Source organism: Amblyomma maculatum, chromosome 6 (genome assembly GCF_055883805.1).
Source record: "Amblyomma maculatum isolate TAMU_Amacu chromosome 6, ASM5588380v1, whole genome shotgun sequence".
In the NCBI taxonomy this organism is placed as follows: Eukaryota; Metazoa; Arthropoda; class Arachnida; order Ixodida; family Ixodidae; genus Amblyomma; species Amblyomma maculatum.
The window spans coordinates 52,616,628-52,688,716 of NC_139349.1; the positions used below are offsets into that span (position 1 = coordinate 52,616,628).

Here is a 72,089-nt window from a genome sequence, read left to right on the forward strand (position 1 = left end):
CTGCGCTGAGAGAGGACAAAAAGAAATAACAGCACAGACGCTGTGATGGTTCATATATTAACAGGTTTGTCATCTTGTAATGGAACCTCTCTTATATTTATCCCGAACGCCCGCCCATGTGTCGTAGAAGCCCGGGAGATCAAACTAGGTTTAATGCGTTGCTTCCAGCTACATGCACAAGTACTATATCCCTTTGTCTTGGTAACTCAAGTCCGGTACTCTAGAGGTGAATTTAAGGTAAACTTACATTTATTGAATGTCGCGGCTTGCCAGTTATTAAAAAAACAAAACAAAACACTGTAATACAGTGTGAGGTGCCAATGTCAAAGGATGTGAATGCAGTCGTAAATACAATATGAAATCAGCATTTGTAAAATATTATACCGTATTTAGCGGCTATGGGGTGCGATCAGTGAAACATATGAAAATATTACAAGAAGTCTTTTGCTTGAAGGGAAACGATTACACACCGAATCTCATAATGATCAGCTTGAGAAATAGCTCATAAAATAATGTATATCGTAATACAGGAAAAAATCGCTTTGAGAAAGGCAATCAGTGTCTTTGTAAACTAACGAAGAGGGGATCAAATGCATAAATATTTAATGAGTACTTAATAGCATCTAGAAAGTGCTTAAAAGAAAGTGGTAGCCCAAAATCGAATTGCTTTTATTTTCATAATTACAGTAAACAGTTTTTACTGTTGAATCTCACTGCATTTTGAAGAGACGTAGTGTATAGAATTTGCTCTCATATTTTATGCACTCAGATCTACAGGAATGAGTTAAATATAGGACCCATTCGGAAGCTTGAAGGCTTTGTAGAAAGACTTTCATTACCGAGTGATTGCCGTACTTATTTGCAATGATAGTCATTATTGTCGTTTCATTTTGCTAAAGTATGCCCAAAATTTCTGTCATCTTGCTTGTCGCTATTTGTCGCAAAGAAAAAAAGCAGTACGACTTTCATGTATAGCTATGGCATTCGGTGGTTCTTTTGAGGAACATTCGCTCTTTTTCTCAGACTAGGCTTCAGGGCTGGCCCAGGTGCGTAGAATGCTTTGCAATCTACTAACCACCTTGCGCTCAATTGGCCTCGCGATGTAGTGTTAACGACAATTACTTTCTACGCTCCTATTCGAATATCATGCATAAGCTGAAGCTTCTATTAATCACAACGTTTGAGGTGAGATCTATAGATCTAAGTACGTTCTGTCAAAGAAAACCTCTACACCTGCACTAGTGGGTGGATACAGAGAGGTGTACGGCATAAAAAAGAAACTCTGAAATATCCTCAGTGATTCAAATAAAGTTTAAAATTACAATTGAAGTTGAGTGAAAAGTACGTTGACATCACCTACGTACGGAAAAGAGCTTCTATTCTCATTTTGACTGAGTTCAATGAAACGCCATTAATTCTAATGTTTTAAGGCCCTCCATTGAATGCTGGTTTTCAGGTCTGGTGAGAACCGCTTTAAGGGCTACTCGCTTCTGTCGGGCACAACGAATAATGTTAAGCCAGAAGCAACTCATAAGAGATGCTTGGGAGCGGAAAAAAGCACAGCACTGCTGGCTTAAAAATCAGCCACCGCATACAGAGTGCAGCAAAAAGTTTAGTCAAGGCTCTTGCTTTTTTGATAAGGCGCTCGTGTACTGCCTCTTACTTTCGGATGGTTTCTAGTCACCAAACACGCCCATGTTTGTCAATTGATTGCTTTAGGCAGCAGACATTCCCTAACCTCATCACGTTTGCCGACACAGTTTTTTTTTTTTTTCTGGCACAGCTAAATATCTCTCCACACTCGGAGTACATCTGAAAAGCGAAGCCGCCGAAACCAACACTGAAAGGATTCGGAATTAAAATCAACGACGCCTTTTCATCGATGGGCATCAGCCTCGAGTGAATCAACGCGCCTTCCTCTCGACCTCAAGAGACCCACTAAAACATTCACTGTGGCGTACGTGTTCAAAGCCTAATCTGCCCGCAATCAAATTTCGTCTTTATATTTTCATTGGTGCGTTACGCCCTGACGATGCAACATGAGCCGTTTCTCGAGCTTCTGCTCGGCGACAGTAATTCAGTTATCCCCGACCTATACGTCGCCACCCAAGCACTGAAAACAAATAAATGAAAAAATTCTGGCGAATACGAGTGCGTGCGCTCCGGAAAGTAGAAGCGAGTGCCGGATTCACGCTTCTCTCGGGAGGAGAAAGCAACGCTCCGGCCGTGAGTAGGCGCCGGGGGAAATCAAAATGTTAATCAAGAGGGAAAGCAAAAAGCGGGGCGGTGAAGCCTGTTTCCCCTTTCAGATCACCGAAATAGAAAACCTAACGGTTGCGAGAGGTAGATTTCGGCGGGGGTTTTTATTAAAGAACCTCCGAGAGGCTGGAATGGCGAAGCGAGAGCACGGAAAGAAACGGCCGTACGCGCCAATGTTTTTCTTTTCTATTTAGGTTTTGAGTTTCTTTCTGCTTCGTTTATGCAAATAAGCTAAAGGCGGAGGCGGCAGCTCGATTTGGGCCGATGGAGGCAGGAGCCTGGGAATCTGGTTTCTGGTAGCGTCTCATTCCTTAAGTAACTAACGGATTTCAAGTGATCGCGATGCGTGGCTGCTCACATTACTCTGCAGTTAATTTTTTTGTGCGTGCACTCGCTTGCTAAAGAACCAAATTGAATATGAATTGCACTTTGGTTCTTTTCTTTTTTCTTTGCACAAACTTCAGATCGAAAAAAAAAAAAAACGAGTGTACAAAGAGTTTTCCCACTTACTGGGAGAGGGGGAGGGGGGGGGGGGGGGTTAATGATTACCCAAAAACTTGTAGTAAGCTTGAAAAATGCCCCAAAGCCTCTGTTTTTTGCAAGCCTGCGTTTAGTTGTGAGACAGCGGGATTGCGCGAAAAGTTTACCTCGCGTCTAGCATACGATTGTGGAAAAGAATTCCAGAGAGAAAATACAACATCAAAAGTTCTACTCCGCTTTTCTACAGTTCACTTCGAAAATCTCTGGACAATAGGGGGCTTTATTTTATGAATTACACACCGGGAACATAACACAACTAGAGATCGTTTGGAATAAATGCTTATCTTTAGAGTTTATTGCAATTACGATTAATTTCTTTTTGTGTCCTGGACAGAAATAACTTTTTTTAGGGGACGCCTTGCGATTTGTAGCGGTTGTGGATAAGAAGCACAATGTCAGCATAAGCAATACACTGAAAAAAAAAAAGAAAGAATATGGTGTCAATTGTGAGGTACTTGTAATTTGTACCTTCACAACCTTCGCCACTGGTAAGTAATGGACCTTTGAGGTTCTATCTCCTAAAGCCGCCTTTCTGCTTTCAGAATGGCTACGCTACCTAATTGAAATTCAGAGTGCCTGAACTGAAATTCTCTCGTACAGAGCAGAACAAAATAGTTAAAAAGGCAGTTTTAGAACACAAATTGAAATTATTTCCTTGCTGTTCCTCTATGCCGGACAAAGGAGAAATAAAAAACGATATTGAAAGCCAACAGCGCAGCCTCTGTAGCTCCCGTTGTTACACTCATACTTTCTATCTTTGCTTTCTTCGATCAAATCTTTATCATAGACGACATTCTGTAGTAGCACACATTAGAGAATGAACTTCTTCCTTATTATTGGCACTGGTACCAGCATATTCAGAAGGAGCCGAGAGTGAGGTCAGCACAAACCTTAACTGATCGTCACAAAAGGAGAACGTTGTGGGCGAACCCACGCAAGGATAATTCCTGGCCAATTCTGCACTGAGAGTACGGGCTATTTCTTCACATGCAAGAACATCGCCTCTGTTGCTTTATATTTGGCGATGTCCTTCAGCGCTGACAACGATGACCCTTTCTTTGTACCACCTTACTCAAGTGCGTTGTTAAAAAGCAGACAGCTACGTGGGCATAGTCTCACCGGCCTCGCAGATTTTCGGCATTAACTGGGAAGGGATGTCGAAGCTGACTTAAAAAAGAATTCATTTAATGTAGTATCAATTATTATTCACTGTTGTCCTGCAAGGTCAAGGTTCACTAGTGGGTTTTACTCCAAACAACTGTTGCGAAAGGTGGAGGGTTAGAGGCAGGAACCGAAGTAATTGCAGTAGTGAACTCAGGAAAAGGGTATTATTTAAAGTACCACACAATAGTGAACTCAATTCAAAGGCGCCTGAGTTTTCACGCATGAGTGCCTCGAAAGGACAAAGCGTAAGAATTTGCATATTTCAATACTGAAGGAATTACACGTTCCACACCAATCAGCACCACCTCCAGTTGCAAATTTTTAAATTAAAAAAAAAAAAGCAAAATCTATGCAAACTTGCATGCAATTAGTACTTCTCTCTACAACAGACCAGGCCACAGGTTCTTTTGTTGTTGTTTTTTTACCCTTATACAGCCGCCATGCTCGGTCAGTGGCTCAACTTCGACCTTCGTGCCCTGCGTCGCTGCAAACTCATAGGCGTTCGCCTTATACGGCTCATATAACGAATCCAGTCGTTTCAACACAGCCATAATGTCGACCGTCTGCCGCTCCCGTAATGACTTCAAGGTCTACATCGACAAGCTTCAGTGCTACACTGAGCACATTTCTTCCCACTCGCCCCGCAGGGCCCCGGTCTTTTCCTCTCGTTCATCTCCGTGTGCGCACGCTGCTTTGCAGACACAGAAAGGAGGCTCGCCCTCCGGGCAACAGATGAAATCAGAGCTACCAGGGAACGGTTACCCAATGTGACGATCCTGGCGCACTCTACGTACAATCACGCGTGAACATAGCGACGAGGGATCAGCGGTAGCAGGCGGAGATCGACCCCTACGGGTTGTTGCGAAAAAAGTCGACCCGGGGCGTGAGGGGCATGTTTGCTCAGCGAGTCTCTGCCTGCGTATATATGTGCGTGTTTGGACGCTTACCCTTTCTATTGCCCCCCCCCCCCCCCCTCCCCTCCCGCCACACCTTCTTTGCCGTTAGAGCACGAGCTGTGTAAAGACACGTTGAGCGGTCGTAAAGCGGAGAAATTTTTAAGAGCCCCTTCGAGAGTGATTCGACCTGAACCCCACTCTGCACTGCACACTACCCCTTTTCCAAATCCCGTTTCCTCAGTCTCGCTCCGCGATTTCTCATTTGACTTTTCGTGTTTTTCTTATTCGGTTTCTATTCAACGGCAGGTAATTTGAATCCTCCTCCAAGCTTCTTTTCTTTCAGCAAACGTTTTTGAATATCGGACCACGTGACGATCCCTTGACATTCATATCCTTTTACAGTTTCTGTACAGTGTGTAGAGAACGTTACATGCGCAACACGACGCTGTAACGATGAAAAGCTCTGTCGTCACAGGGGCCTCGAAGACAAAGATACGACGGAGAAGGCTTTCTGTACACCACGATGGAGTCAATGCGTTTGTGTTGCAGGTTGGAGGCCGCAAGCATTCTGAAACGGAGACGCAGAAGAGACCCTATAAAAGGTTCGAAAGCATTTGCATGTTTGAACGAGAGATGCTCTAGAACTGGTCCAAAGACGCTTACCAAACACTGAAACAGTCGGCGTCTTACATGCTGAAAGCGCCTTTAGGCTCCATAAAAAACAAATAGCACAGGCGTCCTTTATTCAATTCCTCAATAACATCTTTTAGCTTTTCGGCTTTGTTATTGGGGCCGAAAAGAAATCGAAATAGCATGTTAAAACTCTGACGCTCGGTTGGCTGATTTCGACGCGCAAAGCGAGCAGGGGAAGAATAACGTCATCATTTATCGGAATGCTTCGTTTCAGGTGGTACATTCGCCAAGTTATGGGGTTTCCAATACCTTTCACCTGCGTTCAAAAGTAGTTTCAGAGTTTGGGCTTTCTGTGTTCGCCTCGGCTTATCCGTGCGCACAGGCGATGCCCAATCTTCGTGTATCTTTTTCCCGCTTCCCTGCTTTGCGCGTGCCAATTCAGAGCCATTTTTCATATCTCGCGTTGCTCTTGACGACAGTCGCTATGCGCATAGTGAAAGTTAATGTATTCAGGAAACAGCTGTTTCCCCCATATTCTGTCATGATCAGGTTTCTGGGAAACAGATTATAGCTCGGCATACTTTTTTGTTTTTTCGTGCTCACACATACGTCCCCAATATTGAAGTCAAGTCCACTTCGTATTCCGATTTTCCTGAATTTTGAGCTGCCTCTGAATTCGACTGAATCCGACCAAACAACGGAAGCGCAGAAACGCTGCGCACTGCGCGCATTTGATGGACGCTTTCATATGTGTCCCTGACGTGTGTATAATAGGGCGATCAGTTATTCTCTTTCAATATCAGCATCTTGATACAAAAGACACTGCTCGCGGTGCATATACACACGAAACCACGAGGCGGGAAAAGTAATTTTGGATTGAAGTTGCTCTGCGCTAGAAAATAGGGCTGCACCGTGTGCCTTCATGTACGTAACTATACATCGCAGAAAAACGGTACCGGTACCAATACACTGGGTGTGATACTATTACCGCCTTGACTATAATAGTGCAATCCCACTATATATAAAGCACTCGTTAAATTTCTACGCTGAGCGAAGAAACATTTATTATCATGTCTATGAATACACCACTCTCTAAAGTACGAAGCGTCTTGCTGAGCTGTCGATGTTTAATTGCAAGGGACATTTTGTTTTTGGCAATGTACAGTCGCTCTTGCAGGTTTTGAGTGATGAATCATTATCACTGTATGGCGCGTGCGTGTGTGTGTGTGTGTGTGTGTGTGTGTGTATGTGTGTGTGTGTGTGTGTGTGTGTGTGTGTGTGTGTGTGTGTGTGTGTGTGTGTGTGTGTGTGTGTGTGTGTGTGTGTGTGTGTGTGTGTGTGTGTGTGTGTTTGTGTGTGTGTGTGCGTGTGCGCGTGTGCGTGTGCGTGTGTGTGTGTGTGTGTGTGTGTGTGTGTGTGTGTGTGTGTGTGTGTGTGTGTGTGTGTGTGTGTGTGTGTGTGTGTGTGTGTGTGTGTGTGTGTGTGTGTGTGTGTGTGTGTGTGTGTGTGTGTGTGTGTGTGTGTGTGTGTGTGTGTGTGTGTGTGTGTGTGTGTGTGTGTCACAATAACAATTAAAGACAGACAGCCGGAGGCGGCATGCCGAACCACTGGCCCATAGCAACCTAGTAACCTTCTACATGCAAGACTCAACTCTTGATAACTGGAACTGAGAAAATATGTGAGTTGTTTCTTTTTGCCATACGGTACTGCGTTCCAATTATAAAAAGATCACGCTCACTAAAAATGAAACGTTTAAAAGCTATATAATATCAAGATAACGAAACACAGCTGTCGCTATCATCATCACTGGCCTACTATTTAAGTAAACGGTGTGCGTCGACACAAGTCTTTGCGCTGATCCCAGAGGATTATGCGACACCACCATTCAGTTCAAAAAAGCGGCCATAGCCATTTCTGTGGAAACGTTACAAGTTTGAATTGAGTGGCAAGAACATGCTTAAGTTCTATTTTTTTAAGCTAAAAATGTTTTATTTCACTGCAGTAGAAGCGGTGATGGAAGCTGTAATGTACCAAGATAGAGCCGGAAAATCAAACATTGTTGAGAAAATTTGATTACGTTGTGATGAGTGTACGTTTGATTTTGAAATCAAGTTAAACTGCGTCACTGGCGAATGCCACTCGCAGTATTGGCGTTAAACAATGTCGGCGCTATGCTTTCCACTCCCCACCGCCCCATGCGGTCTGAAAATGCTTGGTTTTCTGCTTATGTTGATAGCTAACATTCAACAACAAAAACAAAGCGACCAGCACAGAAAATAAAATATTACTTTTCCCGGAACTACCCTCCATAGGAGAGGGTAGTTTGTCTCTTCTTATAAAAAATTAGTTGGAGTTTAGCTCTGGTTAACCCTAGCTGAACTGCGAAAGCAACGGCGGAAGCTTTTTCAGCCGGCCACATTATTCCCCTATCACGCCCTATCAGTGTAAGGTGCTACATTATTGGGGACACTTAAGCTCATCCTTTAAGGGTATGACGCGAGAGCGTAAGATATAATTTAAAGTCACGCTTCAACCAAGCCGTATGGACGTGCCTGCGTGTCGTAGGGGTAACGAGAATGAAAATGGTTTTGGCAGGCTAATTTAGATATCACCCTCCCATATGAAAGGAGCGACCTGAGTTGGCAGCTTCTGCCCGTGGAACAGGGGTAACGGGAATTCAAATGTCATGGCAGGCTGGTTTTTCTTATTTTTTTATGAGGAGATCCGTAGCTATACCTGACGTCTCGCATTGCCTGTCGTAGTGTTGCTTTTAAAATAATATTTTATTTTTGTTCGCTTTTAGCGCATTGTGTCCAATGTAAATGTAGTCCCCGTCCTTACTCGTACTCATGTCTGGGTTTTTCTGAAGACATGCTAGCAATTTTTTTTTCTCGATCTGACTTCAGTGAGTATCGCGCTTCTACACCAGGTTAACTGCATCTGACATACAATAGTTTTAGAGTTTCCTGGTATCCACTGAAACGAGATGAAGGGGGAGTTTTTATAACACTGATTTTATATTCCCATCACGTTTCTTAACCCACCTGTATCTGCGAGAGCGCTCAAAATTTAGAATTGCGAGAATATTATGTAGCAGTCTAAATTTAGCCTGTCGCCAGAAAGAATGCTTCGCATCACACTACGATTACAAAAAAAAAAAAAAAAAAAAAAGACATTACTTATAAACCCCCGTACTCTGAACGAACGGCTGAAAAACGTACTGAAACTTTTAGTCCCTTAAACGAATGCCGAGCGTCACCTTGTGCAAACCTCTAATTTTGTGAGCGAAACATGGTGGGGATTTGTCATGTCGGGTATGTTTGTACGGTAGGAAATGCAGCGTTGCGTCGCTTTTAATGGTAACCCTAGCTGGGCCACAAGAAAAGGCAAGCTTTAATATCAATTAACGCCATAATTAAATGTTAAAATTAAAATCATAAACATAAGAAATAAAGAATAAAGCCTAACTTGGGTTAGAATAGGCAGGTTAATATCGAAAAACCTGTGGAGGTGGCCATTATTTTCGCTTATCGGTGATTTTTTTTTTGCATCCAAATACTCTTAAAAATTACACAAGTTTATTTGCGTCAGGGCATACTAACGCGATTCCTCGTAATAATGTTATTATCCGTAGTAGGAGTTTCCTTTCGTCTAATTATTCTTTTTTTGTACGGCTCAAATAAGTGAGATAGGGCAGTCAATAACTCCAAGAACAATATTTGGTCACTACTAGCTCTATCCAAAACACATATCAAGTTTGGTGAACTTGCCGGTTTATTCGTTTCACAATTATTCAAGGCGTTAAAGCACTTTTGAGCCTGTAAGGCAAAAGTCTTACGCAAGTTGCGATGGCTCTGTATCAGCACTGTTCCTAATAACACGCCTTCCCTGATCGACTCCCAGTCTTCACTGCTCCTACATGGAGGTAGGTTTTCGCGCGGCCGTAGTACAGGGGAACGCCTTTTCTCGAGACTGGCCGTCCACATACTTTTTCCCCTCCAATCTCGCAGTGCTCACCAGCGCTGCCTGCCTTCTCCTTCCCTCTATAAGATCAATGTCCCCTGGGAAATGAAGGCTCTACTGAGATGCTGCGGCCTCTTTGGGGCGACACTTCTGTTTCAAATGAGAGTCCGGTGATTTGGACATCAAGGAGGGCACGGTTCACACTTGTCCCAGCGCAAGTACGCATGATTGTGCTCGCCTCCGCTAGAGGAAAAGGCACTCGGGAGTGAGACTGGCTGCGAACGAGAGTGCACGAGAGAATTTGCGCGCTGAATCTGCATGGATCTCTTGTCCCGTATCCTTAGGAAGAGGGCAGCAATCGAGGCGGCTCCCCATGCGACTTCGATTACATGGTTAGTGAGGCGATTGCTCGATTTGCTATATGGTCTAAAGGAACGCGGAATGTACTCAGCCAGTCCTCGCGGGCTGTGAAAAGCGCCAGGGTGCGTTTATCTGTTTGATAACTGATTGTGAGCAAATGTCACAATACCAATTTAAGGCGTACCAGTAATGACTACCAAAAAAAATAGGGAACACCTAACAAGTGTAGCAGATTAGACATTTAAGCGATTTGGTACATCTTAGAAAACAGCGCTGCGACAGGGGAAAAGAACAGAAGGAAGGACAAGCGCTGCAAACAACTCAGGTTTATTTGAAAAATACACAAGTAATATACTCATAAAAGACAACCAGCAGCGCATGTGGCCCTTAAAATAAAAAATTTCGAGAGTTCTGTGGAACACTGCAGAAATGCGAAAGCCTAAGCATTGCTGGTGCACACAGTGCATTACGTTTTCTCTCACTATCATTATCACCTTAATGCACCGTTATTATAATTGATAATCTCATCATTGTCATTATCTCTAAATGCTGTATCATTGTCATTGATACTATCATCCTCACTGCAGGCAAGGTGAATTATGATGCACGTTTCAAGATTTCGTGTTTGGAGCCTATTGTACAATCTGTTCAAAACCAGAAACCATGAATCGTCTTTTAAGAGATTGCTGGGATCCTGTTCCTCACTGGGATATATTACAAAGAAAGTTAAAGAAGTGACTACCCATTAATACTTGCGGCATCTGGTTTCTACCCGTATCAAGTGACGAGCGCCCGATTATGGTGCCGGGCCTGCACACCATTTGGAACACGCGGATGGCATTAAGGCACGTAGAAGAAAATGTATGATCTGTCAGGACAACTTCACTGAAACTGTAACATTTCTCTGAGATGTTCTCCGTAGTCAGCCTGAGCAGCCTCAGTAAATGGATGTGGTCGACGGATTGATCAACATGAAAATGTTTTAATACATCGCTTTAGCCAAATGTAGGCTAGTGATTTTTATGCCTGTATGTACTTTGTCGACCAGCAATAAATGAAGAAAAGAAATCTCAGGCTTTGTGCAGTTGGTTAAAGCGCTCGCCTCGGGATGCAAGGGATGGTGGTTCGATTCCCGGTAGAAACATAATTTATTTATTTATTTTAACTATCTCCCTCACGGTAGACAAGGAGGATTATGACGTATACTTAACGATCCCGGGCGTGGCGCTGTTGGTTAAAGCGTTCGGCTAATAAAACAAGAGATAAAGGTTCGATTCCCTTTGGAGACAGGAATTTTATTTTTCTGGTGACGTCATCATGACGTCATTTCATTGACAGCTATAGTGTGACCAACCAAACGCCGACAGTATGAGCCATTAAAGGTTTTCGCCTTAAAAGCAGATGTTAGTTATGAATCCAGATACGAAATTGCACAGTCATGTATATTTACCAAAGGGGTACTTACGCACGTGTTCCTGTTCTTGTGAATATAATTTGCTTCACACAATTCCCTTGTCAATTGATCTTGAGGTCTAAACATAACATATTCCCTGTTAGAAAGAGGAGTGCATGCTGTTTTATTTGACTCATTAGGCACACTTGGATTGTTAAGATGACAATGTTTGTAATGATGAAATTTGATGAATGAGCACATTCAAAGACCTTTTGATGTTGGCGTAAGGGCGTGTTAATGCATTTCCCGGTTACGTTCCACTTGTGAGGCTTTTTCTTTTCTACTTTTTTTTTTGTTTTCGTTCTCTGGCTCTTCTGTCAACAATAGCACAAATGTTTACCTAACAAGTGCCTGTGTCCCGTACTTCTTTCAAAAACTAGTGCACGAAGCAATCCGTCCAAACCGTGCCATGTTTTAAAGATATGTGTACAAATGAGTATTTAAAGCAATCATGCGGTGATCTGAACCGAACAGAGTTCAAATGGTTTCGTAGCTCAACTGCGCAGCTGATGAGCTAGATAAGTGCATTTACATTCACTAATAACCTCAATATCTTAAATATGCTTACTATATATACTTTTATGCATTTACTTATATATACTTAATCTATACTTATATACAATTTTAATATGTTCCCCCTTACGCCTCCTGGCAAGTTGCTAGAGAGCTCAAGTGTGAACATGAAGTGTTGGTAAAGATATGCGTTCGTAGCGACGACAGATAAACATAATCACCGTTTTTAATATATTTTAACATTGCAATCTAGACTGTAAAATGCAGTGCCCATACTGACTAGTATTCGAATAACGTCTTGCTGGAAACATCTCCCGTCAGTTCACTTTTTGACGAAGAAAGGGCCTTAGCGTACGCCTAAGAATAGTTTACGAAGTGTTTTACCAAAAAATTGTTTTTAAGTTTCTCTGCTGGTTTATGTTATAAGTAAAGGAAAGACCACCGTATTTCAATTCAGTGAGATCAGCTTCGCATTTAAGAGCGGTTCGCGGAATTCCTACTCCCATTGGCTAAATGTATATGAGGTACTGCACTATAGGTATATGCATTAGGGTAAATACTATAGTGCAATCATTAGCAATCGTATTATAATCGCTTTCAACAGGCCTCTGATATAATATAAAGCCCCTCAAACTGCTAAACTGTCATCCTGTATTTGAGCTGTTCGTGGCGCAAGTATTCTTAAGTGATATTTCTGAGAAATGCTCGAACTTACTTACCTTTTTTATGTCGACCGATTTTAAGACGGGAATGTCGCCTCCGGCGCTAAAAAGTGTGATATGTTGAAAATTGATATATTCTTCCACGTTGATTAGATTGATGATTCTGCCCAGTCGAAAAACAAATATACAAATCTACGTCAATACTGTGACACAATATTTTGTATTTCTGTGGTAAGGTCAGAGTTTAGTGTAGTTCTTTACTACTTTTTTATAGATTTGTAGATTATTCTGTGTTATTTTTTTCTAGCTTGTAATTTTGTCATACTTTTTTGTAGTAACTACACAAAACTACAAAATGTGATTCACTGGAGAAGGCAATGGCAACCCACTCCAGTATTTCCTGACAAGAAAACCCTATGGCCAGTCACAATACCATTTATGATATGGCGCCGGAAGATGAGCCCCCCAGGTTGGAAGGCGTCCCACATGTTACTGGGGATGAACAAAGGGCGATTCCTAGTAGCTCCAGGACGAATGAAGCGGCTGGGCTAAAGCCAAAAGGACGCTCAGTTGTGAATGTTTCGGGAAGCGACCGGAAAGTCCGATGTTGCAAGAAAATATATCACATAGCAACATGGAATGTAAGATCTATGACGCAAGGTAAACTGGATGTCGTCAAGCGAGAAATGGACAGATTGAACATCGATATCTTGGGTATCAGCGAGCTCAAGTGGACCTGAATGGGAGAATTTAACTCCGGCGACCATTATGTCTTTTATTGTGGGCACGAATCCAAGAGAAGGAATGGGGTCGCTCTCATAATAAACAGAAGAATGGGCAAAGCAGTGCTAGGATACAACCCCAAAAACGACCAAATAATTTCACTTCGGATCCAAGGTCACCCTTTCAACATAACAGTTATCCAAGTCTATGCACCGGCCTCTACTGCTGAAGAAGCTGACGTTCAGAGATTTTATGCAGACCTACAATGCCTTTTAGGCCGCACCCCATCATCAGAACTTCGTTTTTCTAATAGGAGACTGGAATGCTAAGGTCGGGAGTGAAGAAATATCCGGAATTGTAGGCAAGTTCGGTCTTGGCGAGCCAAATGAAGCTGCATGGGCAGAGGCTAGTGGAGTTTTGTCAAGAAAACAACCTGACCATAGCGAATACTCATTTTCAGCAGCACAAGAGGCGCCTGTACACATGGACTTCACCGGATGGTCTGTACAGGAATCAGATCGATTATTTTCTTTGCCGGCAGAGATGGAGAAGCGCTATACAAGCAGTAAAAACAAGGCCTGGGGCCGATTGTGGCACCGATCATCAGCTTCTTGTTGCCAAAATTAAGCTTCGATTGAGGAAAACGCAGAAAACTAGAAGGCCTTTCAGGTATGATCTGGATCAAATTCCATTAGAATATGCTGTGCAAGTGAGCAATCGATTTCAAGAATTAGATCTAGAAGACAGAGAGCCCGAAGAGATGTGGACTGATGTTCGTGATATAATACAAGAAGTTGCTACTAAGGTAGTTCCAAAGCAAAAGAAATGCAAGAAAGCAAACTGGTTATCTGAAGAGGCTCTGCAAATAGCTGAGGAAAGGAGGATGGCAAAAGTTATGGGGGAAAGAGAAAGATGCAAGGTTCTCAATGCGGATTTTCAGAAAATAGCAAGGAGAGATAAGAATGCCTTCCTGAACATACAGTGCCAAGCAGTTGAGGACAACAGCCAATTAAGGAACACAAGAGCTCTGTATAAGACAATCAAAGATATCAAAAGAAGCTTCTGTGCTAAGCTGGGCGTGATAAAGGACAAACGAGGCAAGGACCTCACTGAAGCATCAGAGATAAAGAAGAGGTGGCAGGAATACACAGAAGAACTGTACAAGAAGGACCCGAATGTGCAAACCCAACATAAGACGGTTGTGATTACTGATCTCGAGCCGGGCATCCTGAAGAGTGAAGTTGAATGGGCCTTAGCCAGCCCTGCTAAGAACAAAGCTAGCGGAATTGATGGCATTCCAGCTGAGTTGCTTCAAAACCTCAACCATGACGCTGTTAACATTCTGCATACATTATGTCAGAAGATTTGGAAAACCCTGCAGTGGCCACAGGATTGGAGGAGGTCAGTTTACATCCCCATTCCAAAGAAAGGCAATGCCAAAGAATGTTCCAACTACCGCACGATCGCGCTTATTTCGCATGCTAGCAAGGTGATGTTGAAAATCCTCCAAGGTAGGCTGCAGCAGTATGTGGATCGGGAGCTTCCGGACGTGCAAGCTGGGTTTCGCAAGGGCAGAGGAACTAGAGACCAAATTGCCAACCTTCGCTGGATCATGGAAAAAGCAAGAGAGTTCCAGAAACCCATCTACTTCTGCTTTATTGATTATGCGAAAGCATTTGACTGCGTAGATCACAGCAGATTGTGGCAAGCTCTCCAAGAGATGGGAGTTCCAATTCACCTCATCCGTCTCCTCAGGAACCTGTATGAAGGGCAAGAGGACACAGTCAGAACTGAGCATGGTCTTGCTGATTGGTTTCCGATCGAGAAAGGAGTGAGGCAAGGCTGCATACTGTCGCCCTGCCTATTTAACCTATATGCAGAGTGCATCATGAGGAAGGCCGGTCTGGACGAGTCTTCAGCTGGAGTGAAGATTGCTGGAAAACGTATCAACAACCTTAGATATGCGGATGATACCACTTTAGTGGCAGAAAGTGAAGTGGAATTCAAGAGACTTCTGATGCGCGTACAAGAAGAGAGTGAGAAGTTTGGGCTTCAACTGAACATTAAAAAGACAAAGATCATGGCGTCTTGCCCTATCAAGTCCTGGAGCATCAATGGACAAGAAGTGGAAGCTGTGACAGATTTTCTCTTCTTGGGCTCCAAGATTACCTCAGAAGGAGACGCCTGCTTCTGGGAAAAAGAGCAATGGTTAGCCTTGACCGCCTAGTAAAGAGCAGAGACATTAGGCTGCCAACCAAGATCCGTATAACTCGTGCTATGGTCTTTCCAGTTGTGATGTATGGATGCGAGAGTTGGACTGTGAAAAAGGCTGACCGCCGAATAATTGACGCGTTTGAATTGTGGGGCTGGCGAAGACTCTTGAGAGTTCCTTGGACTGCCATAAGGTCAAATCAGACGATATTGTCGACCATAAACCCTGACTGCTCATTGGAGGGTCAAATTCTAAAGTTAAAGCTCAGCTACTTTGGTCATCTGATGAGAAGAGAGGAGTCGCTGGAGAAAGATTTGATGCTGGGAAAATGAGGGTCGGCGGAGAAGGGGTAGGCAGCGAACGCGGTGGTTAGATGGCATCCTTGAGGCACTGCACATGAAGTTATGTGATGTTAGGAAGATAGTGAGAGACCGAAAAGCGTGGCGTGACGTGGTCCATAGGGTCAGAAGAGTCGGACACGACTGAACGACTGAACTGAACACAAGCTACACAAAGTACTGATGTTAGCAAAGAAAACTTGTTGTGACTGGAGTTTCATTTTTAAAAACCACACAAACATTTTATTGTAAAAACTTAAAATTGTCTGTAGTTTCTTTCTACCGGGGGCTCACTTTATCTGCCAACAAATTTACTAGTGAGTGGGGTAATGTGTGTCTTATATATGCACCAAAATATACCAAATGCAATAAAGCAGCTGCCTATCGAGAGAATTCCTTTGCTAATTCTGAACTTGAATACTAGAGAAAACAGACCATTTTACTAGATAAATGACTAAAATGAATGCAGTAACACCAACAACGTCGACAATTGATTTCTGACTGCGACTGTAAACAGTGAGGTATTCATTCTTATTATCACGACACAACACATGATGAGTAAAAACTGAAAACTTGTTAACATCGCTGGCATCGTTCATGGTTAATTATTATATTAATTTTTTTTTACTTCGTGTCTTTCACTTAGCATTTCTTTTTTTACTTTTTTCCGAATTGTGTATGTGCCGCTAACGTATGGGGCATTTTTTTTTACGCGAACTCGTATAAAGGACTCGGTATAGCCAAGCACAGATCAGTGACTCCGGCTGACGTCAGTGGATAAAAGCCTAAAATGCTGTGTGATGTCTGTGGTGACTTTAATAAAAAAAATTTTAAGGACACTCGAGTTTTTAAATACCACTTTTTAAATATACCACGTAGAAACTAACCGAAATGGTCTGTTAGGATACATAATTCCAATATGAGCTGCTAGCCGGTACTAAACAGTGATACGCACCAATTTGTGTTTTCTCTTTAGTTGTGATGATAGCCTCGATGAAAAATTATTCCAACACAAACCTCTAGCAGCATTATACTGCAATTATAAAAGCGTTAACCATTGAGCACCCACGTTTTTCATGAAGTAGATAGAGGACTAACTAAAAAAAAAAAGAATGAAATGTTAATTTTCTGCAATGGAGCTGTTTCACAGTAAGAATTGATGCCCATGTATTGTTCGAGTAGCAAGATATCCACGGCACTCTTCTGCAGCTTTCTTTGCGAAGTGTGCAAAAACAAAAAAGGACCACTACATCGCCCAATAGGAGCCGGTGACAAATCACCGTAGAAACAACAAAACGCGCTCGGCGTTCTGATAAATTCTTAATTGCCCTCAGAGACAGTGGAGCCGTAATGCACCGACCAAGGTCTCCGTGATTTACACACTCCTTCAGTGCCGCACACAAACGAGATGGCACGCCGAACGAACCACTGCGCGAACTAGGTGTCCGAACAGAACGTTTTGTAGAGAAAAAGCGAGCTGATGGTGGCAGCGACAAGGGGTAAAGAGGTGTGTGTGTGTGTGTGTGTGTGGGGGGGGGGGGGGGGGGGTCACCGAGGGCAATTTCGCTTGGCCCCTAATTTCGTGGCGCCTGCATCTGTGCCAGCCGAGCGGAAAAAAAGAAGCGATGGAGCGACGCGGCCGCCAATGGTCCCCGTGCCATATTTGCGCCATTCATTCGCGTGCAGGAAATTAGGAGCTCTGGACAATAGACCGTAAACTCGGATTCGAGGGTCATAAATTAGATTTCGAGCCGTTTGTCTCCCCCTAAATAGAGTGTAAACAAAGAGATTCGCGCGAAAGATAAAAACGACTGCGACCCAACTGAAGGCAGCGTAGAAAGCAGGGTACGACTCGTCGGCGCAGGTCCTGGAACCGTAAACTGTCCTTCTTTATGGCCTGCCCCACAAAGTAGGGTACGAGGGGTGCCGGGTGTAAGGGGAGGTTGAGGCAGAAAACTAGGTTTAGATGCCTGTGCGGGACCCAAGCAGGCTGCATTACGGTTCTGGCCGTCGTCGAACCTAACGAACATCTTGACCTCCGCAAGAAACGTTATCACCCCCCAAGCAAGGCGGCGTGGTTAACTACTGCCCAGATTAAAAGTTACGGCCCTGGAGAGAAGCTGAGAAAGCGCAGAGACAGAGCCGATTTCGAAGCGCTGTTCTCAGGAACCCCGACATGGCCTGTCTTCATCGGTGAAATGACCGGCGTCTTATGGCTCTCGGCGGAGAGGTAAGGATGTCGATTCCGGACCGTGTGTGCTCTCCAGTGCGCACACAACGCCTTGCGGCCCCACCATCGTTTGGGAGTCCCTGGCTGCTATCAGATTTCCCTTACACGTGCCGCAGATGACCGGCGCTATGGAAGAATCGGACTGGCATTTCGGGCTTGGATTGTTCTTTGGTCACTGGTGCCCTTGTTGTTTTACTGCCTGTATGGTGAAAAACAATTGCTGACGATTACGTTACTTCGTAATGTGAAATTTGAGCGCAGCTCATCAGATGTTTCACCTTTTCGATAGATTGAGGCAGAGATTTCAAGCAAGCCATGTATGTACAATTACAGACTTTTTTTTTTTTTTCTCACACGTATTCCTTCAGCAACGCTCCTTTAACAGTTCTTGACTGTCATGAAGAAGCTTTGTGGTCGAAGAAATGAAAGCAATTACGTTATCGGCAGGCTGTGGGGGGTAGCGCGTATGCCCATAAGAACGCGGCGAACGGCGGGGGCAGGATCGCACGAAGCAAAAATCTGAGAGCACGCCCGGGTGCCACGGAGGATGAGGGAGGGGAGGGAGGGAGCAGCGCGCGCTGCCCTAGCTGCGGAGCTGGTTGCAAGGGACAACGGCGACGGCAACGACGAACGGGCGATAAAGAGCTGCACTCTAAAATATTTTATCCGGGGGAGAACACACACGCACGCACGCACACACACACACACACACACACACATACACACACACAGACACACACACACACACACATATATACACACACACATACACACACACATATATATATATATGTGTGTGTATGTGTGTGTGTGTGTGTGTGTGTATGTGTGTGTGTGTGTGTGTGTGTGTGTGTGTGTGTGTGTGTGTGTGTGTGTGTGTGTGTGTGTGTGTGTGTGTGTGTGTGTGTGTGTGTGTGTGTGTGTGTGTGTGTGTGTGTGTGTGTGTGTGTGTGTGTGTGTGTGTGTGTGTGTGTGTGTGTGTGTGTGTGTGTGTGTGTGTGTGTGTGTGTGTGTGTGTGTGTGTGTGTGTGTGTGTGTGTGTGTGTGTGTGTGTGTGTGTGTGTGTGTGTGTGTGTGTGTGTGTGTGTGTGTGTGTGTGTGTGTGTGTGTGTGTGTGTGTGTGTGTGTGTGTGTGTGTGTGTGTGTGTGTGTGTGTGTGTGTGTGTGTGTGTGTGTGTGTGTGTGTGTGTGTGTGTGTGTGTGTGTGTGTGTGTGTGTGTGTGTGTGTGTGTGTGTGTGTGTGTGTGTGTGGAAAGATTGTAATATATATATATATATATACATATAGAGAGAGAGAGATATGAAGAAAGTGTAGATCTGACCGAAAAACAGCTAGCTACGTCGTTTCCATCAAACTAGCGTTTACGTAAACTGATATTTGCACCAGCCGAAAACGAAGCCTGGCTCAATAAAAAGAACTTCCTCGCCACTGGGGCGGTACTTTAAATCCCCGAGACGCGTCCGAGATAACAAAACCCGCTTTTCTCGGCTCTCTACGATAAAGCTGGTGGTACGCACTTAGATATATATATATATGTATATATATATAATTATCAGTTATTAGTTAAATATAGTTAAATAGTTATTAGTAAAACCTAATAAGGAAAGACTTCCTCTTCGCTCGCGATTATTTTAATTGTTTTTAATTTGTTCTTCCAGTCACTGTAAACCTTGGATCTGAGTACAGTCTGGTGATGTGAGAAGGTACTCTGCAAAGGGACGTAAAATCTTTTGGCAACCTTCCGAACTGTCTTTAATGTGCCTAAGCAAAAATACTTTTTCGCCTAAAACGCCCTGAACCAAAAAATTCCGGCACAAATAGAGTACCTTCGACACACAAATTCAATAATTACTGGGTTATTACCGCAGGCTTATGAGGTGTTTTATTGCGAAAGCAATACTAGCACTTTCAAGCCTTCGCGTGACCCGGCCGCAGTTACATCTTACCCAAGTGACGCTGTGACGTCACACCCCACGTTACGCCCGGGCTGGCAGGAGCTGTCAACTTGGGTCCCTCGTTTCACACGCTGCTAGGACCCTGGCATTCACGTTACCCCTATAGGCCACTAAGGCACGTTCATATGGGTTCATTAAAACGGGGCTTTATATGTGGGCTGAGGAAAAGAAAAAAGAGAAGAAGAACGCTCGGTCACCCGCAGCTAATGCTTTCGCTCAATATTTGGTTCAGCAGCGTTGAACCCTTGTAATTTTTTATTGCGAAAGCAATACCACGACAGCCAAAGCGAGCCCTCGAGTGGCTGGAGCTAAGCCGTGAAGAGAGGTAGCGCTTTAAAAAGGCGTAGCTACGGTCTCCTCAAAACAAAAATCAGCCTGCCATGGCATTTGAATTCACGTTACCCCTATGCCACGGGCAGGAGCTGCCAACTCAGGTCGCTCTTTCTATATAGAAGGGTGATATCAGAATCAGCCTGTCAGAACCGTTTGCATTCTCGTTACTTCTACGACAAGCAGGAACGTCCATACGGCTTGGTGGAAGTGTGACTTTATATGTGGGCTGGTAGCTTACGCTCTCGCGTCATACCCTTAAAGGATGAGCTTAAGTGTCCCCAATGATGTAGCACCTTGCACTGATAGGGCGGGATAGGAGAACAATGTAGCAGGCAAAAGAAGCTTTCGCCGTTGCTTTCGCAATTAAACTAGGGTTAACCAGAGCTAAACCACAACTATTTTTTTTTATTCTTTGACATCGAATACGTCAGTTCCATTGAGAGGCCATGGTAATGTATACCGGTCAAACTCGCGCAATGTAGAAGAGGGTGAATAATGGCAAAAAAATGTACTAATTACGATGACTATGAGGACGATAATATTTCTTACTGGCATCTTCTTTTCGTTCTGTTTATGGAAGTTCTCGTGAGCACTCGCTTAGCAACGTATCCCGAGGATTAAAGGTTGCGCTGGGTCTGCTGTGCTGTCACTGGTAGCTTAAAGAGCAGCTGCATCCCTTTTCGAGAATTTAGCGATATTCAAGGATTCAAATCTACATAGGCTGTAGGTAATGCATGCAAAGTGTTTTTGCGCTAGCATTAAAACTGATGGTGTAATCGACGATTACACCTCGAGCTTCTCCTCACAGAACTAAAGTTCTGCGGAGAAGTTCAGTGATGACGTCACGGACGGTACTTTTCTGACGTTCGTTGCCTTCGCCCACGTTCTGCTGCACATTTTGTGACGGTGCTAATCAACATTTTTAGGGCTTTGTTTTTTGTCAGCGTTCTTTTCATTTCTTCGAGCTAAGTGTGTCTATGCAGAAGACATACCAATACCGTCAATGACGTCATCATGCGTCGCCGTGCAGTGCGGTGAAGCCTGATAGCCGTGGCGATTTTAATCGCTAATTGCGCCATTGTTTCAAATGCTAGCGCCAAGACATTTCACATGCTTTAAGTACGTTATAATCATTCAACCGCTCGAAACTCATCGAAATCTAAAACCGTTGCACCTTCCCTTTAATGAGGCAGCATGCATACAAAACTGAAAAGACAGCCAATGAGACTGTATGCGTCGCTACGGCCGCAAGTGTACAAGCGAGTGCTGCAGCCCACACAGCAGTGAAGGCAGCGGGGAGAACTGAGCACGTTAACCTGAGTAAAGACTAGTGCGACTTCACGCAAAGCAGACAAACGGACGAAAGACGACGCCTAGCACGGTGTCCAGCACTCAACTCTGGCACTAGTGGCAACAGCACCTCAAGCCGCGAAAGCAGCCGGGCTAACCGGGCACACATGCTCAACTCGAGAAACGGAAGTCAGCGAAGGTGGATGGAAACATGCTGAAAATATTATGCGCCTTCTTTCGACGCATTAATGATTTTCATTAAGTAAGCGATATCATGCAACAGAACTACTTAGCATAGCTCTGAAAGGTAATGAAATAAAGAAGACTTGTTCACCATTACATGTTTCTTTTTAAAGGTCCATTAGTCCTAAAGGAGGTTCATTACTGAGCGCTCATCTATAAGTCGAACGACACACACTAAGTAATTATGAATGTAGACGATTACCATTTCTTCGCATTCGATTAGGACTGCAGGGTTTACATTGAGCGAGGGTCCCCCGTGCCTTTCTTTCTCATGTTGTGAGCTAAGAGACATTATTATCACATTTTTCTCTTCTTACAGGCTGGAAAATTTGTTTATTGCCCTGTTTCAAGATCTGTCATCATAAATAATGAAAGCGCTAAACTACCTTGCTGCATTCACCGAGTCCCTAACATATATAACCAATGTATATAACAAAAGTTAAAATTATGCTGAAAATATTCTGGCTGTGTCTGACTGGAAAGCTTCCTTCAGTCATCATGCTACGTTGTTCCGTGGTATGGTTAATCTATAGTTACTAATTATCATGCCATTTAACAAAAGAAGGTAAGAAATTTACGAACTAGATAAACTTGCTTTCGAGAAAGCCATCATGTGGGTTCATACTGTCTTCGTCATATTTACATCTTTTAATAAGAGAGTGTTCTGTTTGTTTTTTAGGGGGAGGGGGAGGGTGCGAAGTTTAAATTTGTTGCACCTACCGGACGCCATTTATCTCGAGTGCTTAGTCAATTGAAGAACAAAGAGTTGACTAAAACAAAAAAGAAGATATTTATAAAAAAAAATCGCATGAAAATAAACTTTCTTATTTCTTTAAAGAGTCAGGGCGAGGCTGCTCGCGGATGTTTTTCCTGTTCTTATTTTTCTGGTCGAATGCATAGGCTGCTAATACTTCCTACGGGACGTAAGCGAGCTAGCACGGAAATGAACTGGGCGGTCCTTCATTATGTATGAGCAGAGTATAGCGGCGACGTTAAATACGGCCTTCTAAACTGTTCTCGTTGAGCTAAAATTAAATCATTTGTCTTGACTTGCAGCGGACCCAATTCAGCGCCCAATGGACGGAGGGCAGCTATATCGTGGCATCGTACACAGCAGAAGATTACTTCTTGTGGTCGTTGGTGAGGTTGTCGCAGTAGTTTACGGATTGTGCTCTTCTCTACGTTTTTATTTCGCAAAGGATTCATCAGAACTGAATAATCTGTAGAGAAGGCACAAACCGCACGGGCCTAATGGTAGATCCTATGGCCTCTTTTTCAATGTCCAAAGTAGATTGGTGCTTTTCTCCCTAAAGGTACAAAATAACAATTACAGAGCCGCGAATAAGGATTTATTCTTGTGCCCTATTGCTTTTGCGGCAGTCAGGGATGGGATCCCGAAAGTCGATTCCAAACATTCATACGTCTTCTTTGTTTTATGTGCTTTTCTTCCCAAAACAGGACATGACATTTTGGCATATTTGCTAACTGAGGCTGTGAACTACGGCATGAAGTGAATTGTTCCTCCTTTATTCAGTGCTATCTTGGTTGAAATATATTGAATAAAGACAGCTTGTTCGTAATTTTTAGCAAGGGCAAAGAAATTCATAATCCCTAGTAAAGAGGATGCCAAGATCAGTGTGGTTGCGATTTCGCTAATAAGCGCTACGCGACTCCATCGACGTCATTTCGGCTTTTTACGAATTAATTGCTTTGCGTCGGCATCGGCAGCTGCTTTCTGTTTCCTGTAATGAAATACCAGGTGCCTCAGTAATTGTATTTAAGCGTTTTGTTAAGACGGACTGTCTCGTTTGTCGTAGTCCAAACTTGAGCAATAAGTAAAAACTAATTAGCTGACTCTTCAAATATTAACTTCAGGAGTCGATGTCAGGTCAAAAGAAGCGGATGGTTTTCAAAAACAGCTGGCTGAAATGTTTCCAATAAGGTGTCCATACCCGCCTATATTTTCCGGTCTGAGAAAAAGGCTATCACATGTCAGCTGATGGCTCATATCTCTCGCACACTGCACTCCCAAAGCCCCCGTTGCGAGCAAAGCTCCTGACAAAAACCGAAGCCGAATTTCGTCCTCTGAAAATGCGCCTTGAAATGTTAAAGAAGCAGAGCTATGATGCTCAATTTCTTCCATTGTGCATGCTATCGTTTTAAAGCTAGCTCTCTTACACGATGACCTACAACTTCGCAACTTTCCTTTTTAAGTCTCGAAACCAATAATTAAATAGTTAGGTTATCAGTTCAGTTCAGTTCAGGCGTTCAGTCGTGTCCGACTCTTCGTGACCCTATGGACCATGTCACGCCACGCTCTCCGGTCTCTCACTATCTTCTTAACATCACATAGCTTCATCTGCAATACCTCGAGAATGCCATCTAACCATCGCGTTCGCTGCCTACCCCTTCTCCGGCGACCCTCAACCTTTCCCAACATCAAATCTTTCTCCAGCGACTCCTCTCTTCTCATCAGATGACCAAAGTAGCTGAGCTTTAACTTTAGAATTTGACCCTCCAATGAGCAGTCAGGGCTTATGGTCGTCAATATCGACTGATTTGATCTTCTGGCAGTCCAAGGAACTCTTAAAAGTCTTCGCCAGCACCACAATTCAAACGCGTCAATTCTTCGGCGGTCAGCCTTTTTCATAGTCCAACTCTCGCATCCATACATCACAACTGGAAAGACCATAGCACGGGTTATACGGATCTTGGTTGGCAGACTAATGTCTCTGCTCTTTACTAGGCGGTCAAGGCTAACCATTGCTCTCTTTCCCAGAAGCAGGCGTCTCCTAATTTCATGGCTGCAGTCTCCTTCCGAGGTAATCTTGGCGCCCAAGAACAGAAAATCTGTCACAGCTTCCACTTCTTGTCCATTGATGCTCCAGGACTTGATAGGGCAAGACGCCATGATCTTCGTCTTTTTAATGTTCAGTTTAAGCCCAAACTTCTCACTCTCTTCTTGTATGCGCATCAGAAGTCTCTTGAGGTCCACTTCACTTTCTGCCATTAAAGTGGTATCATCCGCATATCTAAGGTTGTTGATACGTTTTCCAGCGATCTTCACTCCAGCTGAAGACTCGTCCAGACCGGCCTTCCTCATGATGCACTCTGCATATAGGTTAAATAGGCAGGGCGACAGTATGCAGCCTTGCCTCACCCCTTTCTCAATCGGAAACCAATCAGTAAGACAATGCCCAGTTCTGACTGTGGCCTCTTGCCCTTCATAAAGGTTCCTGAGGAGACAGATGAGGTGAATTGGAACTCCCATCTCTTGGAGAGCTTGCCACAATCTGCTGTGATCTACGCAGTCAAACGCTTTCGCATAATCAATAAAGCAGAAGTAAATGGGTTTCTGGAACTCTCTTGCTTTTTCCATGATCCAGCGAGGGTTGGCAATTTGGTCTCTAGTTCCTCTGCCCTTGCGAAACCCAGCTTGCACGTCCTGAAGCTCCCGATCCACATACTGCTGCAGCCTACCTTGCAGGATTTTTAACATCACCTTGCTAGCATGCGAAATAAGCGCGATCGTGCGGTAGTTGGAACAATCTTTGGCACTGCCTCAACTAAATAATTATCTTTGAAAGACAAACTGCCGATTACCTCGTTCGTCTGTCAACAGCTCGCTTGGTTTCAATCGACTATGACACTCAAGGATGTCCTCAAAAATTACCATCTCACTCTTGAACTTGCAATCTCACTCTCACCTTGAAAACACTACTATATTTCACCCTTTAAAATGAGGACAACAATCTCCCAGCGGGTGGGACTCTTTAAGGGACGTATTATAATTATCTTGCATAGAAGCCCCATAAGCACTGTGACATTTCCTCATTGGGAACATACAACGAAAATCAATAAGGTTGATATACGCAAAACACAAGTCCCGTCACCTGAATTCGAGGGGCAAGAAATATCCTCGCCGCTACATATCGAGGAAAAAGTGTGCCAGAGAGGTATCACCTTTCAAATAGGCGCCAGACAACGCGGATGCTTGACCTAATTACTCTTTGGTCATCTTGGCGAGCGTCCAGCAGCTGATTGTGGTTGTTGTTGTTGTGGCTGTAGGAAGAAGTAACAAACACGTACAGCTGCGTCAGCTGTTTTCGGGCAGTCGACTAAACATCATCGCTGTTCATAAGACTAATATAGAAAGTGAATTGGACACGGAGGTAACCCTGCAAGCCTTGTTAACAGATTACAACGTCTGTGTGTCTCACTCGGTACGCCTTTCGGTGGGTTGCTTTCTGTCCTTTAAAGAGACTCTCTGTTTATGACTTTATGCACCAGGTTGATGCAGAAGGGAGCATTAGACATTGTTACTTTCGGCTGAATAGCGGATAGTGGATGTCTATCAATGTGTATGCTTCAAATAATCGGGTGCAGCGAGCAGCTTTTTCAGTCATATTGCACATCTCTTAGAATGCGATCGGTATTTGGTATAGATGGCTGACTTCAACTGCGTACGCGACCCACATGACCGTACGGGCCTAGTCAAAATGCCAGTAAGAGCCCTGGTATTTTATCATGTATCGCTGAAACGCAGGTTTAACTGATACTGGACAGTCATCCACAATCACATTTATTAGAGGAGCTTCACATTCGCGTCTTGATTGCTTACGTCACCGTAGAACTTCTTAAAAGGCGCATCGCATGCGATGTCAGGCCGATTTATTTGTCTGACCATTGCATGGTCACTGTGCGGATTGGGGAAAGTTCCCGTCCAATGTTTCAGCTGCAGTGGGCACTGTGGAAGCTTAATGCTTCGCTGTTAAACGAGGAAGACTTTGCACAGCTCGTGAGGACAGTTTTGGATTCGTGTTCCAACTTGAGTCTACATCATTTGAAGCTTGGGAGTCGTTTAAGCAACAAGTTCGTTACATAGCTATATAGGTTGGTTCAGTCAGGTCTCACCTCAAATGTATGGAAGGAAAACGGCTGCTGTAGAGCCTTCGTAATTTGCACGAGCTTGAATGTGAGGCTCCTGGCTTATACACAGAGGAAATTGCTGCTGTAAAATGCCACCTTCAAAAGTTCGATGCAGAGCGCTTTCGGGCGGCCCGTTTGCAGTCCCGTGACAATCGTGCTTTGCGGTCTGAAGAGCGAATTAGGCAGTCATTGATTGATGACCGTCACTATGCAGCTGCCAAACAAGTCTCTGAATTCTATTGTAGTGCTGCCTTCCTCCCTAATTTTGATGCAATAGTAACTGAGTTTGCAAATCACTGCACCTGTATTTTGAGCCCCGCCGGGGTGTTGCAGTGGTAAGACGCCCGACTACTGTGCCGGAGTACCCGGGCTCCAACCCGACCGCGGCAGCGGCGTTGATTGAGGCGAAACTAAGTGGTACCCGTGTGCAGCGCGATGTCAGCGCACATTAAAGATCTCCAAGTGGTCAAAATTACTCCATAGCCCTCCACTATGGCTCCTTTTTCTCTCTTTCCACTTTCACTCCCACCTTCCTTCCTTCCCTTGCGGCGCGGTTCAGGCGTCCACAGAAAACAAGTGTGACAGATACTGCGCCTTTCCCTTCCTATCAACCAATTATTATTATTCAACAGCCTGAGTAGGCAAAGCCCGCAAGTAATGCTGATGACGTTCATGTAGAGCGCCTTGTTTCTATGATTAAGCCACTTTCTGAAGATGAATATAAGGCGATAAGTTCTCCATTAACCTTAACTGAAGTGCAAAACGCAGTTGACTGTTCGCCGCTTTCCAAAACTCCGGGACCTGATGGTCTATCAGGTGAATTTTACAAGACGTTCAAATCTGCTCTCTCCCGTGTCTTACTTCAAATTTCTTAGACTAGTATTGATGTCAGGTTTCTGCCGCAGTCTTTTACCAAAAATCATATTGTGTTAATGCCAAAAACTGATGATGAATAAAAACTTCGATTTATAACGGCTGCAGGCCTATCACGCTTTCAAATGTTGATTATAAGGTTTTCACTAAAATCCTCTCAAATCGGCTACGGATTGCAATGTCTACTTTGATCGGACCTCATAAAACATGTGGCTTGAGAGGCCGGTCAATACAGTCTAATCTACATGTGGCGCGTACGGTATTGTAATATTGCAGTGACGCGCACGAGCAGTTGACATTGCTACAAATTGACCTGGCAAAGACGTTTGATCGTGTCTCGTTCATTTCTTTTTTCTGTCTTAGGTCATGTCAATCTTGGTTCGATCGTTTCTACTGGGATTCGTAAATCTTGGTTCACTTCTTTTTACGTGGAAACGCCTTTGTTACAAAGAATATTCTGCGCGATTGATTCTAGATGGCTGTCTATCACAGCCTGTCCCCATCGAGTCCTCTGTTAAACAAGGATGCCCGCTGTCCCCGCTCTTGTTCGCTCTATACTTGGAGCCGCTTTGCATAAGTGTCATAAATAGCAGATCAGTTAGTGGTTTTCATATTATGGGTAACGAACTGAATGTTTTAGCTTACGCAGATGATCTCGCATTTTTCTGCGTTGACAAACCAAGCATTGATGAGGTTATTCCTTTAACGGAGGACTTCGGTTCAGTCTCTGGTGCTCGAATCAACCGATCTAAGAGTTACGGTATCTTGTTTGGAGTGTGGGGATCGATGCCTGCTCATTATGCTGGTGTGGCATGAAGATCTAGGCCACCCAATGCGTCTTACTTTAAAGACCGTGTGCCGACTCTTCAGCGCTACGGTCAGACTTTTATCCCTCATGGTACAGCAAATAATTCATTGCGCAAGACTTTATATCCAGCGTTTCCACAGTGTGTTCGCTACTTTCGTGTGGGATTCATTTTTTTAATCAATGAGGCATGATAACCTTTTCCGGACAGTAAGCGCCGGCGGCCTTGGTCTAGTTCACCTGTATTATCCGGCAGATAATTTCGCGTTTCATGTTTGTTCCGTGACGCTTCGCATTCGAGATTACGTGCATTTTTGCAGGTTCATGTTTTACCGCATCTTTTTGTGTCTTCTAACGTTTCTGATCGTCCGCGCTTATGAGTGTAATGCATGGGGAGTATTTATCTCTTCGATTCCTACTTGTTCGTTTCTCCCAAGAGTTCCTATTTTGTGTATCTCGGAAGCGTTTGTACACATATTTAATTTCTATGCTCTTTCTTCCACCCATGTATCGTTCTGTGTATTTTACTTTATCGGGACATGATGTACTCAAAAGAGTATGGAAAATGCCGTTCTCTCCACGTACGAAGACTTTCTTTTATACGTTGCACACTGGGACCCTGCCTGTTAAAACGAGGCTAAGGAAAAAAGGCATTTTCGTATATACAGTAAACTGCCGCCTTTGTGACTCTCCAGAAACCATCGAACACTGTTTCATCGATTGTAAAGATGCAATATTGTTCTGGGACATTTGGCAACGGACATTGCAAAAAATACTTGATTTGACACCGCATTCTCTACGATATCTCACTTCATTGTTATTTCTTGAAAAGCCTTTAGCCATTTCTTTCTAATTAGGTTGCGCAGCCTCTGGAAAACCCTCATGATGAACAAAAATTGTGAATCTGTTGTTTCTACAAAAAACCACTTCTGTAGGATGATTGTCCATTTAAGAGAATTACATGCACATGCTGACTCAGAGTGGCACTCACTCTTAGTGATGTGCTCTACATTGCCTCTTTTTTATAGGTTTGTTGACTTGGTGTATCCTATTGCACATCGTGTTGATTTGATGGTCTTTTCTTATTCATTAGTACATAGCCCAAGTACATGGGACATTGTTTCAGGATAATAAATACCATCTTGTAAAAAGAGAAATCCGGGGGGTCGCGCAGTTAGTAAAGTTCTCGGCTGGGGATTCAAGGGATGGAGGTACCACTCCCGGTGGAGACGTTTCTTTTTTTTTCTTTTTTTTTTAATGAAGAGACCAACCCAGCGACAACCGCCAGCTGTGATGGTTGCTAGGCAGCGGCTCAAGTTCAATGATTGATTGAACGTCCTTTATTGCATAGGATAATACTTATCGGCGCCGCACGCGGGGTTCACGTACTAAACGTTTCTGAGATTGATTTGCCACCGCGTGACAAAGCCATCGTTTAGTGTCATCACGCATCACACGCAGGGTGCCTTTGTGACTTCAAAGGTTACACTAAGTTCTTTATCACTCATTATTCGGTCTCACACATTATTCACCTAGAAACTAACGAGACATTCATTATTTGTAGTTTTCGACAGCTCTGAAATGGCCTAATTTATGAAGAAGCTAACTGATTGACTCATCAGTTTCATAGCACTATCTTAGCTAAGTCGCCTTGATTTCCAAAGCACGCAAACACTTTCGTCATTCATTACCTTAAAGCTAAAGGCTTTTTTTAAAATAGGAGTCGAGTTCTTAGTCAGTTAGTGTCTAATGGAGAAAAGAGCAATACATGTCGATCTCTTTAATGATAGGTTCCCATCTTAACCATATTAGAAAAGCATTTACAATTATCCGCAATAGAAGAAGAACCAAGAACCCGTTTTGGTTAAGACTTCCAAAACGGAAAAGAAGCAATAGTTTAATCTTGTACTACTTACGAATGTACTTCGGTTTATCTATTACGTCACCGCCGACATTTCAACATCATGCTGCACTGAGCGATTCAGACCTCTCGAGACTTCCGGTGCTGCTACATGATTGCAATTCTTCTTAAACTCGCTGCGCTCCGAGGAAAGGTGCAAGAAAAAAAGAGAAAAAGTCGAAGAGCGGGTCACAGGAGCGCTTTCACATTTATACAGATTGCGTACTTCCCGCTGGTATTAGCCGACCCTGCTCGGTCGCTTAGAGACAGAGATTGCGTGCTTGCTTTCATTCTTCCCTGCCGCTGAATCCGGCTTTCGCTTTCCCCGAAATTTTTTGTTATTTAGTCGCACCAAGACTTCTTTCCCAAAAGACAGCAATGCGTGCTGCATTATTGGTACCGTTCTAATCCCGGCAAAGAGAAAACCGCCAAGACTATTTACTGCGAGCATCAAAGAGAAAGAGTGCAAAAACAGCAGTGGAAACACACACACACACACACACACGCGCGCGCGCGCGCGCGCGCACACACACACACACACACACACACACACACACACACACACACACACACACACACACACACACACACACACACACACACACACACACACACACACACACACACACACACACACACACACACACACACACACACACACACACACACACACACACACACACACACACACACACACACACACACACACACACACACACACACACACACACACACACACACACACACACACACACACACACACACACACACACACACACACACACACACACACACACACACACACACACACACACACACACACACACACACACACACACACACACACACACACACACACACACACACACACACACACACACACACACACACACACACACACACACACACACACACACACACACACACACACACACACACACACACACACACACACACACACACACACACACACACACACACACACACACACACACACACACACACACACACACACACACACACACACACACACACACACACACACACACACACACACACACACACACACACACACACACACACACACACACACACACACACACACACACACACACACACACACACACACACACACACACACACACACACTCTGAGAGAAAAATTCCCAACAAAAGATTGTTCTTTACAGTTCACAGGCAGCCGTGGGTAGTGCGGTCAGCGCCTCAGACGCGTCTCGCGGCCCGGCACAGAATGATGAACAACGCGATCGTGAAGGGGAGGCGCTGGAGGGTTCTTTGATAGCAGGGGACGCAGCGGAACCCGGCAGCCACCGCCACGGTTGCAGTAGAGCGCAGTGAGTATGTGTACGCTGCGCACCCTCCGCGATTGCAACCGCGTTCCCCTCGATGCCACATGAGGCCGCTGGCGCCACGCCCCTCCGCTGTTTCTGTGACGTAATATAAGTTCCGTGTTTTTCGATTTGCTGCGCGCAGTAATGCGTGTGAGGACGCCCGACCTCATCAAGATGGAGGCTTATTTTCCAGGCATTTGCTTCGGCGCAAACGGGCAGTCTGTTGCCACAGACGAGTATAAAAATATCGACATATTTTAGTAGAACTTAGCACTTGGTGGCAGTAACGGGGGCAGAAGTCGTGGTTGTGGCAGGAATTTATACTTTCAACTGGTCGTGAAAGTTGCGTCTGCGCGGATGGTACCGCCATGCTGTGTCCTTTTCTTCCGGCTAGCATGGCAGCCTCCTGGACCGTCTGAAATGTTTATGCATTTCATGACTATGTCACAGCGTCGCACAGACCGTTTTTTCGTCCATACCAAATAATGCGGCCTACTTTGTCCCATTCAATAAATGACAGCTAAGTTCACTCCTTATTCGCAATTTGTATGCATGTAAATGGTTGCAAAAAATAAATCACACAACCAGACACATTGCTACCCTTGCAGCGCTGCTACCATGGACAGCGCTGATAAATAAAAACGGTTCTGGGTACTGTAATATATATTGGAGGTTTTGTTTAGTTCAGTAATTATTCTGTTCTGTTTAAAACTCTTAGTAATCTCAATTCTAGTTGAAGCAAATCATATGAACCTTGGTCAATGCCATTCCCTGGCAGCGATCTAAGTGGCGCGGCAGTCGACCGTCGTGTTAGAAACAAACATTAGACATTAGAAACAAATCAGAGATCCGTTGGACGATTAGCACTAGGTGCCCACGGCAAAACTACAAATGAGGCGGTACAGGGAGATATGAGCTGGGCATCTTTCGAAGTACGGGAAGCTCAGAGTAAAATATTATATGAGGAACGCCTGAGGAAATTGGACAGTAACAGATGGGCAGCTAAGGTATTTAAATACCTGTACCTAAAAAGCGTTGACTCACAATGGAGGAAAAGAACTAGGAAACTAACTAGTAAGTATGCTAGTAAAAAGGACGGAGAAATAAAGAGCATTAAGCAACAGGTGAAAAACACAGAAGGTAAAAATTGGATAAATTCGATGGAAAAGAAGCAGAGTGTGGAATTATACCGAAAGTAGAAAATGCAGAACAGGAAGGAAGATTTCTTTGATAACTCAAGAGGCGGTGCCCTACTTTTTGAAGCTAGATCAGGGTGCCTTAGAACACGCAGCTACAAAAAGAAATTTAAAAATGGAGATGACGCAGCTTCTGCTTCTTCCTTCTTCCACATTTTTTTCGTCTGCTTTGCTTCCGAACCTCAAATAGCACGCACGTGACAATATTACCAGTCTATATAACAAATGAACATTTAAAATGTACGCTGGTGACAACAGCGTTTTCATTATATCAACATAAGTATACGACCTGTTTGGGAAAGCAAGTAAGTGTTTACGTTCCCTTCGTGAATGAAAAATCATTCATTCCTTAGAAGTAAATACTAAAACAAAAACAAAAACAAAAAAAAAAAAAAACAAAAACAAAGCTGTCCTTTTCCGGCCGAAAAACAGGATTGTTGACTTCTCGGGCTTCTCACTGTGGCTAGGGTCCGTGAAATCGGACTCGCCTCGGAATTCAAAAGCCTTGGAGTATATTTCAATGAACAATTATCTTTTAATACACATATATATACCACGATAAACAAAACAGCTAAGGTAGAAAGTGTTCTGTCAAGGCTTCGTTATTTTTTTTTTTTTACCGCAGGGTATTTAAAAAAAATTATATTTCAGTCACTATTTTCTTCCATTATAGGTTACTGCTTTCTGGTTTGGGAATCTGATATCATCGAGCTGGTGGTTTGGGGAACCACCAAAATTTCCAATATCACCGAGCTTTTCGAAAAGCAATAACGAGCCCTTGGAATAATCGTGAACGTTTCCAGAGACACACCTACGGAATCGATTTTTCAAAAATTGAATTTAATTCCTATTCCTCAGCAATACAAGCAAACTTTGTTTATTCGCTACAGTACAGCAGAAATAAATCCAGCCTTTTCCTTCAAAGAAATGACACGCGTACTCAAAATCATTTCAGCATTCAGCAAAACCCGAACAAATTACGGACTACAAAGCATTAATTTCAACTTGCCTCTTCTCTTAAACGCAATAGATTGATTACACTATGCAGATTACATGTTCTTTATGAACTGTCTGAAACTGCATTTCTATAAAGATACTTTCCGTTTTGCGTTTATATCCTTGATTCAGCACTATTTGGAAGTGCCATTTAATCATGCTGCTGCTTCTGTAAAAGAGATAATAATAAGACAAAGAAATGTATATCTTTGTATTGTTAACGGCGCGCCGAAGTTGCCAAGTGTTTGTATGGGGGTGCAGCCCCTCGCAAAGCCTCTGTTAGGCTTTTTGGCTGCTCCCCTAACATCTCGCCGATGTTGAAATAAAGGTGACTTGGCTTGACTTGACCATGTATTTCATTATAAGAGGGTGATGTCATGGCGGTGTATTCTGGGTTTGTTGCGAGGAAGTTGCCGAAGATGACAATATGTAATGCAAAACGTGATAGAACTTTATAGGTTAACAGCGCAAACAACGTAACGGGAACACGAGAGACGAAAATGACACAACCAGCGCTGACTTTCAACAATCTTTGAACAATATTGTTGAAACTTCAGCGCTCATTGCGTCTTCCTCTTCTCTCGTCTTCCTGTTAAGTTGTTTGCGCTGTTAACCTATAATGAATCGCCAACACGTCCAATATGCTGTTCTACCGATAGAATTTCAATTAAACACACAAGGAGCTCGGCTACAGAGATACCATTTCGCTGAATGCAATACAAATGGGCGCGGCTGCGTCGTGGTCATATTAATTTTATTTCCTCCCCGGTCATAGGTTAGGAACTCAAAACAGTGAACGTTTCATTTTTTTTCGAAATTAGAAGCCTTAATGATAGCGCATCAATGCAACCCTAGTTCCCTAGTTGTTGGTTGTATCCCGAAAAACTACAATTTTATATATATATATATATATATATATATATATATATATATATATATATATATATATATATATATATATATATATATGAAGACTCTTAGGCTATCTTAAGACTAGAAGCAATCTTTAAACTCCGGATTTCTTTAATTGCAGTCCGACTACCTAGTCCTTTTCAAGCGAGTCCTTTGTCTGCCGTTCACCGGAAAACTCAGCGTCGTTCTGTAGCCGTCCGGTGTCGTGCCGCAAAAATCCTAATTCGTTGACGGTTCATGACATTGCAGCAACGTGACCTGGCCAGAAATTTTCAAATACTGCGAGATGCTCACCTTAAACATGACGTCGCACATGAAAATGAAGTGATTAAACCTTGACGGTACTATGCGGAATAAAAATTGCCCCTTGTCGCAAAAGAATGATTTACAAATAAATCAATTTTGCTTTAAAAAGTGCCAAGAAATTCATTTTTCAGGCAGGACTGGAACCCACGCCTTTTCGCTTGCGTGGAGAGTTTGAAACGCTCTAAACTAGACCACTGATCCCGCTTGTGCGGCCTGAGAACAAGCTGGGTACATTTGTACGTTATGTGATGTTTCCTGTAATGCGGTATCTTACGATTGTATGCTACTGAGTATGTACGCAATTAAGATTAAGAAAGGCGAGAGGTCGTTACCCTGTCATAAATTTATATCAGAGTTTAAGTGTCGGCCCATTTGTAACTTTTTTAGCGCTTACATCAGATGGAGGACCTTACCTACCACCGCTGCTCTCGGCCATGTCCTGGTAACAGCGGAACTCCCTTACTGCCAGCTCATCTGCAAACATGAGCATGCCACCTGGTTCCATGACGTCACAAATCTTGGAAATCAATCGGGCTCGGTCACATCTGCTGCCACCTGCCAAAGTTCAAAGCTCCGGAGAATTCGGTCATGTCTCGTGGTCGACTGGCCTCACACAACGTTTTGACTAGTCAGTGCTCTCTCGTGCCAACTGCCATCTGCCAGAGCACGTGCGAACTCGGCTGTCACATGATGTCATGACGTCACACCTCACTCCTCACAATTTACAATCGCCCATGCAACTTACCACCTGCCAACTGCGATCATGTCACGTAGACGCGGGGCATTACAAACAATCTCCGGCGTTAGGCCTTGTCAGCTACCAAATTTATCCTGCTAGGGCACCTGTCGACTCGGCCACGAAACCTTGTTTGGTCGAGAGGTTGATGACGTCACGTGGTCTCCCGATGCCACACATCGCACCAAGCATTAGCGCTGAGTAATCATGTCATATTCCCTTGTGATCCAATGGCTGAGTGATGACTATTAGAGAAGGTGGTCACAAGGTCAGATGACCTCTGTCGACCAATCAGAAAACTTCGACACTCAAGCCGGCTTTTCCCTCTGAATTTGGGGTCTAATGATGTCATATTCAAAAATGAGAGTTACAAAAAGAACGTCGGGCTGCAATGGCAGAAACCTGAAGCAGCGACGTTGCTTCGAATCCTGTCGTATTCGGCTCTCAACGTGAATTAGGCCTCCCCATAAGGCTTTTGCGACGTGATTGTGTAAGGAGCCCTTTGCAGCTGCGGCGCGGCTGTGCCGCATTAGGGTAGAATATCGATTTCAATTGCTTTAGCTTATTTCTACATCTTAGCTACCTAAAGGTAATGTCTAGTGACTTTCAAAATATGTTTTCCTGGATACCTTAAGAGCTTATTTCTCAAAAAACAACAACAAAACAATAGAAACACAACGAACGAATATCCGACTGTGGGGCTTAATGCAGAAGAGCACTTTAAACATAATTTTGCCACACCATAGTTTGTTTTCTCCATGGTACACCGTACGTGCAAAATATGACGCCGTGGACGAGATGTACAATTTGTGTAGTAACTCTATGCAACCATACCAACACGGATGGATCCCCTTTGAAACGGGGTGGTAGCAGTAGCTATCATGCTCATTTTTCTCCCTATATTTCAATTATTGATTTAGAACGGTTAACTAAACCACCATTCTATTTATTAAATTTTGTTCCTACATTACTAACATTATGTCACTTCTCTGCTTTTAAGCCACCAATCTTCCAGTCGCTTTTTGCTTGTTTCCACCGCCGGTTTATTCACCCAGCCACTGTTATCTCTAAAGCCCAGAGCTTCAGGAACAGAGATTGCGCGTGCACCAACTTCCGGATAGATACCATTACATTCGAGTATAATATGGTCAATTGTCTCACTGGAGTTTCCACATACAGCACATGCGTCATCTCCATTGTTAAATTTCTTTTTGTAGCTGCGTGTTCTAAGGCACCCTGATCTAGCTTCAAAAAGTAGGGCACCGCCTCTTGAGTTATCAAAGAAATCTTCCTTCCTGTTCTGCATTTTCTACTTTCGGTATAATTCCACACTCTGCTTCTTTTCCATCGAATTTATCCAATTTTTAGCTTCTGTGTTTTCTGATTGGTCGACAGAGGTCATCTGACCTTGTGACCACCTTCTCTAATAGTCATCACTCAGCCATTGGATCACAAGGGAATATGACATGATTACTCAGCGCTAATGCTTGGTGCGAGATGTGGCATCGGGAGACCACGTGACGTCATCAACCTCTCGACCAAACAAGGTTTCGTGGCCGAGTCGACAGGTGCCCTAGCAGGATAAATTTGGTAGCTGACAAGGCCTAACGCCGGAGATTGTTTGTAATGCCCCGCGTCTACGTGACATGATCGCAGTTGGCAGGTGGTAAGTTGCATGGGCGATTGTAAATTGTGAGGAGTGAGGTGTGACGTCATGACATCATGTGACAGCCGAGTTCGCACGTGCTCTGGCAGATGGCAGTTGGCACGAGAGAGCACTGACTAGTCAAAACGTTGTGTGAGGCCAGTCGACCACGAGACATGACCGAATTCTCCGGAGCTTTGAACTTTGGCAGGTGGCAGCAGATGTGACCGAGCCCGATTGATTTCCAAGATTTGTGACGTCATGGAACCAGGTGGCATGCTCATGTTTGCAGATGAGCTGGCAGTAAGGGAGTTCCGCTGTTACCAGGACATGGCCGAGAGCAGCGGTGGTAGGTAAGGTCCTCCATCTGATGTAAGCGCTAAAAAAGTTACAAATGGGCCGACACTTAAACTCTGATATAAATTTATGACAGGGTAACGACCTCTCGCCTTTCTTAATCTTAATTGCGTACATACTCAGTAGCATACAATCGTAAGATACCGCATTACAGGAAACATCACATAACGTACAAATGTACCCAGCTTGTTCTCAGGCCGCACAAGCGGGATCAGTGGTCTAGTTTAGAGCGTTTCAAACTCTCCACGCAAGCGAAAAGGCGTGGGTTCCAGTCCTGCCTGAAAAATGAATTTCTTGGCACTTTTTAAAGCAAAATTGATTTATTTGTAAATCATTCTTTTGCGACAAGGGGCAATTTTTATTCCGCATAGTACCGTCAAGGTTTAATCACTTCATTTTCATGTGCGACGTCATGTTTAAGGTGAGCATCTCGCAGTATTTGAAAATTTCTGGCCAGGTCACGTTGCTGCAATGTCATGAACCGTCAACGAATTAGGATTTTTGCGGCACGACACCGGACGGCTACAGAACGACGCTGAGTTTTCCGGTGAACGGCAGACAAAGGACTCGCTTGAAAAGGACTAGGTAGTCGGACTGCAATTAAAGAAATCCGGAGTTTAAAGATTGCTTCTAGTCTTAAGATAGCCTAAGAGTCTTCATATATATATATATATATATATATATATATGTATATATATATATATATATATATATATATATATATATATATATATATATATATATATATATATATATATATATATATATATATATATATATATATATATAAAATTGTAGTTTTTCGGGATACAACCAACAACTAGGGAACTAGGGTTGCATTGATGCGCTATCATTAAGGCTTCTAATTTCGAAAAAAAATGAAACGTTCACTGTTTTGAGTTCCTAACCTATGACCGGGGAGGAAATAAAATTAATATGACCACGACGCAGCCGCGCCCATTTGTATTGCATTCAGCGAAATGGTATCTCTGTAGCCGAGCTCCTTGTGTGTTTAATTGAAATTCTATCGGTAGAACAGCATATTGGACGTGTTGGCGATTCATTATAGGTTAACAGCGCAAACAACTTAACAGGAAGACGAGAGAAGAGGAAGACGCAATGAGCGCTGAAGTTTCAACAATATTGTTCAAAGATTGTTGAAAGTCAGCGCTGGTTGTGTCATTTTCGTCTCTCGTGTTCCCGTTACGTTGTTTGCGCTGTTAACCTATAAAGTTCTATCACGTTTTGCATTACATATTGTCATCTTCGGCAACTTCCTCGCAACAAACCCAGAATACACCGCCATGACATCACCCTCTTATAATGAAATACATGGTCAAGTCAAGCCAAGTCACCTTTATTTCAACATCGGCGAGATGTTAGGGGAGCAGCCAAAAAGCCTAACAGAGGCTTTGCGAGGGGCTGCACCCCCATACAAACACTTGGCAACTTCGGCGCGCCGTTAACAATACAAAGATATACATTTCTTTGTCTTATTATTATCTCTTTTACAGAAGCAGCAGCATGATTAAATGGCACTTCCAAATAATGCTGAATCAAGGATATAAACGCAAAACGGAAAGTATCTTTATAGAAATGCAGTTTCAGACAGTTCATAAAGAACATGTAATCTGCATAGTGTAATCAATCTATTGCGTTTAAGAGAAGAGGCAAGTTGAAATTAATGCTTTGTAGTCCGTAATTTGTTCGGGTTTTGCTGAATGCTGAAATGATTTTGAGTACGCGTGTCATTTCTTTGAAGGAAAAGGCTGGATTTATTTCTGCTGTACTGTAGCGAATAAACAAAGTTTGCTTGTATTGCTGAGGAATAGGAATTAAATTCAATTTTTGAAAAATCGATTCCGTAGGTGTGTCTCTGGAAACGTTCACGATTATTCCAAGGGCTCGTTATTGCTTTTCGAAAAGCTCGGTGATATTGGAAATTTTGGTGGTTCCCCAAACCACCAGCTCGATGATATCAGATTCCCAAACCAGAAAGCAGTAACCTATAATGGAAGAAAATAGTGACTGAAATATAATTTTTTTTAAATACCCTGCGGTAAAAAAAAAAAAATAACGAAGCCTTGACAGAACACTTTCTACCTTAGCTGTTTTGTTTATCGTGGTATATATATGTGTATTAAAAGATAATTGTTCATTGAAATATACTCCAAGGCTTTTGAATTCCGAGGCGAGTCCGATTTCACGGACCCTAGCCACAGTGAGAAGCCCGAGAAGTCAACAATCCTGTTTTTCGGCCGGAAAAGGACAGCTTTGTTTTTGTTTTTTTTTTTGTTTTTGTTTTTGTTTTAGTATTTACTTCTAAGGAATGAATGATTTTTCATTCACGAAGGGAACGTAAACACTTACTTGCTTTCCCAAACAGGTCGTATACTTATGTTGATATAATGAAAACGCTGTTGTCACCAGCGTACATTTTAAATGTTCATTTGTTATATAGACTGGTAATATTGTCACGTGCGTGCTATTTGAGGTTCGGAAGCAAAGCAGACGAAAAAAATGTGGAAGAAGGAAGAAGCAGAAGCTGCTAAACATTAATTGGGTCCGCTGTTATTTAACCTATATGTAACTGGTATTGTCACATGCGTGCTGATATTGTCACGTTGGCTCCCGCTTCTTCCATCTTCTTCCACGTTCTTTTCCTCCTCTTCGATTCCAACATTAATTAGTGCGCACGTGACAATATCATTTACAAATAGGTTAAATAACAGTGGACTTAATATGCTGCCTTGAAGGACGCCATTTCGCATGGTCTGAATGTCAGAAAACTGGTTGTTAATTTCAACTCGCTGGCAACGGAAGGAACCAGTTTTTTTAAAGGTTAAATAAGAAAGGATTAAATGGAGAAATACTCCCCGAAAACCGTACGTGTCTAGCTTGGCTAATAAAGTCTCATAGTTGATCTGGTCAAGGCTTTTGAAAAAAAAAAAAAGAATTTAGTGCGAAAGTACAAAGGTTCATAATCAGCGATCAGACGCCATAATCACATGCCTGCACACCACCGAGCGCAGCTGCCAACTACCACCGAGACCACTACCGTTCTCTCTCGTACCACGGTAGCACCACATCTACAAGCAGAGAACCGCCAGTGATCGCTCAAACGCGGTCGTTTCACCTGCTAATGCATTTGCCAGCTGCTTCAATCCTTCATGTCACATGTTATCTGTTGTCATACCCCCTGCCGGCGAACCAGCGCTCAACCATGCTACATGACATTGTGACAGCATCCACCTCTCGAAAACTCGGCGAAAAAACCGCACGGGTAGTGCGCCTACGAATAAAGTGCTGCCTTCCAGGTTGCGTTACTATTCTGTTGCTACCGCTATCAAGCTTGAGAAGAATTGCAAAGCAGGTCTCATGTATGCGATCAATGCCCGCCAGTATTGATAGCGGTACGAGAATGCGGTAACGCAGTGCAGAAATCTGCATTGATTACCTTGTGGCAACAGTGTTTTCTCGTTGCGACCGTATGCGGTGGGCATGCTGATAAGCTTCTTTTTTTCCTTTTTGACTCTGATATTAGTTTTCATACTAGATTTCCTTTATTTTCCCCTCTGTCTTAATAGCAGTGTTTGCTGCCTAATGTGGTGTTTCTTACTTCTGAATAATATATATTGCAGCATAAGTATACAGCCATGAGAACCAGCGTCCCTTCCCACCTCTCCTGGGCAACATGTTTGGCGACCAGGTTTAAAGCATGACTTATTATTTCAGCGCTCGTTGTCTGCCGAGGACGTGAGGAAAATTTCGCATCACCATTTACCACTCGCTGTTAGGCGATACCGAAATGAATGAGCAGAAATAAGAATAAGAATGGAGCGTCCGCGAATTCCTAACGCAACTTACGGGAATACTATCATGGTGTAACTCTAGCGTTTTAGCCGCAATTCTAAGGCAACCTATTGAACGTTGAATCTTCAACCTCTTCGATATTATTGACCATGATTCCAGTGCGTTAACATTTCGGTTTATTACCGCAGTCAACACTAAGATCGCATGCAGACTGGGTTAAGAGACCAAGTAATACTAAAATTCACAGCACGCTTCACAGTGGCCTGGTAAAAGACTTAAGCATTGCATTGTTTGCATTTGTCTATTGTCTATTTTGTCTATTGCATTTGTTTGCTGATGAATACACACTTACTGTCTTTACTTGAATGTCATTACAGGAGACGTGTTGTCAAAAAATAATTCACTTCATTGATGACTCATCATCACAACCATTCCGATATCCCCCCCCCCCCCCCCGCCCTAGATTAAAAAAAAATGTGAAAATTTTAAAATTCCTAAACAAATTGAGGTCAACTTCTCCGCAGTATATTCAAAAGGAACGGCGTGCAATAAACCTGCATATACAACTTATTGCGAGCTCGCATATATTCGTAATTGCAAATAATTCGAATTAAAGATAATGAGACACATTGCGACAAAACACGCTGGGTAAATTTCGACCACAAGACGTTTCTAATGTAGTCTGTAGAGTACATAACAACAGAAATAAGAGCCGAGACTGAGTCACAGAACACTTTAATCGTTCAGGGAATTCGGCGAGTCGCCATTCAATTTCATTAGTTTTTGTTTCGTCGCACACGTTCGTTGCTGTCTCTAGGCGACAGAAGGCTAACATAAGCCTGCAAGTAGATATTCACTGGATCTATTAGGAACAATATATTCTAAGAACCCTAAGCTTATTCTTTACATCCAGATGTATTTCGCCGTAATATGTCTTGCGCCATGCATCTTTTATATAGATCCAGATTATTATGCTGCACGGGGAGCGTAATTATGCCTGGGAAGCTAAATGTCCCATATGCCCACACAAATTCTCGCAGCCTGTAAGTCCTCTATCCGTGCTCCAGCTGCGTGATTGACCTTTTTCGTTCTGCTGCACTGAAGGCTAGCGACTTTATTTAGTCTTGATTATACGACCAGGACGTCTATTTAGATTAGGACGAGTAATATTCCCTCTAGGGATTCAGGTTCCACCAATAAAGTGCAAAAGAAAAATGGTTCAGATAAGTATTAGCCTCTACCTAACTATACTGCCCTCGTGATTTCGTCTCGTTCATTGATGTAACGCTGCTGGTCAGGGGATGAAAAATATAGTGTATTGACCCATATTCCTAGCGTAATGATTGGTCATACTGCACCGCTGGGTGTACTCGAGTGACGCGATGAGATCACAATAAGAGCTGCATAGGACAGCCAATTCAGACAGCAGTACTCCGACAACACCATATCTTGCTGGCGACGTGCATTCAAAGGAGCGCTTGAGGCCGGACTTGTCTTCATCTTCGTGTGTATTCAACCTTACGCTACTGAGCGGGGCATGCCTTTAAGGTAGCTTGTCTGGACCTTAGAATATGGGTGTAGAGCGTCTCGCAGCACGCTGCAAAATACACTAAATATGAAGGCAAACAAACACAAGCACGCGAGCCTCAGGTACCTACCACGTTTTCTGTTTTTTTTTTTTTTTTTATTCTTTCTCCACGTTGAAGCTGAGATCAGAAAAGGCGTTGTGTACCTGAATGCACAGCAGCCACAAACTAGGGATGTTTCTTTGAAAAACAACATTGCAGCCTTGTGACTGCTCTGAAGGAAACTGTCTGCGCAGCTAAGTCACCAGCACAGACTCATGTTACGCTTCAGGCTCCGACATTGCTTAGCAAAACTTGCTCTGACTTTCGACTTTTGGTGGCGTTCATAAAAGGTGCGGTGTTGCAGCTTGCTTAAGTTTCGCCTTTGAATATTTTATCACCAAAGAATCTTTCATCCGTCATTTATCTGAACACAAGATTTGCACTTGCGAGTCGCGAAGGGCATGCGACCATGGCGGAGCCGCTCAGGTCGACCGATGCCACTCACTTGAAAATGCGATCCACGCGTCGCTTTCCCGAATTAGTCTCGTTCGGAACGAGACTTGTCTACCTCGACTGTTTGCTGCATAGACTATAAAGCTAACTTATCTTCACTTCATCTGAGCCGCTGATTGGTTATCGGTTTGCGACCAACAGTCGCAAAGCTTGAAAATCGAGAAGTGCTTGGACTGCCTGCTGCTGTTGCTTTTCGACCCATGCGACCATTTGCGACAGTCGCGTTTTGGCTAAGACTGTTGCACAACCTTCGCGAGTAGCTGAGTGAACGGGGCTTTCGCTCCAAAATGATAATTTTCCGTTCTTAAATTTACTCTTGAGCTGTGTAGTGACTCCTTCAATTACGGCTAACAATGGCGAAATTCCCTTCAGGAAAAGCCTCATCGTGGTGGTTCATTGGTTAGGACGTTCTGTCTGACCCCGAGGATGCAGGAAACGGCAGACGTGTTTCAATTGATGCAGAACAGAAGGCGCCTTTGCACTGAGCGATGTCAATGTAAATTACAGAATGCAAAGGGCGAAATTTTTTGGACCCCTCTACTATGCCACCACACATAGTCGATACCCATGTAATCCCCATATACAGCATTACAACATTACTTCTCAAAAGAAGTTAGCCTGGGTCTACCCCCGCTTAAAACGATTACCTAGTTCGAAAGCCCTGTTTGGAATGATTTCGAATGATTTTGCTAGGCAGTTTATCATTGAGAGACTGGCACAAAGTTTAGAAAAATATTAAATGCCATTATGGCTCGTGTTAACCTTTAAATTCCCAAAACATGGTCTGATGATCAGTGTAGTATAGTTCGATATTGCACATGAGTTTGCTACACAGTCTGCCTTGCAGCATCTTATCACCCATGTCTAGGTAGGCTTAGCATACGCTTCAAGGTTCCTAATTGCAACCAGCGATGACCGAGCAATTTTTTTCTCGGTTCTGATGCTTGTAACAGCGATTTCATACTATAATTACCTGAACTTAACGTTGATGCTTGTCTTTCAAGACCACTCGTCTATTACGACCATTTGAAGCCTACCACGCATGTTTGGCATACGTGCAAAGATGATAATGCTGTACTTTGAGGCTTCAAAACAGGCAAGAGTTCCTGTAATAAAGTTACAGCTATAGTAGCTGCATCTACCTATAAACTAGCAGTCACATGAATAGCTTATGGCACATATCCAGACATTTCGGAGATTTTCTGGAATGTTTTGAAAGTATATTGTTTAGCGTAGTATTAACTTTATGTTAACTATCAATATCTCCTAGATCTTCTTTCCACAGGCTTCTAGTTTTTGCAATTAATTTTTAAAAACGCGCCCCTTTTGCTTTCTATGGCAGCCTAACTTAATTATGAGTGCATAAAAAACTTAAGAAGCAATATTTTGCTAGCTTCGCGAGCTTATACTATGTCTATTAATGCCCATAAATGTATCTTACAATTTTCCGTAGTTGCCTCAAAATTATTTAAGAAGCGTCCAATTTGTGGTTTATGGCGATCTCAATTACATATTTGAGCGCAGGACAAACTTCAAGAGCAAACTTTAACCACGCATTAAAAGCTTATATCACGCCCATAAATATTTTTATTTCATTTTGTTTTTATTTCTTTAAGACCCCCTTCTGGGGGTATTGCATAAAGAGTTGGGTTAATATAAGTGAGTATAACATATTTTAATGATGGAAAGTGCGATTTGATATTGTCTAGGAAGGTGGATGGGGTAGGTGACGGCTGCAATTTCGCGGAGAAGCTCGTTCCAGTGACTTGCTGCTTTGAGCAAAAATGACTCCGAAAAAGTATTTGTACGAGCACGTTGGTGTGAAACCTTAAAACGATGAAACGTGTGTGATGAAGATGCACACATGCAAGGTTCCAGTTTGATCTGGGAATAATAAAATTTTGGAAACAGATGACGGAGGGAAAAGCCTGATAACTGAGACTGCTGTTAGAGATGAAACATGGCTATCTTAGAAGTATGAGCGATGAAAAGGATATTACAATATTCCGTATTTACCTGATAATTATTTTCAGAAACTCAGCTCATTGGTTTTCTATGGCGGGTTTACAACCCGATGGGAGCACGGAAAAATTTTGAAACCACATTTTTACGACGCATCAAAACCTTAGATTAATCTCACCAACATATACATAATAATATCTTACAATATATACCCCAGTTGCCTCAAAATTACAAGCTGTCCTAGGATCCTGGGCATGGTGAATTAGGTGATGTAGTTATGCACCCAGTGACACCAACATTAGCTCTCTTTTTTCAATCTGTACTGGGTGAATTACTGATGTAGATTTATTCGTATAATAGAAAGTTGGGAAAGTTTAATTTGATTTACGGTGAAGTTAGTAAAAAAAACAAGGACCAAAGTAGGACAGAGGCACAACTCGTGTTGTGTCTTTCTCCTACCTTTTTTTTTTGTATAAAATTCACCACGAATGCCTCGTTGGCTGCAAAGCATGTGTAAATGGTAGAGGAACGGACGCGAGATGGCGTGGCAACGGGTCGTTCAAATGTCAGCGCCCCGTCGCAGTAATTACCTTGTCCATGCCTACTAAACGACTCCTGAAACGACTCGACGTCATGTCACCGTCACCGGTGGATGATGATTTCTTTTTTTAAATCACGCGAACAGCGAGACTTCGTCTATGGGCGCCGTGAGAGCGTATTTAAATTGGGCTGTTCGCCCGCCTACAACAACGGGGAAGCGTACGGGGGAGGAGGAGGGGGGGGGGGGGGTGCATGATGAGTCATTTCACCAACAAAACACGCAACAAGGTCGACAGGGTAGTAGACGGGAAGCGTTTTTCCCGTCCACTACTCTCGTCCTTGTCTTTTCGAGCACTTTCAAATTTTAGGAGGTCAGTCCCCTCCCTTCCGCGCGCCCAGGACAGAGGCCACCACTGTCTATAAGGAGGGTGGGGGGAGTTCAGGAAAGCAGTATGAGAGCGGCGGAGGCATATTATCGTGGTACAACAAAATCATCATGGCGAGAGAGCACATAGAATCGACTCTGCTAATTTGTCGTAATTACATTAGATTTGAGGAGGCAAGGTTGCCATGGTAAAAGATATTAACAGGCACGTGGTAAAAGAACAGATTTGCCGTATTATTGTTTCCTTCTCCTCCTTCGGTTAGCGAAGGTTCAGAAGGTTCCGCGTGCGCCTTCCAAGTGGGGGAGGGGGGCGGGGGCAGCAGGCGTGATTTGGCAGACCTGTCATGTTTGCTGGGTCACATATGCCGTTTACGTTTGATAACTAAACTGACACTCTTTCTTTTTATGTACAGGTGGCCTGGAAATATTACGGAACGCAAGAATTAGAGCAAAAATTTATATCTCGGAAACCTAAGCATACAGCCCGGGCTTAGAAGTGTGGTGACTGCATTCTTGTGTGACCAATATAATTCATCCATTAATGCCTTGTGGAGCCTTTAGAGAGCGTACAATTCTCGTTTTTTATTGTTTTCGACGCTCCAGATTGTTTTGCGGCTACATTTATGTCCTGAGACAAAGTTTAAGTGTGTATTGCACGAACCAAGAACCAAATTATGCTGTTATTAGGTTTGGGTCGCGTGCGCCTTGGTATCGTACTGCTGCCACCAGCTATTACGTTCTTGGCTCGCGTGCTCAGCCCACCGCTGACGCCAGTTGTTACATGCGGCGCGCGGCCCCTCGGTAGCGTTGGCCTGGCGGCTCCGTGGACGGCGGACGGCATCAACGGTCCCAGCAAAGACGAGGCGTCTTCCAACGAAACAACCTTTACTACAACATCGTGAAGGAACGGGCAGAGAAGCTGACCCGGAGAGAATACAGACACTCTCGCACAGCTGGTGTCTAGCGTCGTGCCAACGGCGCGTCAAAGTAGTCTCTGTCTCAGCGGAGTCGGCCGCTGCTTTTTATAGGTTTCCCAATTCACGGGGAAAGGGAGAGAGCCCAACTGGACATCATCTTAATGTGGGCTGGACCTCGAGGCTTTAACTGAATCAGGGAACGCAGTCTGTAATTCTGATCTGCGGCATATGTCTGGAGGTCTGCATCTTTGGCTATGCGGAGCTAGCAAATTTCATGTTTTGTTTTTGTTCTACTTTCCTGCATATATTTTAAGGTACGTATACAAACCTCAGTTCATCTCTTTGTTCTTAATCAAGTGCCGCAGTCCATAATTCGTCGCCTCCCATCACCGTCTCGGACGCGGTACAGCTCTGAAAAAAAGAAGGAAGAAAAATCGCTCCAGGACTTCGAAATTACTATTATTTCTGTAATAGTATGCGCCTCCTATTCTATTCTGCTTTCGCATAAAAGCATATCTATGGATCTCTCCCGATTGTGAAATCGAAATTTATTAGGAATGGCTTACATCATCACTGATCTATTTCAGCTATACCAATCAATACACACGATTCAAGAATCATGAATGAACCAAATCTGGCTCCGAAATCGATTGAAAGTTCGGGTGAACTGCGATCTATGGGAAGTAAACAATACGCAGGCGCCGGCAACGGCTGGGTTTACTCGCACAATCGTGTTTACACGTTTCAACGCGTTATCTGCAAAAAAAAAAAAAAAAAAAAAAAAAGTCTTTTTTCGGGTAGTACAGTATATCTTAAAGCGAAGATAGCAATATGCGCTTCTTCATACATTTAGTGCTTTCTTCAGTACCGTATCACGGGGCTTTCATACGCCTTTCCTTCTCTTTCCTGTAAAGAATCGATAAAGTGGTTTTCAAATGCGATAGCTCGGTCGGCCTCCTACCACAAACAACGCCACACGCCAGCAAGACCAACCTCTTTAGAAATTAATGGACAGCATAGTTAAGCGTTGCACGGGAGCACAGGGTTGGTTCAGTGAAATAGGAGTTTTGCAGGAATGTTTACCGGTAGCTAGGCAATTCATTCTAAGCTTATATGTATATAGAACGGTCTGGACTTTGTAAATGTGAGCTCAAAGGTAAAGCACTTGGCTAACGACCACCCGCTTCGCATCTAGATCTTTGTGATTGAGGCGCAGCTTTAAACTTTGACTCGCTTTTAGGTTTGTTTGTTTTTTATCTGAAATATTGACCAACCACCCAGCATCACTTTTGGAATCAACGCTTTTTTTTTTATTCTTTTTTCGCTTTTGTAATACAAAACCTTTCAAACCTTCAGGTTAATGTTTTGACTCATCTGCAATGCTCCGAAGTGAGGCATATCAGACGAAACTGACTATCCTTACCGTCGGTCCATTGGCATTATTTTGCCTTCAGACCCTCTCCGAGGCTACATTAGATGAAGGCAATGCAGTTCAAAGCAAGTTCGTATACTCAAAACAACAACAAAAGAAAACCAAATGGCAGGACATCTAGAAACGTTCGCTTACGTTAAATATTTTTGAAGCGAAAGCCTGTCTAGGCTCATGGTGAGAATCTCGCGTCGGCAAGATTTGTCCGCGAGATGTCTGAGCGAGATTCCGCGAGTGAAAGAAAGGTCGCCGGTGAACTTCGATGCTTTCAATGAATTGGTTAGAAATGACTAAAATGCTTAGTAATGAGTAGTAGTGACTAAAAGGACCTAATCACTAATCACTTGTAATCACTACTAATTACTTGCAGTGGCTAATAATGACTTCTAATGACCAATATGTGTAACAAATTTTAGCAACTACAATTTATTTCGAATGACTAAAAATGCTGAGTAATGAGTAGCAACAACTAAAATGACTACTAATGACTACAAGTTACAAATATCTCTAGTGACGACTTGTAACGACTGCAATCGATTAGAAATGACTAGAAATGCTTATTAATGAATAGTAATGACTAAAATAAAAGATCAAGAAAAAGCAGGAAAGATAAATAGTGAAAGAGAAGACGGAAGAGAAAGAGGCGAAGGATAAGAGGAAGAAGAAGAAGCTTCCGCCGTTCACCTCTTAAGAGTTATTTAAGAGACCCTACAATTTTTTGCTTCTTGGCTGTGTGAGCCCTTACACGGAGCTGCCTAACTGCAGGGTTTGTAGTCATTAAGCTGCATGGTTCTCTTTGGCTTATATCGCTTCATTTTTGTGGTGCCGGTGATGATGGACAATAACGTGGTCCTCATGTCAATCCAGAAGCGAGGCTACGAGGAAAGATTACTTTCATGGGTAAGTACCGCTGAGCGCTGATATTTTTGTTCAAATATATGTCTCAGACGTTCTGTGCCTCCGAGCAGATAAGTTCATTTTAGGGACCCCTATTTGGATCGCGAACACAGGTTTCGAAGATCACTGCAGAAACAACAATTTAGAATTGAATCTGGGTGCACTTCAATTGCTTTAACTGGACGAATCGTTGATCAGACCGAAAATCGCTCAGATCAATATTCTCGAAACTACAACTTACTTTTTTTTTTCTGCAAGTCAGTCGAAGGAATACAACGGTAGTATTCAAACCTTCAAGCAACTTTGAACGTGAATGTCTTTTAACGTACGCGTCTTCCGGGCGGGTATCACGTGCCATCTTGCATAATGACGTATATTTACGGTGTCATGCGATCTCAGTGCGGAAATCGTCGCACAAAATGTGATCGTTTTTGCCTCGAACTTAGTAAATAGAAAATAGGATAAAAGGCGAAAGGCACATTCTCTCCGCCGCATTCGCTCCGCACTACTGCTTGAGGAGGGAAATTAGTGATGAGCCGAGCAGCCACTGCTTCCTGCTGGTTTTTCTATCCACGTACTCCGTTTCTTGAACTTGCGTTAGAATCCAAAGGCAACCAAAAATCTAAGCGTCGTCTCGGGTCTGCCATACGCGCTGGTTGCACTATTTCTAGATTTCCACTCATAAGGCCGAAACTTGAGCGAGTTTGACCCATTGAAGATATAAAGTAAAGCCTCTGCTGTGCAGATTCTGCTCCAAGCGTAGAGAGCTTATAGTTAAGGCATTCATAAGAAAACCGCACTCTAATCTTTGAAAGGCAGATTTTGAATCTGTTAGGATGACAACAGATTGAGCCGGTCAAGACCCTAGCTTCCGTAAAGCCACATCAATAGCAACACTTTCGGTTGTTATGGAGGATACGACTTCACTAACGCGTGCAGACCACGTATCGTCCTTAGAAGGAATGTTGAAAACCGCTGAACTAAATTTTCTGACCTTGTCTAAGGAACCATCAGTGAAAACGTGAAGATGGCGGGCATTGTCTATTTTCAAATAATCAAGTACGAGCGAACGTGTTATACCGCTATGTTTGGTGCCCTCACACTCAGGTGTCAGAGGCAACGAAGTGGCAGACAGTCTCGCCCATTAAGCAGTGTCAGGTACTCCCTCACAAAAAGTCTCTCAATATAAAAAAAAAAATAAGACTCATCAGAGTAATGGCACTCTACCATTTTAGTACCCTGTGGAGTGCGCCCCACAAGCCATGTGTGACCAAGGGAATGAGAAGACATCAGGTCACTCTACTAGATCGAATTCGCACAGGCTCTGCTCGTACTCCTGCCTGGATGTATAAGACTGGCATGGCATCATCTCCGCTATGATCTATATGCGGTGCTTTCGGAGTTATAGAACATTATATTATGGGCTGTCCAGTGTACGACGCGGAAAGGTGTGTGATGCTCGCTTCCGTCATGAAGACAGGAGCCCTTCACTGTGCACTTCAGGACATGGTCTACCCTAGTGGAACCCAGACATCCAGAAGGGAGGGTTCACGCCTTCTTTTACAATTTATGCAGGACACTGAGCTTGACTCTAGATGGTGACAGCTGGAATGGACAACGTTCTACTGTGAGTGCATGTGTGTGTGTGTAGATGGTGACTTCTGAAGTGGACTATGTTATCCTGTGGGTGAATTTGTGCATAGATGGTGCCTGCTGGAGTGTAATATGTCCTATAATAAGTGACTGTGCTCATGGGGGGGGGGGGGGGGGTCAGATTTCATAGACATTAGGATTTTTTTTCACACATAAGTGACACTACGGTGGAGCAACTGCCGGCAGAATAAGCAAGGCTAATCCCACTTGTAGCATACAACAACTCAACTCAACGTGGGTGAGTTGGAAAGCATTTGAAATGATATTTGCTAGCGCTTCTCAAGACACGAGGGACAGAAAGAACACATATGAACAGGTCAGACGCTAGTCTTCAACTGCCCTTTATTAAAACAACATGTCATATATAAGTTCTCAAAATGCTGTTCATCACACATGCTACGTAAATGTACAGTTTCAAATGCTTTCCGCTAAATTGCGGTTCTTTTTTCCTAAAACTGGCTATACATTCTACTGAGACATCAAAACCTCTCATACTGTTATAACGTAGGCGCCATCCACGAAGTTAAGAAAAATTTGTTTGAAAGAGCTTTGTATCTTAACTTTTCTAGTTAAGTTTCTCTAGCCTCTGCCTACGCGGAACTTTCAATAAAAAGCATACTATGTTTAGCTTAGCGGTATGCCCAAAGAACATTTCAAAGAACCCGGATTACCCATTCGAACATTCTACCAGGTGTCCACGAACGTTAAAAGGCCTGCCAATCATTTCAGCTTTGAAGCACCTAACCAATCTTGGCAGGTACATAGGCAAACAAAGAGGCAGTCAGGCGTGCCTGATGATTCATGAAGCACTCTTCCGCTGTGGCGCACCTTTCATGAAAGATCCCGAAATAATGAGAGTGAGAAAGCCTGTCGGTTGCTAAGCCACACCGGCGACCGCGAAAAATACTTGCGCGCTAATCTCCGGCACCTAACTCGTCATTTCCACTTTGCTACAGCCCTTCGTCGGAATGTACATTTTGGTTAAGCTACGGCGTCGACGCCGCTTAGTCATGCTCCGACTGAAACGCGACAGCCGCCAGTTCCCACTGTCACTCGGAGCGTGCCTTTGAAATAGGCTTTTTGCCCACCCGTCCGCCAGCCTGTGGCTGACGGTGAGATTGAGTCGCGCGGCACTGTCAAGGCAAATTGCGACTAATGCGGCCTGCGAGTGTTGTCTGCCGCAGCGGAGCTGTCTCGACTAGATATGAGGCGCCCAATGAACGCTGCCGCAGCCGCTGCTTGGTCCCGGCACGCCGAAGCCAGCGCCAATCGATCCGAGGGTCTGCGGTTCACGTCGCTTTAGAGGGATCATCTGTCTTGCCCCGCCAAGAGCCCGCTCCGAAAATGCGCCAACTGTGTGCGCGTGTGCGTGTGTGCATACGTCCAGAAGCTCGGTGGCTTCGCCCGACCACTCGTTCGGTTTGTTGACTTTGATCGCATTCGACATAGCGGGCGTGTGATACGTGCTCGTGTGCTCGCGAAGCGGCAGTTTCAAAGTGCGATAAAGTTTGAATTTGTCGCAAGTCACGCCGGGGTCTGGCTGACGTTCAGAATGGAAGACGCTCATAATAAATTTACAACGACCATGAGAAGGCACACACTTAGGAAAAGAATCCCTGGGGAACGCGATAATTTTCCGCTATGATTCATTGCACTGGTAGCACAGTAAACACAAAAGAAAGCATCGCCGTGCTGGCTCAGGAGGGAAAGGTTCTCGACTGCCGAATCCAAGAACGCGGAATCGAATCCCGGCAGCGGCGGCCGCTTTTCTGTGGAGGCGAAAAGCAAGTTTCCCGGGTGCTGTGCGATGTCAATGGACGTTACAAAACCCCAAGTGGTCGAAATTTCTGAAGCACCTCCACTGCGGCGTCTCTCGTATCTTGAGTCGCTTTGGGACGTTAAATACTATAAACCCAAACCAAACCAGTCAAAAGAAAATTTATGGAAATAAATTGTATTCACTGATTATATCCCGAAATAGTTATCAACAGATGAGTTGAGAGGGACGTGAATGTTTGGGGCAAAGCGGCCTCCGTGTTCAAACTACTTATTTCTGAACGTTTATACAGAGAGAAATGCACCTTCAATTAACGCGCGGAGAAATAAAGGACGCGTGCGCAGCGCTCCTTGTGGGCTGTATGAAGTTTCCGTCTTATTTCGCGTAGTCCGACTCATCTCTCAGGGCTCGACACTAGGTTTGAATTCATTCTCAAACATGTTTGCTGCTGGGCGCACTGCATCTGCAAAATTCCACAACCAGCCTTCCGAATGCGGGCTGTGCATGTCACAACCTCTACGTTGATGTGATGGATGTTATTCTAAACAACGCAATTTTCGATTCCACGTGCAGGAAGAGCCGAAATTTGCGTAATACTATATGGTTTTTCCGGTTTCCAATTTTCTTTCCTCCGAAATATATTCGTATTTATTCTTCGCGCCCTGTCTGTACTCCATTTGACAATGTATTTGATTCACGTGGTTCAAGCAAGGATAGAGCGTAATAAATTATTGTGTTCCGACGTGCTTGCCGACCACGGTCTAAAAATATGGCAGGAACATGAAACCTGGTGAGAAGATTAGGCTCTGCCTTTAAGGGCATGACTCCCCGGTGCTGACGGCATCTGTTTTTCGATCGCCTTTGTGGGTCCAGGTTCGAGTATATGAGTTTGGCTGCTGACTTGATCACTATCTTAATTTGTGCATCTGGTATACCACACATGCTTACCAGCATACAGCCTCAAAATACCACATTATGCGAAAGCCCACGTGACGTAGGTTTAAATATCCGCTTTAAGCAAGCCAACGTGTATGTTAGGCCTAGGGGCCGCGTGACCTAAGGTTCTTGCAGTGGGGCTTCATTCCGATCTTAACCAACCCTGAGTTGTCAGACGCTAGCAACTCTACTATGTCATGTGCTCTCATGACGTCACCCACCCCAATGACCAGTCAGCGTCCGGCAATGTCCCCTGTGAGCCACCACCTGTCAGAATCATGGCCCCCCGCGGTTTTTCGCTCACAACACCGACGCCGGATCTTCTGTAGAACGAGGCAATTAACATTACCCGTTAATAACGTTCTGTGGTAGTTAAACAAAGATAACTATTAAATATGCAAGCATCAAGGTCTAGACAAATATTTGGATTTGTGAACCAAGTATGAGAAGCAATTTTTACAACAAGCATGCTTCAACTCGAGTTACAACACTCTAACCTGTCTCAGATCTCCTGCTCCGGCGCTTGCGACTTTAAGACAAGTAAAATGATATATTCTGCTTCGTATAAGTGTCGTATTGCGCAAATGATGTCGCCGTATAAATTGTGTCTTTTTATTTACCCAGAAGAGCAAATTTTTGGGGAACGAAATCCGAGCCGATATTAAACAAGCCATCCAGAGGTCTCAGAGAAAGGAGGCGGGAGGCAAAAAAGAAACTCCTTTCGTACCTGGCTTACGAAAGAGAAAGAATACCGTTACAAAACTGTTCTTACGAGGGGCGAGGAAGGCGAAGGCGAACGAAAATACGCCATCTCGCGTTTGAAAGACGAGACAAAGGCGGAAACGAGGGCCGGCCAGCGAACTAGAACGGATGGTACGAGAAGACGAGTAAGTTTTTTGCCTCCCTTTGCCCATACACACAGCGCGCCGCCGTAAATTCATCCGTCCAATTCGGGGCTCCTAAATCATCATTCCCGAAAAGACGGTGGTGCCTTGAATCTCCCTTGCTTCCTTTCCCCCCAGTTCCGCTTCTTCCCCTTATTTTCTCTGGATCCTAGTTCGGCAAGCGCGCAGCCAGTGCGCTCGCACGGAACGGAGCGTTAAGCCGGCGCGGAACGGGACGCTCGAGAGCTTCCCTACTCTCTCACACCTTCCGTTTCACTCTCTCTGCGGGATGATTTGCAATCGTCGGGAGCCGCTGGGCTCGCCTATGCATATGATTGAGGTCTTCACGAGTGAATGGCCTCCGTGCTCGCTCGCTAGCTTCGCCCCCGTGCGAATCGGCTGTGCGAAAGCGAAGACCGCAATCCCCACCACAGCCGAACTCGAAGCCGCAGAGAAAACACAAGCACGTATACACATGCAGGCAATGTCAGTGAAGTGCGCGAGGGGGGACAGGGCGCACGTTGCCGGCTTCGACTAGCCCGCCCTCCCGCCTCTTCGACAACCGCCGCGCAGCTCCCGCACCGCCGGGCCTGTGGCATTCGCTTCTCGCCAGCATGCACCTTCAAGCGTGGATAAATCTTCCTGGGATGCTCGTTGTGCGGCTTACCTCTGCTGGCAGCCCGCCTGCCTTCCCCGCTTCGCGGCTGCCAACCCGAACACTCCTGCCCTCTCGCGTTCGCCATCCTCACTGGCACTTGCGTGACATTCTTGGCGTTTTATTCTCCCGCTGCATTGTTTTCCTAGCGAACAACATTCTGTTTGCTTTCTCGATCCATTTGTCGCATTCCCTTTTTCCCAGCCTTGTAGTCAGCTCTCCTGCCTTCAAAATCGCTGGAGATTCCGCATACCCAAGGATGTGCATTTCCAACCTCTCCTTAAAAAAAGAAACTTGTAGGCAGTTGCAAAATTCAGGATACACGGAAGAACCAACTGAAAGGGAACTAAAAATGGTGCTGGTTTGAAGATAAATGAGACAGCTACGCCTATCTCTGTAGCAAAGAAAAAAAAATTGAAAAAGACACAACTCACTTATAACTTCACAAAACTGACAAAAGTGAGTGAGCTTCTTGTTCTCTTAAATTAAGCACTAAGCAAAAAGCATTTTGGCCACTTGAGAAAGAATTTCAAGCACCCGTATATGGAAACCAAGAGGAGAAATAACGAAGAGGAAATGCTGCTGACAATCTGAAAGTATTGCAGCCCGGTTTATTAATATCTCTATTCTGTTAATTTATTTTCCGCCCTCTAGTAGCCGATCTGCTTAAACAGACACAAAGATGTTGCCCTTGAAGCCTTTTGGTGCATCGCCAGTTAAAGCATCCAGGCGCTACTACTATTTAGACTACATCTCATAGTTCGCGAATTCTTCCACACTCTTTACGTAGGTATAAAAACCATTCCTGCGGAATAGTCACTTATACCAGCACAATCACCTCCGACTTCATCACGTGGAAGGTGGCAGCGTGAAACTAACTCCTAGTACCGGCATTATTTGCGATATCACCATGGTTCTGAAGCGCTGTGGCTAATTTCCTAATCTCATTACGCCCGACTACAACGCTGCTCTACAAAAGCAGCTCGTTCATTATCCTCGAAGAAAAAAAATTAATAGCTACGGTTTTATTTGTTGTCATATAGCTTCAGAATATCCGAACTTTCACCGATTCTTGCTCGAGTAGCAGTGAGCAGAATTTGCGGGCTTACATCTGAGAGATAAAGAAAGAAAAATGCGCCTTCAGCGCTTTCCTCGAGCGAATTCTTCCTTCAAGAACAGCGCTTCTATGTCCCGCGTGTCGACGAATCAGTCACGGAGGTGTATTCAGATTTTTTCAATAGAAGACTGCAGTTTCAATTACGATGTTTTATTAGGATTAGCGGCTCATCTACTGAGATAATTTCTTAACGCAGTAGCGTTACGCCGTTCGTTAACCGAAACCTCGGCTTTGTCGGCGGTAGAGTCTGTCTGAGATAGCAATCAGCAATTTGGAGATAAATTCAGCAAATAAAATCAATTCGAATCTAATAATGAGGCTACTGTGTTACTGGTCCTTGAATAGTATTAATAATTGTATAAAATAAGGTGATGCCATTTTTTTTTGGTATTGAGGATCAAACGCGGCAGAACCTCTGCGGGCCTAATAGACGGCTAGACAGACACACATGTAAGAAAGGTACGTTCAAACAAGCCTGGTAGAGGGGGCTTAATGAATACTTTGTGACGTATACGACACATTAACATACATGTGGGTTCTGTAGTAGTGCGGTATGTGGTGTACTGCAATTCGTGCGTGCGTACTACAGTGACGTAGCATATTGTGTAGTGTAATTCCTTTATGATTACTGCAATGATGTTGTATGTAGTGCAGTGGAATTTGTACATTGATACTGCAGTTTTGTACTATGTCGTGCAGTGAACATAGTGTATAAGCACTGTGGTTGTGTAGTATGCCAAGTAGTGTAATCTTATCGGTAACTTGTAATTGGTAATTGATTGATGTCGAAGAAGAGATAAACAGAAAGGAGAAGTAGAGCACAGCTCTTGAAATTTAAGTGACCTCCAAGTTTTGAACAGTGAATTCCCAACTAGTTTTCTAGGATTTTCCGCTGGTGTCAGCTTTGTTGCAAACAAATGTTGCACAGTGCTGCTAGTAATGTAATAAATCAGAAAAATGATACTTGACCCACGTATTCACCTCAGTGCTCCTCGAAACTCACTCCTATTGTTTTGATGCAACATGAAGAAAATGAACTTGTCCTAATAATTAATGCTTGCGGATAGAAGCCTCTTATCGTCACCTTACTCTCAGGTAAACCTAAAAACGATATGTGCTGGAATAAAAAAGTTAGATACAAAGTAAGAAAACAAATCGCAAAACATGTCGCAATTCGTAAGTTTTGCGAATTTGTAACAGAAGTTGCGCTGTACTAAAAACGTAATGTAGTGGGTTTTGATGGTGTTTAACAGGCTATATGTTGGCATAGGTACCTTTTTCGACCACTATTCAGTGCAAAGACAGAACTTAGTGAATGCATTCTCAGCGTTTCTTACAGAGCTTACAGACTGGCAAGCATCGTTTTAATGCTTAAGAATGGGCAGTGAAGAAAATTCTAGGTAAGGGAGAAAACTGGGGGCAAATAATAAATACGTCCCAAGCAGAATAGCTTTTTTTTTTTTTTTTTTTACTGACGCAGTTTTCGGTTCTTGAATATCAGTCAACTATACTCAAAGAACTGAAGAGACGCAGCCGCGGTACACAAATAAAGGTTTAGAACGTTGTCGAGCACATATTCACTGCATAAGAATAAAACAATTTGAGCAAGCTAGAGGAAGGGTTGAGTATTTCGGTCAGTACATTAGTTATAATTGACAGCCAGTACATTAGTTCTTATTGACAGCAATGGTAATTTGTAATAAAACAGCTATTGCAGAGGCAGTGACTAGGGACTGCTGACGAGAACCCAACGACGACGACAGGCATAAGTCCGATGTTAGCTGCTTCATAACTTCAAACCATCTAAAATATATATATATATATATATATATATATATATATATATATATATGCTTGGAAGAAGACTCCCGTGCACGAAAGCCACAATATACTCGAAACGTTCGTGCTCCCATACTTGTCAAATTCCGCCCGGAAGATACTGCACGATAAAAGTGCTCCCGGGAACCACGCAGGACGTCCACAAAAGAACCGATGAACCAGCTCCGGGAGAACGGCTTTCCTCCTTTCTTCCCCACACTTCCTTTCCTATCGACGCCATTGAGAGTTCCTCCGCTCCTTACAGTCGAGCGCACCTGAAACGGCTCCTAATATGATTGATTAGTGGCTGTCGGCGCTGCTCTCCGAACGTCTGTTCGGGAAAACAATGGGACACACGGGGATTGCAGAGGAGGAGGAGGGGGACACCTCGAGTCCCTCATTTCGATTCGCCGCCGCTTTTCCGGCCGACGATGCGATGCCCCTCGCTGTTACCATGTCTGTCTTGCCCCGCCTCTTCCTCAACGTCCGCGACGTCGCCTCTTCTTAGGGCTTCGAGGGAGCGAAGGCCGGGCTCGAAGATGCCACGATCGCTGATGACGTCTTAGGGCAACATCTGCCGGCGAGCGCCGCCGCCGCCGCCGTCGTCGTCTTTGCGGCGCGTTCTGCTGCGCTGTCGATTCTTTCTCCCGCCGCAGCTCGCCAGGCTTGAAATTAGCCTGACGTGTATCCGCCCTTCCCTGAAACAATCGCTGCTGCCGAGCATGCCGGTCAGCAGCGGTGGCCGGGGCCCTCATCAAGAAAACTGATGTGCTCGTGGTTTCTGCGGGTTCTTCCCCGGCGGTGTTCGATGTGCCGTGTTTTGCTTGCTTTCTCGGCGGATACGCGATACTGTCGTTACGAGACGGATGCCGGGCAAGTAAAGAACGCAGACATGTCTCAGAGGGGTGCTTCATATTGGAAAAATAATTGAAAGGCGGTGCTGCCTCGTTTTGTGGTTGCTATTGTTTTGTTTTGTTTTGCTTTGATTTGCCGTTGTTGGCGAGAAACCCGGGGAGGCTTTTTAGATTAGCTGTCTTGAGCGCTACTCACATATTATGTCAGTTAGATAATGCACACTGTAACCGCGTAGCGTGCTACCTTACAAATCGTGAGGTCAATGAAGGAGGCGAAGTATATAAATATAGAAGAGGAAATTCAAGCTAAAATAATTATAGTCGTGTTGTATTTATTGCTAAATAAGACTAAGAACGCTAAGATTGAGCCTACAAACAAAGAACTCAGGCTGGGGTTTCTAAATAAATTAACCTCTCTTTCGTAGCTGTTTATGCTGACCAAGGTTGTGGCTATGAACCCGAAATCTTACCATCTATTATGTAACGTATGTGAAAGCACTCCAACGAATAAGCAACAGCAGGATAATAATCTGGGCCTGTGCCATGCGCTGAAAGTGAATTATTAAATGACAGCATCAGCACCCAATGGAACCAGCAACTAAGGTGTAACTTTAAGAATAGACCTCAGTAGTACATTCCTTCTGCAGTAATGTTCCATGTCGTAGCTGAAAAGCCCTATTTTAGACCTTTTTCCGCAGTAAAGACTTTTGAAACTTCCACAAATTACAGAAGGTGAGAAAATTTACCTTTCCGTTTTTGGAAAATTTTGCTGTTAATGCTCTCTCACAAATAAGGGCATCTATCAATAGACCCATTATTAACTGCCGCAGTACAAAAGTCTGCGCAATAAATACGGTTCCCGAATCCGTAAACGATTAAAAACATATACATTTGTTATCCAACAGTCGTCCTGCGATACAAAGGAGTTTGAGCTCTAGTTAAATAAGTGCTCGGTAATCGACATAGAAACCATATTTTTTTAAGGAAATTCTGACTGCTGTACGGAAGAATATTCTCCGGCATTTGGAACACTGTTCCCGAATGGTTAACATGCATGTTTTGCTATTGTTGGGAATAAATTGATTGATTGATTGATTGATTGATTGATTGATTGATTGATTGATTGATTGTTTGATTGATTGATTGATTGATTGATTGATTGATTGATTGATTGATTGATTGATTGATTGATTGATTGATTGATTGATTGATTGATTGATTGTAATTGAATCTTTATATTTCAGAAGTTCAATTTTTTTCTATTTCTACAATGAATACCTTTGTGAGATGTGAAAATAAGTTTTCTGCGATGACTAAAATCTGCAGTACTTATACTGTCAAAAAACAAACAAAATATCGTTGTTTCATAATCCAGCCAAATAATTCAATTTTTTAACGTTTTGATTTAATTATCTTTCCATTATGGAAGTAGGGAAAGTGGCCTCTGCAAAAAAGGACAATGATCCTTGCGACCCATAACGTTGCAGGCCCACTTATTTCTGCTCAGCGGTTTAGCACATTCTTTTAAAAAGTTGTGGGGAATAATGGGTTTAAGTTTTGTAACAAGTTCAATGTTCTATGCCTGCAGTAGCGTAGCTTTTCGACCCTATTTGTCAACAACTTCCGGAAATCTCACTTTGTCTTAGGCAACAAGTTCATATATTAAACGATAACAAACTTGCAGCAATCGTATTTTCAAATCTAAGCAATCTTTTTATATCATAGGCCAGAATATCTGTGTTCAGAAATTAAAATATCGTGCTTTCGACAGAGGTCTTTTGCCTTTATGCCCGTTATATCACAAACTGTGAACAGACTGTTCTCATCAATAATAACACATATCCTCACAGCCTATTCATGCAGGCACACCATAAGGATCATTGCCATTGGTATTTGTTTTTAATGCGTAAGCACTGTATGGCCGTGTAGGCGGGTTTCGCGTAGGCATAACTGTCGATGGTGTAAAAGAGGTACTAGTTGGTATATAGGTAAAAGAATGGAACCATAGGATAGAGCGTCAAGAAAATGTGTGCAAGTAACAAAAAAGGTTTGGTGTGGTTTGATTATGTAATTAATTAGAACCATTGACAATAGTTGGTTCACAAAAAAGGAAAGGCGCAGTATCTGTCATATCTATTCTGTGGACACCTTAACCACGCCGTAAAGGAAGGGAGGAAGATGGGAGTGAAAGCGTAAAGAGTGAAAGGGGTGCCATAGTGGAGAGCTCCGGAGTAATTTCGAGCGTCTGGGGATCTGTAACGTGCACTGACATCACACTGCACACGGACGCCTATTCGTTTCGCCTCCATCGAAACCGAACCATTTAAGTGGTTTACAGGAAAGCAAACAGTGGTATACTGTCACTCTCGAAAGAAGAACTAATTGGTGTATTGACAAATGAATGGTACATTCGGACAGAGCATCAAGAAGAGATATGCAAGTGACAAAATAGGTTGGTGTGGATTAATTAAGTAAATAATTATAGACAATTCAGTGGCTTACAAGAAAGGAAAGGCCCAGTATCTATGATTCGCGGAATCCCGCTGGCACATCTCGCCGAGAGTACAGCAACGCTTAGGCTTACGCATTTCTCCAGTGCAGATTGTACAATAATCTCGGAAACATTTTTCTTTTCATATCTAAATAACCTAACCAAAAGACGCGCGCCGCAACAGCCGTCGTCCGCCACCTAAGCAGTGGCGGGTGCAATGACGGCCTACAACAGATAAAATTCGGTGGCTGGCTAGCCCCCGCCGCAAGCGGCGTTGACCTATCGTCCCAGCCCCGTAGGACCAGGACCTGCCACCCTTCACCACCTCCCTTCCCTGTCGGTGCATCGCCACACAGGTAGACGCTGTAAAATCTGGCTTCGCTGTTAAGCTGGGAAGGCTAGTTCATAATCCATACTTCCAGAACTCTTGTATCTCGAGTTGAGCACGCTGCCCTTAGGCCACGCGGGCACGTTTTGTTGCTTGGTGTAAGCGAGGGTTTATATCTATGTCGCTCGTAGGCCACATCTCCAACATCAATCATGATTCCCCGTCATGAGCGTGTCTCTGACAGGTGATGGCGACAAGATAGCTGTAAAGTCAGATGAATATGCCATCTACCAAGATAAACTACGCCAAAGTACTGCTCTCGCACGTTATATTAGGTTTACCTGCGTTAAATCTCTGCAATGTTTGAGCGAATAAATTGCAAATAGTGCTAATGAAGCATTGCTCATAAATAGTGGCGACGTAAATATTTTATTACAGGTATCATGAAGTCCGATTTAAAATTTATATTCATATCAATATCTCAGTATCATACTGCGTAAAGGTTTTCATTGGAAAGAGAACGTAAGGCTGATGATTTACCTTACTCGAAGCGTGCGAATCCTTCGCCTTGAAAAATTTATGTTACGAATTCTTTGTCTCTCGTTGTTTTATACCATTCGAGATCATTGCGTTGAGCCTTGTAGATTAACCTACAGTACATACCTCAATCCGCTTCAATGACTACAAAAGTTTGCATTGAGGATTGTCATTTGAAGTTCAGAGACTTTGGCAAGTGATTGCTCGATTAATTACAAATATCGCTTTTTGATCTTTTGCTGAAATCGTAAGTACGGCTTGCAATAACTACATAGTCAAGCGCAATCATACAGTCGGTATATGTCTCTTTCTAAGCCATCGTCCAGTGTCAGTACAACGTCTCTTTCAGTAATTTTAATCTGTCGTCTATTAGTAATGCTTACGGGGAGAGACTTTTGGTATTCGCCTTTGCTGAAGCCTTGAAAAGTCTCCAAAATGAGCTAAAGCAGTACGCTAGCTCCAACAGTATTCTGAAAAGGTAATTCGGTATTTTTATTACTATGGTCTTGTAGGCCTCGGTCAGGATGAGATAGACTCGAGGTAGGCGATGGTTAATTTATTATCTGGAATCCTGCGATGTCAATGCCAGAAAAATTGTCAGTGGCTTAAATCAGCTAAGCGGCTGGCACCGCTCGTGATGGGTGAAACTGTCGTGCTCTCTCGGATTACTACATTGCCAAACCGCAGTGGCTCAGGAATTGAGCACTCGACTTCTGGGCTGAGACCACTGGTCTGATCCCGACACGGTTCCCGCGTTTTGGCCGAGGCGAAGCACAAGGCTCAATGTGCTATATGCGTTTTCAGTCCGCGTTAAAGATTTCCCTGAAGAAAAAATATCCAAAGCCCGCCACAAAGCCGTCCCTCAAGGTTGGAATCCCTTTGGGACATTAATTTCCACAAACTAAACCAAACCATGCCATTGCTCATTATTTGTGCTACTCATGATATCTCGAGGTAGGTCAGTCATCTATGAATTTTATGTTTTTATATCGTTTTCATATAAATAAAATGCGCCGTAATAATCCGTCAGCGCTAACAAATGATACGGGAGGGGAGAAGACAGGCACTTGTGTCCTCTTTTCAACAGCCCTGTTGTTGGCAATGTAACTTAACGCATTGTTTGGACGAACCTATTCTGACCTACGCTGTCAATTTTTTTTTCATTCGAGCCTTTACTATAACTAAGGTTTCAATCCAATTTTTCCCTAATCAATTTTTGTCTTTTGCTTATTCATGCGTGAGTGTTCCGTATACAATCGCACCACGACCTCGTATGTTTGGACGCGGCGTCCTAGCGCCTACGTGTACTTTCATGTACACGTAGTTTATTTTGTCCACGAAGCTTATTTTACCAGAGACATACGTTACAGGTCTGTTCCTTTAGAAGTCGTATCTTCATTCAAAACACTAGATGTTATTTTTAACAAAAAATGAGCTGGGATGATTACGTCGATCATCTTATAACAAAACTATCACAGATTACCGGTATAGTCTATCGTAATCGTCATGTGTTACCGACAAATGTGACAATTACAATATATCGATCCCTATTTCATTCTCGCCTAAATTACGGAATTTTAATCTGGGGCTTGACAACAGAGGAAAAGTTGCGAAAATTACATATGCTACAAAAAAGCTTTTTACGCATAGTTAAACGTGTACCACAGTTTCATCACACCAGTCAATTTTTATTAAAGTACAAAAAATAATTCCAGTAATAAAGCTACCTGACTACACGCTACGTCACGCTTACAGAAGAAAAATTTCCCACAATACATGTTTTATTCGCTCACTGGCTAATCTACAAAAAACGAGAACAAGCATACGCAATCCGCAATCTAGATCCCTGGAATCTTAACTCATACCGAACCACATACGGGCTGCACTTATTGGAAAATAGATTGCCCTGCTTTCTTATTCAGTTTCTTATCTGAAAGAAGAAAACATTCCTCTTTCAGATGCATCATTCCAAGAAATACTTTCATAATTTCTTTCTTAAACATAGGTTCACCTCATGATATGTTTTTTTTTATTTGCTTTCAAATGTGAAAATTTCAGCCAACTGTTTTTGTCTTCTTTCTTATGCTCCCGCTATCTTTTTTTGTGCTATGTATTGCTGTGAATGTATTGCTTGTGCTATGTATTTATTTCCCGTATTGCGTAATCCAAAACAATACATTGAATACATCAGACAGTGTTGTGTTTTTTTTTTTTTTTTTCATTTCTGCCCGCTAATATTTATAATGTATTCTATAATTGCATCCAAAATATTTTAGCAACTGTGATGTGACCGCTGATGCACCATTGCCAAAGTGGGGAGCTTGAGGCCTTGTCAAGCGAGCATGAGGCAGCTTTTACTCCAGGCTCCCGCCATCATGTAAACATTGACGGTAAATAAAGTTATTATTTTTTGTTAACTGAACCTAGTCGATCTAAATTTCCAACCGCCTTTGAAAATTTGTACGAAAGTAGAAAAATGAGCACAACAAATAACCAAAAATGCAATTTACCCTAATACCACATCATTAATTGCTTTGCACTTTTTCCTCAAAATGTAAGAGCATGGATTTCTTGAGACAGATTGGAAAGCAGCAGTGGGAGGTCTCATCATGAAAAAGGTAGGCGGTGAGCGAAAGAAACAGCAGCGCTAATTTTCCTCCGCGTAATTATTAGATGCATTGAACATTGTTACAAATGTTACTGAGAAAAGACGTTAGCAAGAATTTAAAAGCGAAATTGTTATGTACATTCCGATTTATCGCAACTGTACAGTTTGTTTCCGTGCGGATCAAATCGCGCACGCATGTACTAAAATTCTTTCCTTGCAGAGTCTTTTATTATTATTTTTTTCATTGCTGTTTCAGTGGTCGTTGGAGAGGTTAAATATTTAGCAGCAGGATTAGCAAGCTAACCATGAGGTTCACACGTAGAGAGTAAATGAAGTAAAGCTGGTTACTTTAACCTGGGGGCTAAGCAGGAAGATTACTGATATCTTTCGCAAGGCAGAAAGGAGGTCACTAACCTTTAGCAGGTAGCCGTTTCGATTCCGGCTAAATATGAAAGACTTCAAAAAAAAAGACATAAGTTCATGCTATTTCGGTAACTAGGGGGAATACACTAACGTTAGAAATCACAAATAAGTGAGAGTAAAAAAAAAATGTACCATTACACACACCCTGAATAGCGTTCTTTGGCAGCGCGTTCCAAGAGCGATTCTTCCCGGCAAACATAAGCGAATCTTGTCGGTTGCGCTATTAATTAAAAGAACCATTTGTTTATTACAAATAAAAGTTTTGACTCATCAAAATTTTTTGCGTGCTCCTGTAGCGCTTAAATGATTGCGTTGCCGAGCGGCAGGAATAAAACATGCGGAAGCGCGCATCCTGGGAGAATTTCCAGATGCGACGCGGAGCAAAATTAACGTTAGCGCTTTGGATACATACGAGGAGAGGTTGTACCATCAAACTTTAAGAGAAAGAACAGGCGAAAAGATGCAAAATTAATTTTGTTCCGCGAGAAGTTGTCTCGGTCTTTCAAGCATCCGCGCTGAAAGAAGCGTTATTAGGCGGAGGCTGCGAGTATATGTGTGGGGAGGGGAAGGGAAATGGGAGGGGGAGGGAGAGGAGATTGTTGTGCAGAAGTTATTGCCGTTATAAAGTGCCCTGGAAGCAGAAGACGCAGTAGTTGTTATTTCTAAAGAAACCATTGGGGGTGGGGGGGGGGGGGGGGGGGGGAGGGGGGGGCGGTGCTGGCTGCAAACCACTGTTAGCTTATGTTCGACAAAGATCATGCTTCCTACGTCTACGTCCCCAATATCATTTTTGAAGGCAAACTCGACCAAACCGTGGATAGGCTCCTCAATTTTCGTTTTGTATAGTTCAAGGTAGCACGCAGTGTGATGCATTGCGTGTCCTTTGCTGCCCCATTTACCATGCGTACCACATCTGAACTCGTTACGCGCATAGAAGCCTTTAAAGCTCATTTCGGAGCCGTTTCGTAGCGTTGGTTGACAAGGTTCCCTCAAACGCACATGCAAATGCTGACGCTTCTTTAGTAATTGCTAATTTGAAAAAATAAATTGAGAATATGTCTTCTAATCTAACTTTCCTTATAAGTCTTCGGAATCAATGAATACCGAGAATGCTGAACTGAAGTTTATCGACCAAAACTGGACCATACGAAACACACTGGATGTACATGTAGTAAATGACCTGGAACAATAATCGCTTAAAAATAATGTAGAAATCAAGAGTATTTTAAGAACGAAGAGGGAAGATTACATCCCCATTCTAAAAACAGTTGGCACAAAGACTGGATGCCCTTTTACCGTCCATGATATTAATGTGATTCACGGGGTAGCTGCAAAAAGCAAATTACTTTAAAAACCTGATTACTCGATTTCAATCAGGAGCGAAGGAGGTTGAATTCATCAAGGTGGTTCAAAAGACCCAGATAGAGACTGCTCTTATTGACTTCCAGCCTAATCAGTCAGCTGCAATATTCGCCAATGACCATCTTACGCAAGAAAACAAACGTCTCTTTGCAAAGGCACTGAAATTGAAAACAGTCAAGAAATAGCAGTTTCTCTGGACTCACGACTGCATGATTAAAACAAAAAAGTTTACTGATAGTCATGTTTTTCGAATCTGCAAAGAATTTGACCAAGGGGTATTTGAATAAGCTATCTCTTTTCGTTCATCATGTCGTCTTACATTTCCACTAGCGACCTTACCTTTTTTTTTTTTTTTTTTTTTTTTTTTTTTTTTTTTTTACAATTACACCATTCCACTATTCATTTCAGTCCAGGCAGCCTGCGCAGACATCACGTCGAATTTCAGACGCTCTTATCGCCAATGCATCACTTGTTTTACATTGTTTGTGTGCCTCAGACTTGGCTTAGTGACTGTGACAAAATATTTATAGTTTCTCAACATATTGGACTGTATACTCCCATCTCGCTTCATCGCGATATGGTGGTTCGGCCATATTTGTTGTGACAATAATAAGAAGCGCCACAGCCTGTCATTCGACTCCTTCCAGCTACGAGCCGCTCGCTGCTGTAACATCTGAGCCTCCACGTGGCCTCTCACGCGCGGTTCAAACGGTCGCATCTTTTCCTCGCCGTATGCGACCCGTCTCTTCGTACTGCTGCGGACGGACCATATAAGTCGCTTGCCACCAACGAGTTTGTCAATGAGCAAGTGTGGTAAAGCTTTCTTTAAAACAAAAAAGCAGAAATTTCAGCAGAATAACACAGCACCTATGAGGAACAATGGTGAAAAAAAAAATTATATATTGGATCCAAACAACGGAAGTCACAGAAAACAAAAAGAGAAAAAATATGTGCGGCTTGAACGCTCCCTGTGTTCCCTTATTAAACAGAAGCGGGCCCTAACGCAAAGTGTTCTGTGCTTGTGACGCTCTAAGCTGCTGTAGTTCGCAATCGGCTAGCAATAAAATATAGACGCGCAAGACGGGCAAGAATCGAACGCTTGAAGGAAACATAAGTGCTTGTTATCGTTTTGTCCCCCTCTTTTCTTTCAGTGCATGGACGTGCATGTGCCAAGGAGGCCTGACGAGTTAAACACTTAAGTAACAAAAAGGCTCCAAGCCTGGTAGTGGCTACCACTGCTTTGTTACTAACCTGGCTATGGAGTTATATTGGTGACCCCGTTTCAAAAGGCCCAGACAAAAAACCCTAACTTTCGTGGAGACGAAATTGGAAAACGCCCATGTTCTCAGACTTGCGTTCATGAAACCCAGGTAGATAAATTATTCTGGAGTCTGCCACACGAGCCTCTTTTATAGCGTCAGGTACAGGGATGACGAATTAAACTACTCTATTATTTATTGTGGTTTATAGAACTCTACTCTGTGGTCAAACAGTTAAGATCAAGAGTAAAGCTGTAGACAGATAGCGCAACTGCACGTTCGGCTGGTTGACGAATGTGGCTTGACTGATGCGTGCAACAGAGCGCTTTGTATTTTAGACTCAAGCAACAGCGATTCGGAGAAAAATGTATTATAAATTTTGAAGTTTTAACATCCTGTAGCTACTCATGCTCTGAGAGATGCCGTAATGAATACTCCGGATCAATTCAGACCACCTGGGGTTCATTAACTTGCGCTGACAACGCATATCATACGGGCATTTATTTCACCTTTGTCCAAATACATTCACTACGATCGGGATCAAACCTTCGACTTTGGGATCAGCAGCCGAATGCCAAATCCACTGAGCCATCATGCCAGCTTCCGGAAAGAGAGAGAAAGAGCCTCGCAGAGAGCGGAAGTGCCCCATCAGCGAAAGTTCCTGCAGACTCTCTTAATCCTCTTGGCAACACCGATACAGAGCATTATATTTATGGACCGCTGAAGCTGCACATATCCCACGATGCAATCCCCAGGCGAGTGCTACATATTTCAAACTGATTGTACCCTTCTCACTGGTATTGATACGTTCGTAGGTTATTAACCACGTTATATCATGCACGCCATACCGTAAACACTACAAAGAAAAACCAACGTTGTTAATTTAGCCTCTGCCAAAAGGATAAACTATGACTGGCCAAATTGTAATATTCTATGCAAGTGTCGCGGTGACGTACCTCAAAATGATTTTAACGGCTTTCGTCAGTTTGGCATTGATATAAATAAAGCCACTAATAGAGGAGGAAGAGAAAGCGAAACTACTCGTAATATCTACCGTATATTCGCTCATGCAGGATCAGATTTAGCTGCATCTTGGGTGGCACAATATGTTTAGCTTCCTGACTGGCATTTTAATCTTCTTTGACGTAACCTTAACATGGCCGACTCAAAACGCTGCCCAAAATCTACATATCTGCTGCCAGCAGCCCCCAACAAATTTACGATAGAAAATAGATAAAGGTCATGTATACCTTCTTTAAGAATTCATGGACAACATTTTGTAGCACGTTTGAAAGTGTTAGACGCGCCGCAGTCGCACAATGGAGATGACAAGAGTACTGCGCCGTTTTGTGATCTGCATTAGGTACTGCGAACTTAATAATAATAATAATAATAATAATAATAATAATAATAATAATAATAATAATAATAATAATAATAATAATAATAATAATAATAATAATAATAATAATAATAATACATTTACTCTTCTGCTGAAGAGAATAAAAATGTCGGTCTGCCAAAACAAAACAAGACTTGACGGACAATACGTAGAAGATAGCGACATATCTGATTAAAAACGCGAACATAATGTCAAGTACTGGGTGACTCGGAGCCATATAGGAAGGCAATGAGCTTTTATGACAGGAAGTCAGCTCAGGGAAACGGCAGGAACAGCACGAATGCGAAAGTGCGAACGACGCTTAATTAGTCGTCCTTTCTTCTTCAATCATGCGCCACCTCGCAACGCTAGGTGACATTACTCCTCCTTTCTAAAGAAAATGGAGAAAACTAAAGAACGCGGGAAAGACTGGTACGAAAAACAACAGAGGAAAAACAAGACGTTTGTAATGGCGGCGGCCGTACGCTAAAGCCGATAATACGGCTTAAGCCGACAATGTGCACAATGTCGAATCTGGGCTGTCGACGTTTTGGTTGTGTGACGTCATCTGAAATCACTTCATAATTGACGTCACTGACCCGACGTAACACTTTGTAAGGCCCGAAGCAGCGGGAAAGCAGTTTCCTGGACAACCCTCGGCGGCGAACTGGTGTTCACACCCAGACTTTGTTACCAGGTTGACAGTCAACAAGTCGGTGGAGGACGTTGTAACAGCGCGTGTCAGAGCTCTGCTGTCATCCGATGTACACGCTTGTGAGCTGGTGAGCTGATAGGCTTCCTCAGACGGAGGCCTATTGCTGGGCATCTACGGCGAGCTAGTTGGTCATCTTCTGGACACGGGAGCATGGCATCACTTTGCATCGCGGTATAAAAATCTAAATTGTGTGAAACGCGTTGTTTCCTGCAGGGACGTATTGTACGCAAAGGTGACATTTGGCAGCACCTCATCTCAAGTCTCACGCTGCACTCCTGCATAACCAAGTGGAGATATATAAATATTTATAAGCTATTACTGCTCAAATCCAAGTAAAGGCAGCCATTAAAAGCACAACATTAATTGCTAATCTCAGAGTCCCAATTGTCAAGAAGTTATTATGAACAGGGAAAGAGTACTGACGAAAAAATTACTAAGAACGCCGAAATTCAGGAAGAGTTTTCTTAACTTTGTTTCACAAGGTGTCGGCTGGTTAGTAAAAAGATATCGTGAGAAAAACTCCTTCAGTTTTAGGTGCATAGTCAGAACTGGATACATTCCTTTATTTAGTCAGCGCAGGCAAATTAAAGCCCTCACGGGATCGAAGCTCCCGCTGTAAAATATGCACCATACAAAAATCCTTAGTTCAGGTGCACCTTATTACGGCTGTTAATTCATATAAGAGACAAATATTACGCATTTGCAGATGCGGGAGTGATTCGTATTCAAATGTGCAAAGATTTACTACAACAAACGTAATTGAGTACACTTTTGAATACGCACTTAATTTATCCAAGAGAAAAAGCAGAGTAGTCATGCCAGCACGCTGTACTGAAACTCAGTAGACTGCAGCCTAGAATACTGGCAGGATCCTTCAATACACTTAATAGTCAGGTTACTCCCGCCGCAGTTTGGTTTGCTGGCAAAAGCGATCGCGAGAGCCGCACCGCCCATTGGGGGGCCGCGAGTGGCCTGCCGTCCTGGTGGCGTACGTTTTGCTTGCACCCGAAATTCTTGTTTTCCCGCTCCTGTGCTTTTTCCTGTTTTTATTAGTCTGTGCGAAATTGAAGCTGACGTACTGTATCCGCTACACATTCGTAATCGTAGTACAGTTTTAGCTTACATGAAGAAGGCGCTGCCGGCAAAACCACGTGCAGTTGGCTCCTTACTTTCGATTGCCTAGCTCCTACCGAGAGATTTGTTATGTGGCACACTAAAAAATACCGAAGAGTGTGGTGTGTTCATTAACATACAACATACGATTGAACGTAATGGTAAGGCAAAGGCCGCGTAAGCAGATAGCACTCAATGCATTCGTATTGCGCTTGTTGTTCGCCAGAAATGGTCATCCGACATTAATAGAGGTTTCACAGTACGTCACTTCATCTCGCTGCACGCTGATGCCTACATTGCGTGGGATGCTACTGGATGGTTGGTAACTAAGCGTCTGAACTGTAGCGCGCGATCGTTTTAAAATGCAGTACTCGTTGCTG

The 72,089-nt window shown here is 43.4% G+C and overlaps 1 long non-coding RNA gene across 1 annotated transcript; it reads right to left on the reverse strand.

Annotated features, from left to right (window-relative positions):
- Window positions 1-4,405: 4,405 nt before the first annotated feature.
- Window positions 4,406-25,821, reverse strand: LOC146185735 (uncharacterized). The gene is made up of 4 exons (XR_014707815.1): window positions 25,732-25,821; window positions 12,501-12,606; window positions 11,281-11,365; window positions 4,406-5,427 (listed from the first exon to the last, which is right to left on the reverse strand). It is a non-coding gene; the product is annotated as an uncharacterized LOC146185735 (long non-coding RNA).
- Window positions 25,822-72,089: the final 46,268 nt, after the last annotated feature.